The sequence below is a fragment of the Hemiscyllium ocellatum genome, chromosome 20 (assembly GCF_020745735.1).
Source record: "Hemiscyllium ocellatum isolate sHemOce1 chromosome 20, sHemOce1.pat.X.cur, whole genome shotgun sequence".
Classification (NCBI taxonomy): Eukaryota; Metazoa; Chordata; class Chondrichthyes; order Orectolobiformes; family Hemiscylliidae; genus Hemiscyllium; species Hemiscyllium ocellatum.
In genome coordinates, this window is record NC_083420.1 from 34,113,323 (window position 1) to 34,185,411 (window position 72,089).

Below are 72,089 nucleotides of genomic sequence, written 5' to 3' on the forward strand. Positions count from 1 at the left end.
CTCCCCATTTCCCCTTCCCCCACCTCACCCCAGCTCCAAACTTCCAGCTCAGCACTGTCCCAATGACTTGTCCTACCTGCTTATCTTCTTTTCCACCTATCCGCTCCACCCTCTTTCCCCCCCCCCCCCACCCCCAACCTATCACTTTCATCCTCACCCCCACTCACCTATTGTACTCTATGCTACTTTCTCCCCACTCCCACTTATCTCTCCACCCTTCAGGCTCCCTGCCTGTATTCCTGATGAAGGGCTTTTGCCCGAAACTTCAGTTTTACTGCTCCTTGGATGCTGCCTGAACTGCTGTGTTTTTCCAGCACCACTCTAATCTAGACTCTGGTTTCCAGCATCTGCAGTCATTGTTTTTACTTAACATCTTCTGTGGACCTCATGTGAAGCAATGCTGAAAGTTCCTGTTTTCTAATTATATATTTGGGTTTCTTTAGGTTGGTGATGTTAGTTTCTATGCTGAAGTCACTTCCTGTTCCTTTTCTCATGGGGTGGTAGATGGGATCTAACTTGATGTGTTTGTTGATAGAGTTCTGGTTGGAATACCATGCTTCTAGGAATTCTTGTGCATGTCTTTGTTTGGCTTGTCTTAGGATGGATGTATTGTCCCAGTCGATGTGGTGTCCTCCTTCATCCATATGTGAGGATACTAGTGTTTGCTTTCTGTAATATATTCCATGACGTGCATCACTGCTTCCAATATAGAGTTATTTAGCAATGAATTTAGGTTTGGAAACAGTTGTAGAAATGTCTTGCTGTTACTATCCACCTTCCTGTTTCTCTGAAAGATTGTTTTGAATGGAACAAAACATAAAGTTTTTTTCTGTTAAAGCGCTCCATCTTTGGAGCCAATTTCAATGGCAGATCATAACTTTTGTCCAAAACATTAACCCTGCAATTTCCAAAAACTCAGCCTTCGACCTTGAGTAATGCGCTTTTCAAGCAGCCTCCCACTGACTGGATGCAGTGGCAATGTGCTAGAAATATACTGAATTCTTCTTTATAAAGTAGGAGACTTCTCAAAACACTGATTACTTGGAGTGGAGGTAGAGAGACATTGTAAGAACATTCTTTGGAAGTGAATTATCTTCTGTCAAGTGCATATCAGTGACATGAATGTGTTCTGTAACAACAATTATTAATTCTCCTCAATCTCTAGTGCATTACAAACATGACCAGTTGGATGAGTTTATCAAAAATATCAACACCCATCTACAGCCTCTCTTCATGGAGATCAGGAAGGGGATGAGTGAGGATGATGGACAACAGTATTATGCTCTGGTGAGAGAGAAATGTGATGTCTTTGTGGTTTTTGCTATGGTTGTTAGGGGGAAGTTCAGGCAGTTACCTTGTGGTGAAATAACCACATGCTCAGTACATACCGTGAGAAAAAAAAACTAATTTCTAGTTGCAATGAGCATTCTATAAAATCAAGGTCTGTGAACTAACCCAGAAATGCACTGACATCTTTAGATCTTTCTATCACATTTTAAAGGAGAGGAACTGAGAAGAGCAAGGACATTCAGCCACACACACATTTTATTACTTTCTAGTACTGAGTTCCTGAATTTCTCTGTAGGTGCTGTATAAATTTTGCATTTCTTTTTCCTGTAGAATGAGTTCCGTGTTCAGTGCTGTTTCTCTACCAAATTCAATCTCAGATTTTATGGTCCTTATCTTGGTATTTTTGTGTCTTCACCCCTTTGTCAGTATGTGGGTATAAGTACCACTGGCAGCAACAGAAAATTATTACAGGTATCTTTGGGGGTGGGGGAAGTCCTATCTCTTTACATTTAGCACCTTCAGTCTTTATTCAGGACTCCAGTTGTCTTGGATGTGCTTTCTTCTTTTTACAGTTGAGCCTTGCGTATCCTGTGTCATTGATTAGAATAAGAACAAAGAAAATTTACAACCCAGGAACAGGCCCTTCAAGCCTGAGCCAATCCAAATGTACTGTCTAAACCTGTCAATCAATTCCTAAGCATTTGTATCCCTCTGCTCCCCACCTACTCATGCATCTGTCCAGACGCATCTTAAATGAATCTACCGTGCCTGCCTCTACTGGCAACGCGTTCCAAACACCCATCACCCTCTGTGTGAAGTACTTGCCGCGTATATCCCCCTTAAACTTTCCACCTCTCACTTAGAATGACCTCTGATTATTGAATCCTTCATCCTGGGAAAAAGCTTGTCTCTATTCACCCTGTTTATACCCTTCATGATTTTGTAAACCTCAATCAGGTCCCCCCTCAATCTCCTTTTTTCTAGTGGAAATAAACCTAACCTACTCAACCTGTCTTCACAGCTAGCTTCCATACTAGACAACATCTTTGTAAGCCTTCTCTGCACCCTCTCCAAAGTGTCCACATCCTTTTGGTAATGTGGCGACCAGAACTGTACAGAATATGCTAAATGTGGCCGAACCAATGTCTTGTACAATTTTAACATAACTTGCCAGCTCTTATACCCGATACCCTGTCCAATGAAGGCAATGCCTTCTTGACACTCTAACCACCTGTGCAACAACCTTCAGGGCTCAATGGACCTGCACTCCCAGATCTCTGCCTATCAATTTTTCCTAAGGCTCTTCCATTCATTGTATAATTCGCTCTAGAATTAGACTTGCCTAAATGCATCACCTCACATTTATCTGGATTGAAAGCCATCTGCCACTTTTCCGCCCAACTCTCCAGTCTATCTATATTGTCCTATATTCTCTGACAGTCTCTTATGCTTTCTTCTACTCCACCAATCTTTGTGTCATCAGCATTAGTGGGCGGCACGGTGGCACAGTGGTTAGCACTGCTGTCTCACAGTGCCCGAGACCCGGGTTCAATTCCCGACTCAGGCGACTGACTGTGTGGAGTTTGCACGTTCTCCCCGTGTCTGCGTGGGTTTCCTCCGGGTGCTCCAGTTTCCTCCCACAGTCACAAAGATGTGCAGGTCAGGTGAATTGGCCATGCTAAATTGCCTGTTGTGTTAGGTAAGGGGTAAATGTAGGGTATGGGTGGGTTGCGCTTCGGTGGGTCGGTGTGGACTTGTTGGGCTGAAGGGCCTGTTTCCACACTGTAAGTAATCTAATCAAACTTGCTGATCATACCAACAGTGCCCTTTTCTAGATCATTTATGTATATTACAAACAACAGTGGCCCCAATACTGACCCAGTGGAACACCACTGGTCACCTTTCTCCATTTCGAGCAACTCCCTTCAACTACTACTCTGTCTCCTGCTGCTCAACCAGTTCTTTATCACTTAGCTAGAACACCCTGCACACCATGTGACTTCACTTTCTCCATTAGTCTACAATGGGGAACCTTATCAAAGGCCATACTAAAGTCCATGTATATGACATCAACAGCCTTTCCTTCATCTAACTTGGTCACTTATTTGATTAAACTGGGTTGTTTTGGGAGCAAGAGGGTTGAAATCAAAGGAAACTCTGTTCTCTAAAGAGTTAGAGAACAATGTTGGAAGCACCTGTGGAAATATCTCTGGTCAAGAATTCCCTAATTTTGCTATGGTGAGGGGCAAGAATCTGGAGAATCCACTTGTTTTGAAAATGGATGTTTTGTATTAACACAAAATAGGTGCTCTATGAATCTGCGCTTGTAATGTGCTATTAATCTCCCTTTCGCAACTTGTCCAGATTAACCTTGCAGAGACAGAGATCACCAGGATGGCATTTGATTACACAGAAACTGAGTTGGAATTGTTCAAGAAAACTGTGAGTTTGACAGTCTTTTTAATGTCTTAGATTACAAATGCAGAACTTGTCTTTTGAAAATTTACAGGCATGGGTGAAATTTTCTTGTACAATCTATTTAATGTTAATTAAAACTTATGACTGTAAAAGTAATAATGTGTTGGTAACTAAGACCAGTACTCCCAAGTCTCGCCATTAATATTAATGTTCAATTTGTCATCAAAATTGACAACTGTTTCCCTTTTGTATTGCTATCCTGAAGAAAATGAACTTTCACCTGATAACTTGAAATAGTGCATAATAAAACATTTATCATAAAACTTAATTTTGAAACCAAGTGGAAAAAAATTGATTAACATCCAGTTATAATCCAGAATTGGATGGCGGTCAGGATTCCACTTATTAGGGTTTACAAGGTAATCCACATAGAGATGTGGAAATTTTCAGGTTCTCGAGTATTTCAAACAAGATAAGGGCAGAGGTTGTCTTGCAATTATCTGCTGCTTTGAAGTTTTTTGTTCATCTGACCAGACTTCCTTGGCTTATGTAACCTAATCCAAATGCAGAAAAGGTTGCTAGGCAATCATCAAGACAGGGAAACCGAACCCCACCCTAATAGTCTCTTCCAAAATTACATTTGCCAACAATGAATCCCACCTCCTAATTCCCTAAGTTTTGTTTGACCGTTTTCCAAAGTAATTTGACTTTTAGTAACGAGATCATGGTCCACATTAAACTGATCTTATTTATAAGAAACCACATGAATTTCATTTGAACCCTTGGTAACAACCCTTTTTAATCCAGAAAGTGTCCAAACAGTTCAATATTTTTCATGCCGTCTATCAGTATAGATGTTTTCCCAACAGACTGAGCATCTTTAAATCCAGAGTAGATTTCTCAATCATTTGATTTGTGGTGAATTATAGAAGAAACAATGTTGTGAAACTCAGTGGCTTCAGAACTAAAAATTAGCTAGAACAGAACAATGGTTTGTTCTGGATATTTGATCTTTTCAGATCCTCCCACTTGAATACCTTGCACTGTTGCAGCAGTTTGTGTGCAAGTTAATCAAACTCTGAACATGAGCCCCAGTTTCTGCTGTAACTGACAAAAACCACCTATCTTGGACAAAATAAATGGAACCATTCGATTAGTGTGTTGTGGACATTTTAACAGCATCTAAGAAAATGTATCTTGCATTTTTTTTATTGAAAATTTTCATAAACCAGGATTGACTATATTTTTGGAAGTAAATAGAACCCCTGTATCTGTGGATTCTGTTTCCGTGGTCTTAAAATATTACATGGAACATTCCAGAAATAATTCTGGAGGCTGAAAGGGTGGTAAGTTTCCCATTTAAATGATAGGGTTTCCTATTGTGTGGTTTTGGGGATCCACAGTAGGTCTTGGACCATATCCATGGATTCAGGGGCGGAAACACCTGTAATGTGTTGATAATGTGCAATAGTGCTGGCTATTCAGAATTGTACTTCTCTTAAGCCAGGAATTTAAATCAACTCCTTTAATTAACTTGGTCCCAGGTAGACGAATGCTGCATGTTGATGATCAGCTCGTCACTGCACCTGAGTGACCTCTCTATCGACACTGCTGATGTGGCATTTCACATTACTGCTTGCTTTGGTTGATGGGAGAAAAATGTGTGTCTCTGAGTCCTTGACACGCTTGGTTCCTTTCGAAGTCGGATTGATGGGGTGTTGCACATCTGATTTCTGTACCATGCATGTTGGATGTGGGGGTAGTAAAGGACTGAAAATGACTAGGAGAAAACCCCATCAAAACTTGCCAGTTGATGATTAGTTACATTCAGCTGATTGATTGTAGTTTCACGTCACTCAAAGTTGTACTTAAAACCTTTTTGTTTTCAGATGGACTTAGTTTTGGAGTCAGAAAATGGCATGGTCTCTTCTACAGACATTCTAAATCTGGCTGATCAACTACAACCCAAAAAAATGAAGAAGAAAGAAGTGGAACAAGTGCTGCAACGATTTGTGCAGGAAAAGTGGCTTTGTGAGGCAGGTGACATTGAAAACTCTGCCATCTAATCAAAGATAAATCTTGCATGGAGGGATTTTTTTTGTGCTAAATAATCTGGTGAGTTAACTGTTTGCTTTTTCCTCATTAGAATGATGGTGAGTACATTCTGAGCACTCGCTGCATTATGGAACTGGAACAATACATTCGCAATATGTATCCGGACCTAGTGAAGGAGTGCAACATCTGTCACAACATTACTATTCAGGTATTGTTGTCTCCCCTACTCATGTTCTAGCAGAAATGGTGATTGTGAATAAGGAAGAGGTGGAGAAGTGTTCCATGCTGATGCTTTGTCCTTGCTGTTGAGGTAGAGGGGGTGAATCAGAATTTTCATTCTGCTAGAGTCTGTTCCCCGTTTGTACCTATTTAATTTAGGATAGTTTTTGGAGAGGGTAGTTATACAACAGTAACCAAAAAAGCAGCAGTTCTCAAAGATTCCATTTGTTACCTGAACTGCTGCTCTGCGGCAGTAGGGGCAACTCCAGAGAAAAGGTTGGTGGGATAGCCTTGGACCTTTTGGATTGATGCTGCTGAACAGCAGCTGGTGGTCCAATATCCTGTCAGTCATCAAACATTTATAGCAGTGAATGCTGTGTACACCCAGGATATCTGTGCATTAATTTGGTGCAGACAAACATAATATCCTGGTTCTTCTTGAGTTAGTTGTGTTTGAGCTGGAAGTTTCACTGCATTTCTGCTCATTTGCCAGTTGTGCAAGTTTCTTGTTCTAGATTGGCAACTGTGATTCATGTGTATCAGCAGCTAGACCAAATGAGGTAACACTGAAAGCAGTGAAGGTGGTGCTTTGTAAAAGAGGCTAATTAATGTGTAAACAGAAAATTCTGGAGAAACTCTAATCTAGCAGCATCTGTGAGGAAATAGGTATTATCTTTCTGACTCTAATATAACCCTTTTAAAATTCCATATTAATAAAGCAACATTTCAGCCAAGTTGTTCATTTTCCCTGATGACAGAACACTTAGTGAACTCTTCCCCAGACCAAACATTGCATAGAAAGCACTGGAGAAACTCAATGTCTGTCTGGCAGTATCTCTGGATGAGACACTGTTACGTTTTGAAGCTAATGTAACCTTTCTTAAAAAAAACTGGTGTTACTGAGTCTTCTGTGATTAGGGAAAATGGAGAACTTGGCTGAAATCTACTTGAGCTGAAAATGTGTTGCTGGAAAAGTGCAGCAGGTCAGGCAGCATCCAAGGAGCAGGAGAATTGACGTTTCAGGCATGAGCCCTTCTTCAGGAATAAAATCTACTTGAGTATGTTTTAATATTATTATGAAGAGTTTTAAAATGCTTCCAAATCTACATACCTCTGTTGCTCTACAAAAAAACATCAATGGTAAACTGAACAGTACTGTTGTTTTTTTGTGTTTTTTTTTGCTGATGTTTGGATTCAGATTAACATTAATGAGTTAAAATGGGTCATATTAGAAAATTGTTCAAAAAACACTCATCCTTTCCATTCTGGGCTTTCATTCTGTATTTCTACCAGCTGTTGGATTACATTTATTCTTAAATGATGTTTTGCTTCCAGGGGCAAACATGTGAGGTCTGTGGAGCCAAAATTCATTTTCCCTGTGCTGCAAAATACTTCCGAGGTCGGGATGACCCTTGCTGTCCAAACTGTAGGAAGTTCTGGCCTCATGAAATCCCAGGTAATAAGTGTTTAAACAACATTTTTTTTTATATGATTTACTTTGTCCTGATAATGGCCCACATCTAATCCATTCATAAACACAATATAGTTAGTTTGATGCTGCCTCTTGCTTCAACCTTTACAGATGTTTGGAAACAGAAATTAATGAGTGGGATGATATTTACAAAAAGCAGATATTAAATTTATGCTAAATTGCCTACAGTGTTCAGGGATGTGTAAGTTGGGTGCATTAGTCGGGGTAAATGTACAGTAATGGGGAATGGGTCTGAATGGGTTACTCTTCAGAGGGTCGGTTGGGCTGAAGAGCCTGTTTCCACACTGTAGGGATTCTAAGATGTTAAAATTCAGCAGGGTACAGAATCATGTAATCCTTGGAACTCAACAAACTGAAAGCTGTAGTTTGTTCAAACAATGGATTTGTATTATTAATAGAACCACCTGTTTCTGTTCTACATTGGGCTACTGTCTGGAATCCGAGGCAAACGTAATGCAATTCTAGTCTTTTTCTGGCAGCACTGTAAAATGGTTAATTTATTTGTAAACATGGTTAAAATTCTTTCAAGCCAGTAACTGAGAATACTTCTAAGAATTACTTCTCCTATTGACCCCTAACAATAAGCCGTGGAGTTTGTGTTGACTTGTACCACAGTGATTGAAACATTGATCAGTTGTCTCTTTGGCATCCCTCGTTCCACTAAACCATCAGGCCAAACTTCAAGTTTCTGCTGCCTTACATTATTTCTCTTAGTGTTTTCACTTGTCAGTACTCATGCTCTACTTGAGCTTATTGACACCCACAAACCCTTTTCTCTCCACTGTCTCTTTTGATCTCCTTCATAGCTGATTGTTAACAGTTGTGTCTCCAGTTTTCTTCCATTAGCATCATAGTATTAAAGAAAAATGACTCCGCTGTCCCATCTCCAATTTCCCTTTCGAGTCCTTGAACATGTGGTTGCCTACTAAACTATATGCAGTTTTCCCTTGAGCGTGATGTTTTAATCCCTACACTGCAATTACTCCATTTCCAGCATGCCATACTATTCAAACAGCTCTTATCAATTTAGATATGTATCCTATATGATTGTAACAGAAATTAGCTTTACCTTCTTGTTCTAGTCTGCGACCTTGGCAGAGGAATTACAACTCTTACACTTTCTAAATGAAGTTAGAAAGTGTATATATGATTCTCGGGGCTGCTCACTTAACTTTTGACTTTTCTCTTCACCTAGATGTCAGCAGGTCTGAACAATCCATGCCACCTCCATCCTCCATGCCAAAGATGCGACGCTGATATCAGGAATGAGACATTAAGAGACTTGAAGAAGCAAAGTGGAACGTCATGTCTGTGTGAAGTGTGGGATGGGAGTTCTAAGACAATTTGTGTTATGAGATGAAGTATACTTTGTAAACTGGTGTAAAAGATGACACTACTGATATTTTCAAGCTTGTACTTATTGCTGCACAGCCACCGATTAGACCACTGTAGCACTTGCATAGAGAGTATACTCTAAACCTCAGCTTGAGATTAAAATCACCATTGTGGTCCATCTTAGAGTGATCAGTTCAGTAGAATATTAAGTTGAAATCATGTTTCCATCAAGGATACTATGCAATGGAAAAAGGAATAATTATTTGTTCAAAGTAAAGTAATTACATTTAAACCAGTGTTTTAACCTCATACTTCCTCATCCTACTGAGATGATACTTTGGGTTGCTTAAAGTGCTAATACTGATAAATATGAGAACAATTCTAATTAACTTGCAACTGGAATTTGGGTTACTTAGAACTAAAGCTTACAAAGACAGAACAGTGAGATCAAGATGCAGTGACCTTGATCAATGTTTTCAAGGTGTTTAAGATGTTAAACAGAATCCTAACTAATAAGGATGGGGAAAAGAGGTGGGAGATTTCAGGTAATAAGCTCAACATTTCTCTCGCTGCTTTTGAATTTGAGAACCAGAATGGTTAAGGGAAATGTAGAAAGGAAACGCAGGGATTAGGGTTTTGTAAGTTTTCATGATTTGGAACTATGACCTAGCAATACTGATGTGGGAGATAAAATCCTGTAACTTGCTCTCTTGCCAGTACTGTGGGTATGCTTAGCAGTTCATGGAGGAAGCTTATGTCTAAGGGTAACTAGGTTTGGGCAATAAATGCTGGCCTTGTCAGTGATGCTCTCATCCCATGAATTTAAAAAAAAGTGGGCCCCTATGTTGATTTGACAGACAAAAAGACAAAATAATATTAAACCAACAATTTGCAACTTTCTTCATAGAAGACAAATTTTGGGCAAAATAAATGTCCAGTCAGAATGAGAACATAAAAAATAAGCATATTAGAAAACAATACTAACCGTATTTTATTCACTTGGACCAAATATTCTGCACTTAAACCTGTGGCCTCACATATTCAATGTATTTGATTTAATCTTCTCCACAATTCCTCATACTATTACAGACTACAGAATAGCAAACATAATACAGCTATATGAGAGAGAAAACGTGAAATAAAAGGCCTGTTAGCCTAATGATGGATTCGAGCATTTTGCTGCTATTAGGCATGTGGTAACAGGGAACTTAAAAAAAAATTAAGTAAAATCAACACATTCATAAAGGATAAATAATGACAAATCTGTAATGAGCTTTGAGGCTGGTTGGCTGAATGGGCAAGAACATGATGGGTAGAATGCAGTGAAGTGTGAAGTTATGCACTTTGGTAGGAAAAATAAGAAAGTGTTTTTTTTTAAAATAATGAGCAAATACAAACATTTCCCAGTCTAAGGGACCTGGGTGTCCTTGTACATGAATCATAAAGTTAACATGTAGTTACAGTAAGCAATTAAAAAGATAAATGGCATATCAAATATCGTTAAAGTCTGGGACTATAAAAGCAGGTCTTACCAAAGTTAAACATGCAGTACTTGAGGCTGTTTATGGAATATAGAATATAATTTTGGATCATCTAACCAGTGCCCCATGTCATTTGACAGTATTACCAAAACTGAATCCCACACCATATCCAGAAACTGAACTTGCCATATAAATACAGTAGCTACAAGAGCAGGTCAGAGGCTAGGAATATTGCAGGAAGTAACTCATCACCTATTCCTGGGTCTTCACCAATCTTTCTCTTTCCACATACCGATGATACGAAGTTAGGTGGACAGGCAGGTAGTACTGAGGAAGTGGGGAGGCTACAGAAGGATCTAGACAGGTTGGGAGAATGGTCCAGGAAATGGCTGATGGAATTTAACGTGAGCAAGTGCGAGGTCTTGCACTTTGGCAAAAAGAATAAAAGCATAGACTACTTTCCAAATGGTGAGAAAATTAGTAAAGCCAAAGTACAAAGGGAGCTGGGAGTGCTGGTCAAGGATTCTCTAAAGGTAAACATGCAGATTGAGTCCGTGATTAAGAAAGCGAATGCAATGTTGTCTCTTATCTCAAGAGGGTTGGAATATAAAAGCAGAGATGTGCTACTGAGACTTTATAAAGCTCTGGTTAGGCCCCATTTGGAGTACTGTGTCCAGTTTTGGTCCCCACACCTCAGGAAGGACATACTGGCACTGGAACGTGTCCAGCGGAGATTCACACGGATGATTCCTGGAATGGCAGGTCTAACACGAGGAACGGCTGAGGATCCTGGGATTGTATTCGTTGGAGTTTAGAAGATTGAGGGGAGACTTAATAGAGACGTACAAGATAATACATGGCTTGGAAAGGGTGGACGCTAGGAAATTGTTTCTATTAGGTGAGGAGACTAGGACCCGTGGACACAGCCTTAGAATTAGAGGGGGTCAATTCAGAACAGAAATGCGGAGACATTTCTTCAGCCAGAGAGTGGTGGGCCTGTGGAATTCGTTGCCACGGAGTGCAGTGGAGGCCGGGAAGCTAAATGTCTTCAAGGCTGAGATTGATAGATTTTTGTTGTCTCGAGGAATTAAGGGCTACGGGGAGAACGCTGGTAAGTGGAGTTGAAATGCCCATCAGCCATGATTGAATGGCGGAGTGGACTCGATGGGCCGAATGGCCTTACTTCCACTCCTATGTCTTATGGTCTTATACCTGGAAGAACTTTTACCTTTGTTTTTGATGTTCCCTGCAAGCTTACTCTCGTACTCTATTTTCCTTTTCTTAAATTATTCTCTTTATCCTCCAAAAGTTGGAGTACTGCACAGAGTTTTGTTTGCCCTGATATGGGGAGGACCTTATTAAACTGGAAAGGGTGCATAAAAGATTTACAGGGATATTACCAAGACTGGAAGTATTGAATGAGGAGAGTCTGGATAGGCTGGGACTTCTTTCCCTAGAGCATTTAAGACTGAGGGTTGACCTTATAGACACTTATAAAATTATGAGGGGCATAAGTAAGGTGAAGAGTCAAGGACTTTTCCCCAAGGTAGGGCAGTCCAAAACTAGAGGGTATAGGTTAAAGGTGAGAGGGGAAGGTTTGAAAGAGACCCAAGGGACACCTTCTTCACACAGGGATGCTGCATGTATGGAATAAGTTGCTAGAGAAAGTGGTGTAAGTTGGTATAATTACAACATTTAAGACATTTGGACAGGTACAAGGATAGGAAAGTGGGTACGGGCCAAACGTAGGCAGCTTGGACAAGTTGGGCCAAAGGGTCAATTTCCGTGCTGTGTGGCTCTGACTCTAGTTGTATTATTTCTTTAATATTTTACTTTTGCAACAGACAGGAATGGACAATTGCTGCAGTTCACCTGTTGCTTTTTGAATATTTGCCATTCTAATGTCAACCCTAATGGCAGGACTATTGAGCTTAGTTCTGATCCATTGGTTGCAGGGTGGTTTAGCTCGGCCTATCCCTTGTATATGCTCTTTGGCATGTAAATAATCTTGTTTGGAAGCTTCACAGGTTATCACCTCATTTGTAGGTGTGATGTGCCTGGTGTTAGTCCTAGCATGCCGTCCTGCACACTCTCATAAAGGCCCTGGCTTGAAGGTAATGGTTGAATGAGGGATATGCTGGGCCATGAGTTTGCAAATTGTGGAGAAGTACAATTCTGCTGTTGATAGTCCACAGCACCTCATGAATGCCCAACCTTAACTGCATGCTTAAAACGAGTATGTATTAGAGATAGATTACATAATAATAGCTATAATCATTCCCAATGTTAAGCTTTAGAAATTAATAGTTTGCAGCTAGTGTGCAGAATGAGCAAACTGATGAAGGGAAAAAAAACTGCAGGCTTTTGGGTGCCAGGAGGGAATAGCCCCTTCAGAATGCTCAAAGGGGCTGGCAGTGTTTGGTGGTGTTATCAGAATGGAGCCGAAAAAAATGGCATTGCATATGGAGACAGCTGGGGTAGAAGGTGAGAGTGAAGAGAACTCTATTATAGTTGTAGGAAAGAGTTTATTAGGGGAGGAAATGAGAGAAGTGTGAAATGAAAATGGGTTGAAGGAAAAGGATCTCATATCAGAAGCACTGCTGTGGAAAATTATATCATCAGTCCATAGGCAACAAAGACAGAAAAACTTCAGAATGAAATGAAGTCCTGACAGTCCGAATTTAAACAGACACAAACTAGAATTTGGAACCTGTTAGAATTTTTTTTGATAAAAATAATGACTGCAGATGCTGGAAACCAGATTTTGGATTAGTGGTGCTGGAAGAGCACAGCAGTTCAGGCAGCATCCGAGGAGCAGTAAAATTGATGTTTCGGGCAAAAGCCCTTCATCAGGAATTTTTTTTGTTCTCAGTCTGTAATTGATTTTATTCTTACTCACAGATCAGTGAGCAGGCCAGAGTGTAATGGTAATGAAGGCAGATAACTATTGATCAAGTACATATACTGGTGACTGTTTTAACACTCCTGGCCTTCTTACTCAAAAACAAGATCTCTGTGCTATTAGTACCCTTGCATCATCTCTCTCAGAAGATTTCTGATTAAACATTGCTTAATTATCATAGGAAGTTGAGTCAGAGATTAAGCTGAGAGTCTGGACCTTACTGAGTGCATGAACACTACCTGAAATAGGACTGAAACACAACCAGAAAGTGATTGGGGCCAAAGGTTTCTCATACACATATTGATATATATCACTTATCAGTAAATCACGCCCACACTGAGTATTGTGGAGGCAATGAGAATTGTAGCAAAAAAGAAGACAAGCAATTCTGAGCAGAATATTTGAGTTGAATTTCAGGACCCAGCACATGTCCACAGTTTCATCTGTAGCAGCATTCTGAAACCTCACAAACGAACGACCACTAACAGGAGCCTGGGGAGTTAGTACTGGGAGATTATTCAACTATAGGGAGAAACATAGGTTAGCCAGATCCCGTCTTCACCCAACATTCTCAAACACAATGTTTTTCAGGACAGCAATTGGATAGACCAGGAACCTTGGTTACTTTGAGATAGTGAGGTTTGCAGATGCTGGAGATCAGAATTGAGGTGTGTTGCTGGAAAAGCACAGCAGGTCAGGCATCATCGGAGGAGCAGGAAAATTGACGTTTCAGGCTGGAGCCCTTCATCAGGAATGAGGCTGGGAGCCTGGAGGAAGAATGCCTTATCTTCCGCCTTGGAACCCTTCAACCCCAGGGCATCAATGTGGACTTCACCAGTTTGCTCATTCCTCCCCCCCATCTTACCCCAGTTCTAATCTTCCAGCTCAGCATCACCCTCATGACCTGCCCCCCTGTCAATTTTCCTTCCCACCTATCTGCTCCACTCCTCTCCGACCCGTCACCTTTACCTCCACCTATTGCACTTTCAGCTACCTTCTCCTCAGCCCCAGCCCCACCCCCTCTCATTTAATCTCTCCACCCTCGAGGCTCCCAATCTCATTCCTGATGAAGGGCTCTGTTACCATTTATTTTCTCAACCTACTATCAGTTAAGCAGAGAACTGAATACTAGAAATCACTCTTCCAAGGAAAGAATGCAGGCCTCAGACTTCATGCAGCGTCTCTAACAGCATTATGATGCACACACTTGGCACCAGGTGTCAGTACAGCATTGCTTTCAATTTAATTCTTCTTCTTCACTACAGATAACAGACAAACTTCAGTGATAAAGCAAAGATCGTTTTTGGTGAAACACACAAAGGATGAGCTTCTAGCTCTATTACCAGTTACTATCCAGAAACAGTTAAGTGAACTATGATAACCCATGTTTCCCTTTCCAAAATAATGTTAAACAAACCACACATTGAGAAGGAACATGCATTGAGCACACTGCATGTCTCAGAAATGTCTTAAAATCTTTCACAAGTGATGGATTACTTTGTACCAGTCGATGTTATTCTGTGGAGAATTAAAGTGGTCCATTAGCACTGAGCCAAATACTAACGAACAGCAGGGAGACAAATTACTCAATTAATCTGCTGGTTAAGGGAAGGACTTGGAGAGAACACTGATCATTGAACAGTGCCAGGGATCTTTTACAATTACTGAGCAGGGAAATTATTAAACTCTTCAGCCAAAGGATATTCTAGCCAGTGCTAATGCTGATTAAACTGTGACCAAAGTTGGAGCAGGAAGAATGGCATATCATTAAAGGACACCACTGTGTGGGTTCTCTCGCTGGGTGAACTGATAGGGAACTCTTCAGCATGTGGTGCTGATGTTATAAATGAAGCACCTCTTTGGACTGTATCATCTCCAAGTTTTACATACTTTCACTGGAGGTTTTCTGCATTTAAAGAATTTCTCCTCTCCCATTGAGAGTACAATGCCCTTACACTTAATTAAGAGAACATTTTACAGCATCCTGCATACACAAGATTCTTTAGCAGTTGCTTGGTGGTGTAACCAAAGAAATCTTTGTTGCCAGTTCTGGAAAAATCTCTGATCTATCACCACTCACCCAGAAGAAATCATATAAACCACATTCAGCTGTGATCTGGTCCTGATGATGAGATATGGCTTAATCTGAGGGGAAGATCAGCAGCTGCAGAGAAATTCACTTTCTGATCAATTGCAGATTAATGCTCAAAGTTTGTAAATGACATCAGACCATCTCTTATTCCATCTCTTGTTTTTCGCTTGCTTTCTCTCTCTTTCCTTTTCTATTCATCTCACTATTGCTTTCTCAATCAGTCTGCATCTGTCTTTCATTTCTCTTATTCTTTTTCAGCCTCATTCCCCCTCTGTTTTTTCCTTTCTGGTTCTCTCCTCTCCAGGTTGGCTGTAGAAATTCTCTTCTGCCACATTTAGCTCCAGTAGTGAGAAATTTCCCACAACTCAATGGCTCACATTTCATCTTACGTGGAATGGAAGAGTCAGGACCACCAGAAGCTGACAGAGAAGCTGATGTCCAGTGACCTCACATAATGCCAGTACTTCATTGGGATAAACAGGACCTCTCCTGGCCTCAGTACGCATTCCTGGAAATCAGCAAATTTAAACTCTGGAAAACTGACCAAATCTGGGTTCTCCACATCCACCTGAAAAATAACAAAAATGTTCGTTAACTGAAGTTGGGATCAGTTTATCAGCCCAATCAGAAAGACAATGTGTACAGAGTTAGCTAGGACCAACAGATTAACACACGGTCCTCTCATCCATTCACTTGTCTCAATCCCTGTCTCCAACCCTATATCCACATCCCACTGCATAACTACCCATCTAGGTAACTATCTCAAGCTGTGCCAGACTTTATACATCTTCTGCCCTACATTCCCCAAACTAAACTTCTGATCATATATCTGCCTCATAACTAAGGCTATATTAATCCCAATGACATAACCCCTCTCCGCCCACTTCTGTAGGAATCCAATCCAGTACTTTAGCTTCTCCCAAACTCAAAGCTGCTTTCTTACCTGACTGGTGTTGTGCAATAGTTGGGTTGAATGAGGATACAGTCTTCCAGTCTCTGCTGGAGAATACAGGCGGATATATTTCTGACCCACCACCTGCCAGAGACAGAATGGTTTAGCATTTTCACACAGATAGAAGGAACCTTATAGAAGACTGTTTACCTGCTCTTAGTGATGTCAGCAGTGCCTCTCGGGCCTAACACAATTGGTCATTCTTTGCGAATTCAGACAATTGGTGAATGTGCGCATATAGAAACATGTGCACACAGACTCAAATATACGCTCACAGAAGGGAAAGTTTTACAAGATCTCCTACTAGAAAACTAACATTTTCTGCTTGGCTGGAATGTAGTTCAAATTGAATCATTCATTATAAATTAACATCTAATCCTTCTAACAGTCTGTAAGTGACAAGACCTCCTGATTAGGTACATCAACAGAATGCTAACAAACCTTTCACCGCCATTCAACATCCAACCACTTGATTAACATGTGATTGCACTGTAGAAGTCACAACATAGTTTCCATGATGACATTGGGCTCTCATCTACTGTGAAAAGCAGCCACCAACTAGAGCAAGCCTGGTGGCCAGAAAATCATCTGATTCAAACTGAAGTTGCAAAAATTTAAATGGCACAGACTATATGACAAGTTTATGCTGACAAACTCCCCACCTACTTCACGTTTCACTTCCATCTAGAACATGTAGACTTTTAAACTCCTAAAATAGCATCAGCAATTAATATTTCACTATACAGGCAATGGTAATCTTGGTTCTTTTTTAGTCCAGTCATTTTATTAAATACTCCTGGGGTTTTGCTTGCACTTTGCAGCCAGCATGGCTTGTTGTTGGTGGTGTATGAAAACTACCCTAGTTATTGCAGCTTAATTGGATTTGTCCCCTCAATGTTGTTGCTTAATTCAAAAGTTAAAGGAAAATTCTGTGGATGCCAGAATTTTGTAATAAAACCTGAAAATGTGAGAGAAATTCAACAGGTCTGGTAGCATCTATGGACAGAGAAACAGAGTTAATGTTTCAAGTCCAATATAACTATTCTTCACAAGTGATGAAGTTGTTATCGACAAACTTCAGCTTTTCTCCAATTCTTTTTAACTTTGGTCCTGCTCTCAGTGATGGATTTTGGCTGTTCCCTGGATCTGACCGCAGTTTAGCCATTACCCTAGACAACTCACCCTAATCTGGTTCTTTCTTACTACAATGTTGCTTTGTATTTACAATATATATTGATTTTGTTTCTGCACTAACCTGTGTTAGGAAGTTTTGTTGTGGATCCTGGTGTAGGGGGGAAATTGTTCCTATTGGCCCAAACCAGGCATTTATGGTGATCTCATCTTCATCACCATCTCCTAGACAACAGTAATCTGGTATGTCGATGTCCTGTCGTAACTCTGGGATCTACAGAAAAGATAAAACTAATTAACCAGTTCAACATGTAAAAAGTCAACTCTATCTGCATTTACACAAACAGTGGATGCTTTGGCAAGATGCTACTGGCAGTTATGGAATAGTTTGTACAGAGGAAGAGCCTCACCTGTTCAAATAGTTGATGCTGTGCTAGATATCCAATGGGCTCCTGCTCCACCTACAGGAAGAATCAGGAAGTCGGTGATTACATGTTACACATTAGTGACTGGGCAAGTAACATAGCATGGACCACATACTCCATCAGCTCCATACATACTCAGTGGTCAATAACTCCATTTATGTGGAAATAGTTCCAGGAAGCACATAAGATCTCCAGCTAAATTGCAAGTTAGAATCACTCAGTTAGCTAGAGTTCTAGGACAGACTTGCTGCCATTATGCAAGGCTGGGTTTATTTGATAATAAAATCATCCAGCATTCACAGTACAGTGTTCTCCACAGATAGCAAGGTATCATGGAGCAGAGGACAGCCGAGCAGTGCAGATTAAGATAAAATGTGAATGATGTTAGCAGAACCAAGGCGATAGATGGTGGGGTGGAGTTTAGGAAGCTTTAAGGAGAGTGTGCAACCAAAAGGGTGAGAATTCTCGAGATCAGGATATAATGGTGAGTACGCAATGAGTGACAATAAGAAGCAGATCTAAGATGGATGACTGCAGGGAATTAAAGAAAAATAGGGTGATCCTTGAAATAACAAAGGCATGGAAGGGAACAGGTATCATGTGTAGGGATAGAAAATGAGTTCCTTGGAAGTATGAGTATCTTGAGTTAACACTCTTAAGCTTTTCCATGGACAACTTGTTTTCAAATCTATAAATTCTGTACCATTATTCCTCACCTTCAAAAACACTGATATGCAATTAAAATTATATTGCAGATAGTATGGATATATTAACCAGCTTTCAAAATTATTTAACTCTAGGAACACAATGGCTTTAAACGACAATTGATATCAAGAAACTAACCTGGTCCAAAACATACTTCTCAATGAATTCATTCACAGTCATCAGAGTCTGGGACCATTGTTCATCAGTGTAACGAGAACCCAGTTCTACTGGCACAGTGCGATAGCCTGCAATGTCACGGATGTACTCCACGCTGTGAAGAACAGTCAGTCAATTTCTGTATGAAACCCAGGATATCTGGACCTGATTACAAGTAACAACATATTGGAGGAATTCAATCCTGAGAATGCCAGGATTCAACACTCCCAGGGCACTTACACAATTGGTTAAATATGTACTGAAGTTTTCTCAGTGCAGTTTGACATTTCTAGCAGCAGAAAACTGTTGATTCTATCTAGAATGATGGTAGAACCAATAAATCTCTGAGTAAAAGACAGAAATGCTACATCACCAATTCTCCTCCCTAATGGGTACCACTTACCAAAATCAGCCTATTTTGGAACTATTTGTTGAGGTAAAAATATCAGCGCTTAATCCTGTACAGTACCTAGTCTCTCCCCACAGTCTGTGTTCTCCTGATAGAGCACAAGCAAATGTCTCACTGCAATGCTGCTTGGCTTGGATTTGTAAGGACTTGCATATAGTTAACAGAAGAAAAATGACTGGTCTGTTGTTACCATGATGCATGGTATCACTACACTGTAAGGTTACCGCAGATAGGATAATTAGTGCTCATTAATCAGACATCCACCCCAAAAGGCTTGCAAAGGTGTACTGCAGCTCCAGAAAAATGTCCTTCACAACAGAACAATGGTACATAATTAGTACTGTACTGTTGCAATTATATGGCATTTTACTGTTTTTATTTAATATGAAAGATGGAGGTTACTGACAGTGTATCCAATTTTTTAAAATGTTGGAGATTCTCAATGCCTATACGTACCTCCATTTACAATCCCTCACAGCAGGCCAGTGATCAACAATTCCCTCCAGTATGACAGGTTTCTGTGGAATGAGATAGTGTGTTCTAAAATATTCCAGTGAAGGGCAGTGGATTCTTGGAACAGCCATTTCGGTTCTCATCTCTTGTACCAGAGGAAGAGAAACACTTAGCTTCTGGAATCACAAAATCAATTACATTTTTAAAAAGTCAGAACCTGTCAGTGATTTGTGTTAATCCCACGTTTAGTTTCTGATGAATTTATGAGGAAATACATTTCCCAACCAACTGGCTAAGTCTGAGCTCTCCATTCTCCAGGAATACAGGACTTGCTGGTTGAATAAAGTATAATGTCCATCAGATTCACCCATCCTAGTCACTGAGTTATGCAAAAAAATGGAGTTATTGACCAAGCAAAGCTTGATCAATTAATCTAATGCAGGTTCAGATATAAGGTGAGAAAAATACTCAGTGGCTGTTTCACACCATAAAGCTTTGGAAATCATTGATCCAAAATCATCTGCATCATCCAAACCCAGAATATTCACCACCCTCCTCTTTTCTAATTAATTATCCCCACAAGATCCAGATGCTCGCCTGCTGCAGACCCAAGTAAAACAGACAGTGTTTGCAATGTTTGGGCAGAGGAGTGTGGAAGAGGCGCTGGGTTGGATTTAGGATGCAGTCTTGCCCTAAATGCTCAACTTCTTAAAAAAAAGGTGAGTATTACTGATAAGGCCAACATTCATTGCCATCCCTAACTACTGCTGAGAAGGCTTGCTCAGGCCATTTCAGACATCAGTTAGGAATCAGCCACATTCCTATGGGTCTGGGTCACATGTAGACAAGACCGCACAGGGATGGCAGATTTCCTTCTCCAGAGTCATACAGCATGAAATGGACAAGGTGGGCTGATCAGGTTTCCTAAACTGAACTAGCTATGGTTTAGATACCACAGGAAGGATTGAAAGGGGAACAAGCGAAGAGGGGGAGTGCTGTTTTTAGTTAAGGATAACATTACAGCTGTACTTAGGGAGAATATTCCTGGAAGTATGTCCAGTGAAGTTATATGGGTGGAACTGGGAAATAAGAGAGGGATGATCACCTTATTAGGATTGTACTATAGGGCCCCAATAGTCAGCAGGAAATTGAGAAGCAAATTTACAAGAAGATCACAGATGTAGGGGAATGGGTCTGGGTGGTTGCTCTTCGGAGGGTCAGTGTGGACTTGTTGGGCCGAAGGACCTGTTTCCACACAGTAGGGAATCTAATCTAATCTAATCTAATCTAAAATTAAAGGCTTGCTTGGAGAGGAACTTGTTAAGTGTGTACAAGAAAATTTTCTTATTCAGTGTGTGGATGTACCTACTAGAGGAGTAAAATGTGACCATCTCTTGGGAGGTGTCAGTGGGGGAGCACTTTGGGTCCAGAGAACATAATTCCATTAGTTTTGAAACAATGATGAAAAAGGATAGACCTAATCTAAAAGGTGAAGTTCTAAATTGGAGTAAGGCCAATTTTGATGACATTAGGCAATAACTTTCAATCATTGATTGGAAGAGGCTATTCAGAGGTAGAGGGACAGTTGGAAGGTGGGAAGCCTTCAAAATCATGATAACGAGAGTCTAGAGGCAGAATGTTCCTTTAAGTGTGAAAGGCAACACTGACAGCTGTGGGGAATACTGGATGACTAGAGAAATTGAAGCTCTGGTCAAGAAAAAGGATATGTCAGGTATAGACAGCTGAGATAAAGTGAATCCCTAGAGGAGTGTAAGGGCATTAGGAGTAAATACAAGACGGAAATCAGGAGGCAAAAAAGGAAACATGAGATAGCTTTGGCAAGTAGGGTTAAAGAGAATCCAAAACAATTCTACAAATACATTAAGAGCAAAACAGTAACTAGGGAGGAATAAGGCCCTTTAAAGATCAACAAAATCATCTGTGTGTTGAACCTCAGGAGATGGGTTAGATATTAAATGAGTATTTCTCGTCGTTATGTACTGTGGAAAAGGACACAGAAGCTAGAGAACTTGGAGAAATAAGTAGTGATATCTCCATATTACAGAGGTGGCAGTGCTGGATGTCTTAAAATGTATTAAGGTGCATAAATCCCCAGGACCTAACCAAGTGTACCCCAGAACTTTCTGGGAAGCTAGGGAAGTGAATGCTGGGCCCCTCGCTAAAATATTTGTATCAGAGCCATAGGTGAAGTGCTGGAAGACTGGAGGATGGCTAATCTAGTGCCATCATTTCAGAAAGGTGGTAAGGAAAAAAAATCAGGGAACTATAGATCAATGATGGGAAAGTTGTTGGAGGGGATTCTGAGGGACAGGGTTTATCTGTATTTGGAAAGGCAAGAACTAATTAGGATAGTCAACATGGCTTTATGTGTGGGATGTCATGTCTAACTTGATTGAGTTTTCAAACAAGTGACAAAAAAGATGAATGAAGACAAAATGGTAGACGATTTCTACATGGGCTTCAACAAAGCATTCGACAAGGCACTGCATGGTAGACTGGTTAAACAAGCTTAGGACACATGGAATCCAGGGAGAGTCTGTCACCGGCTTGAACTTAAGAAACAGAGTGGTAGAGGATTGTTTATTGGACTGGAGGCCTGGGACCAGTAGTGTCGCAAGGATCGGTGCTGGATCCACTGCTTTTTGTAACTTATAAAAAATAATCTGGATGTGAATACAGGAGGAATGGTTAATAAGTTAGATGACACCACAATTGATGGTGTAACGGACAGTGAAGAAGGTTACTTCAGAATACAACACAATCTTAATCAAGGAGTAGCAGATGGAGTTTAATTTAGAAAAATGCGAAGTTTGCATTTTGGTCAGGCAAATCAGGGCATGACTTAAACATCTAATGGTAGGGTCCTGTGGAATATTGCTGAACAATGAGAACCAGGAGTGCAGGCTCATAGTTACTTGAAAGTGGAGGCAAAGGTAGACAGGATAGTGAAGTAGGCATTTGGGTAAGCTTGGTCAATGCACTGAGTATAAGAGTTGGGATGTCATTTTGTGGCTGTACAGGACACTGGAGAGGCCACTTCTGGAATATAGCATTCAATTCTAGTCTTCCTGTTAGAGGAAAGTTGTTGTTCTATAGAGTCATAAAGTCACACAGCACAAAAATATGCTCTTCTGCTCAATTCATCCATGCCAACCAGAATTCCTAAACTGATCTAGTCCCATTTGCCTGAATTTGACCCATTTCCTTATAAACCCTTCCTATCCATGTACCTGTCCAAATACCTTTCCAATATTGTAACTGTACTAGCCTCTACCACCTTGTCTGGCAGCTCGTTTATAAATGCACTACCCTGTGTGTGAAAAAGTTGCCTCTCAGGTCCCTTTCAGACCCTTCCCCTCTCAGCTTAAACCTATGCCCTCTAGTTTTGAACTTCCTTATCCTGGACAAATGACCTTGGCTATTCACCTTATCTATGCTCCTCATTATTTTATAAACCTCTACAAGATCACCCCTCAGCCTCTTACATTCCAGGGGAAAAAAAGACCCAACCTGTCCAACCTCTCCTTATAATTCAAATCCTCCAATCTTGGTAACATCTTTGTAAATCTTTTTTGCACCCTTTCCAGTTTAATAAAGCAAACTAAATTAATTCTTAGGTCTGGGATTGTTAATAACAAAGTCACTCTGTAATTTTACATTTCCATTTACAGTACCGCCCATCATTACCTTCTCCCATCTCTTTATAGTCAATTAGCATTGCATTATAGGCAATAATGTCAAATGTGTGTTGTGAAACTATTTCAACCTCATTTCCATTCTGATTTATCACACACAGCCATTTTCTCTCCCATTATTCTGCTGTTATTCCAAAGTGCCAACCATTCCAGTCCCCATCATTAGGATTTACATGGAAAAATATCTTACTGAATTTGCTTGATCTATCAATTCTTAATATAATAATGTAAATATAGAGAAAAGTAGCTGCATAGTAATATAAAACAGTACCTTTCTGCTTGATTCCTGATGGGATGCAGCATCTTCTAAAGGCCTTTTCCCAAGAGTGTATCTCTGAAGAACTCTGACCAGTCTGTTGAGAATGTTGTCCAATATGATTGCCCCCATCAACAAACCCATATCACAAGTTTTTATTGCCTCACTAACCGTTCCTTCATCCTTGCACAAACAAACAGCTTTAAAAAGACAGCCATGAGAATACACTCTCCTCCACTCCTTATCCACGTCCCTCCAAGTTCCAATATTAAGCTTCTCCCAAGAGAAATCCACAATAGTCTGACTGAGCTGCAGGCACTTGTCTATGTTCTGGCCTTTGTATAGTAATTCCACTGTTTCTCTTAATAAGAATACGAGGCTCATATCCACTGTACTGTTGAAGTCCAAGTTGAAGTCTTCCAATCTTGGTGGCAAAACTGCCACTACCTCTTCCCAAATACAACTCATGGGTTTCACTTCATGTGCACATTACTACAATTCAGTAAGACGACAGGCTACTTGGCAGTTGATGGCAGCACATTTCAGAGGTTAAAACAACAAAGTAATTATCCAATTGCTAAGAATCTGGTACATTTTTTTCCCTCTACATTCAGTAATTACGATGAACTCAGCGTTTGTAGACTTGTCTTGGTCTTCACTGGCTCACCAGATTTCCACTGTGGAGATGATCCTAGATAAACCAACACAAATTGAAATGACTGTTCTAATAAAATTGACTTCAATTAAACCCAGGTTATGAGACTACAGAGCAATTTTCCACAAAGTTATCAACAAAACTGGAATTGCATTGCCTCTCCCAAAACTGTATATTTTTAATTTCTCTCCTCAAACCATTTTTATCAATGTATCAAAACCAGGTCTCTGATAACGTATCCATATGGTCATCCCACACAGTGGCTTGTTAAAGCATTTTCTCATTCAATGGAAGCATTTTTGATGCATTCTCATTAATTATTGATACACAAGGATTAATTGTTGATAGTCGTTCATGTGTTGTAAACAGCCTTCTCTGAATAGTCAATGCAACTCAACTGACATTGCAAAGCTGCAATCTCCCTGAGGGGCTTACTAACCTGTTCCTGTTTAGAGGAGAAACGATGGTCTGAATAGAAACATAACCCCCTTTCTACCTCTTTCCTTCTTAAATGCTCTTTCTGCTAGCTCTTTTTGTTCAGGATTACAGCCAAATTTCCACCCCTCCAGCCACCACACACACTCTGCACCACCCTGCTGAACTTGCAATGCAGTTGCCAACCTAAGAGTAGTGGCACATTGATTTGTCTCTAATGGATAGAGATTGACCTGCAAGCTGTGACCTACTGGTGACAGCAATAATATTGCTGACATGCCAATCTGTACTAATTCAGTTGATGGACATTCAAGACTAATTTGATTACATTATATAGATCAGCCTGTGAGAAGGGCATGTGCTTGAACCACTTCCTGCACTGGAAATGAATGAAGATATTTTTAAAAGGATGCATTGTACAGCAGAGTTCCCATCTCATCCATTGTCCACTTTTACTGCTCACAATTAGAAACGCTGAACAAGAAAGGGCAATTAACAACTGAAAAAAAAATCTAGGAATCTGGTAGATACACCAATTTGCAAGTGACTGGGTTACACAGAAGTCATTTCCCAGGTACACAACTCAGCGCATGCTATTAGCTACTTGCAGGCAGATCAATGGGATGAATGTTGTGGACCACATATTTTGGGTTAGAAGGACAAATTAAGCTCAGGTAAGGGCTTCCCTTACAGATGCTCATTAGCTTTCACTTCCTGTATGAAATTGGTGAGAAGGGCAGGAAAAGAAAAATTTGCATTTATACAACACCATTCTCAATCGTACAGTGTCCCAAAGCATTTAAAGATAACCAAGTACTTTCAAGGGTCATCACTGGTGCTTCATAGGATATACAGCAGCTAACTTTACATACAAAAGGCTCCTATAAAGACCAATCTGATAACCAGATATTCTGCCATTTGGTGGAACTAGTGCAATGGAAACTTTTACACCCACCCAAAGTGGATATGTGGCCACGGCTTAACGTCGAAGAAACAGGGATAAACAATCCCACAAGCAACACATCAGATTAACCCTCTGCCATCCTGCCACATCCAGTCATGAATGGTGACAAACAAGTTATCAACTAGGAGAAAGTGAGGACTGCAGATACTGGAGTACCAGAGTTGAAAAATGTGGTGCTGGAAAAACACAGCAGGCCAGGCAGCTTCTGAGGAGCAGGACAATCGACGTTTTGGGCATAAGCCCTTCTTCAGGTATGAATCTGAGGGTTGGGACTGAGATAAGGTGGGGGGAGGAGAAAGGAGGAGAGCTTCTTCAAGGTAGGCATCCTTGCAAGAGGATTCGCAGTAGGTTAGTCATCAACTAACCTGAGAAGGAGCCTCCACAAAAAAAACTACATTCTCAATGATGGGGATGCACAGCAATCAATGTGAATGACAAGTTCAAGCAATTGCCAGCACTATGAAGAGTTGAATGGATGATCCCTTTAGGACTCTTGTGGTCCCCCAGCTTAACAGATGCCAATTTTCAGTAAATTCAATATATTTTATGTATATCAAGAATTGGCTGAAGGCATATGGAAGAGAAACGGGTCATCAAACATACGGGTAACCAAAGGCAAGCACTCCAGAACTACCAATAGTTCTAGCCAAGATGTTCCAATAAAGCTACAACATAGACATCTACCTGACAATGTGGAAAACTGCCCACAAGTTGTGTGTCCATGAAATTAAATTAAAATAGGGCAAATTAATCCTGGCCAACTCCTGCAACTCAGTTCACTCTCAATCATCAGCAAAATTATGGTAAGCATTGTCAGCAGGTGTTATTAAGCGATGCTTCCACAACAACACTGTTGACCAGTGCTCACTTTATATTTTATCATAAACAATCAATCAGTTTTAGACCTTATATAGTGTCCTGAATTCCAGTTGTGAAGTGAGAGTGACTGACTTTGAAATGAATGCAGCAACTGACCGAGTGTGAGATCATGAAGTCTCAACAAAATCGCAGTCTCCACTTGCCTGAGTCATGCTCAGCAGAGATGAACAGGGTTTGGCTCTTGGAGGCCAAACACCTCACCCCTACAATATTGCTGCAGAGTAGATATCTTCTAAACAACCTGTTCAGAAATGTAATTTCACACCTTTGGAGTAAATGGGACTTGAAACTAGGCCTCTTGACTAAGAGGCAGAGATGCTACCAGAGTGCCAAAAGAATCAATCTGTTCAAGATGTTATAACACACCTCTGAAGGGGGTTGGACTTGACGCCAGGCCTCCTGGTTCACAGGCAGGGAGACTACAACTGCTATAAGAACTCTTTTGCTGCAGGGTACTCAACCAGGACCAATCATCTCCAGCTCCTTTAACAATGACTTTCACTCCAACAGAAGGTCAGAAGTGGGGATGTTCACTGACGACTGAACAAAGTTTAGTAACATCTGCATTTCTTCAGATATGATAGCAATCTCTTCCTGCATACAGCAAGACTTTGACAACATTCAGTTCTGGGGTTTTAAGTGACAAGTAACATTCGTGGCACATAAATCACAAGTAAGGACCATCTCCTTCAAATAAAAGAGGATCTAATTAACACCCCTTGATATTCAACACCATTGCCATCAGTGAAACCCTCGATCATCAACATCCAGTGGGTCACTTTTGACAGAAACTTAATTGGTCCAGCCAAAAAATACTGCGGCTACAAGAACAGGCCAAAAACTGAAACTTTTGTGGCATTTAAATCATTCCCAAAGCCTGCTCATCATCTACAAAGCACAAATGATTAAATAATTTTCACTTGCCTTGATGAGGACAAATCGGCCCATTTGATCAGCACTCCATCCAACCACCATCAGTACAAAGTGGCAGCAGTGTGTACCATCCACAAGATGCAACTCAGCAACTTACTAAGGGTCCTTCAATTGCATAGCATGATAGTTCAGTGGTTAGCACTGCTGCCTCACAGTGCCAGAGTCCCAGGTTCAATTCCCAGCTTGGACAACTGTCTGTGTGGAGTTTGCACATTTTCCCAGTGTCTGCGTGGGTTTCCTCTGGGTGTTTCCTCCCACATTCCAAAAATGTGCAGGTCAGGTGAAATGGCCATGCTGAATTGCCAGTAGTGTTAGGTGCATTAGTCAGGGGTAGATGTAGGGGAAATGTGTCTGGATGGGTTGCTTTTCGGAGGGTTGGTGTGAACTTGTTGGGCTGAAGGGCTTGTTTCCACACTGTAGGGAATCTAATCTAATCTTCCAAATCTATGACATCCATCAGTTTACAAGAACCTTAGCAGCTGGAAACATGGAATATTATTACCTTTCAAGTCATCCTCCAAGTCACACACCATCTTGACTTGGACCTATATTGTTATTCCTTCAATGTGACTAGATCAAACATTCAGGAACTCCTCCAGAGTAGCACTCTAGGTGAACCTACACAATGTGGACTGCAGTGGTTCAAGAAGGTACCTCATCATTACCTTAAGGACAATAAACAGATAGACAATATCACTTCCATGAATGAGGAAAAGAATCTTACAAGGTAGCAACTCTGAGATTGCAACATTTCCTCAGTATTATGCTGGAGCATCAGTTTTGATTTTTGTGCTCAGCAATGTTTGGAAAAGAGCAAGACATCATCTTAAATAAAAACAGAAATTGCTGGAGAAACTTAGCAGACCTGGCAGCATCTGTGCACAGAAAACAGACTTAACATTTGAGGTCCAGTCTTCAGAACATCATTTTAAATTTTGACTTCAACAACCAGAGCATCTCGTGCAAGAGGTAGAGGGGCTTCCCATTTATAAAGTGATAGGGGGAGAGTGCTCCATAACAACGCCTGCTTCCACGTTTCCAGTGACAATAAACCATTAAAAACAAGTAACGTATAGCAGTAACAGATGAATCAGTTCCCTTTGTAGCAATTACGATTATGAACCAATTCAGCAAATTCCTTCTATTATCCAACATATTATCTAACTACACACGTCATAAAACTTGCTTCTGAAAAGTTAATGGAATGATTACAAGGGTAATAATGTGCGGCTAGGGAAAAAGTCCTCTTTGCACAGCTCACTTAGGAGACACTGAACCAGTATCAGCAAGTTATCTAATTAGAGTACGGATGTTTGAAAGTTAGTTAGGGTCTGCCTCAACTCAGAACAACAAAATGCAAATGCCAAAAACTCAGTCTAGTCCCACAGTGATACTGGAAGCAAAAGCACAGCTGATGTGGAAAATGGAGAAAAAGACTTAGATTTACATAGTGCCTTTCAAGATCTCAGAACATTCTAAAGTGCTTTACAGCTAATGTCGTGCTTTTGAATGGTAGTGACTATTTTAATTTAGTAAACACTGCAGTGAATTTGCATGCAGAAACCCCCAATAACTACAATGTGAACTATAATCAGATAATTTGTTCTGTGATATTGCTCAAGGGACAAATATTGGCTCGGACAATAGGAGAACTTCACAGCTGCTGTCTGAAACAATTCCGTGTTTATGTACACCTGAGGGGGAAAATGACTTTAACATCTCAACAAAATAACAGCACTTCTGACAGTGCAAATCTTTATCAGCATTGTATTGGAGAGTCAGGCTAACCAAACTTCTGATTAAGATTTGAAAGTGTTAATCTACTGAACCACGGTTGATAGAAATCTCACTGGTCTCTATGAAGTTGCTCTTTCAAGGCGAGGGTTAAGGAACAAAGATGGGCCAGGTGAAAATGAGAATTACTTTGTATAATGGTCACGTTAAACCGAACTCATGGCTTTCAAGCCACCATACAGCTGTTGAAAACTAGCACGTAACCAAACCCTAATTAATACAAAGTTACCAAATAAATAACATAAATCTGTGCTATCAAGTGAACTGGGAACTTCTCGTATATATTCCTTTTCGTGAGTGGATTATTAATCTCTACATTTGTCTGTCTACCTTGCATGACACTTTCAGTTGCAATGTAGTATAAACAGATGTTCTTATCCGTATGTTCCTGGTTTATTCTAATAGGTTTGACCTTCTCTTCATTTCAGGGCTTCATTTATTCTGCAACTTGCAACATGCTCAAGTTTGCAATTGTTTAATCAAACAACACTTTGTTAAAATTAAAGATTCAGAATGTCAAGAAAGAGAAAGATGCTTTAAGAAATACTGAATACATGAGCAATATGTTACATTTGTCAGAGATTGCGCCCGTTGCCTCCACTTTGAATTCCTGACGTTGCTCTTGCTCAGGGCTGCTAGGGTCAGCGTGCCAAAAAGGCCAGGGTTAAGCCGTTCTGTGAAAACCAAAGCACTTGCCATCTGGTGAACAGCAGTGCATTTCCCCTTTCAGGACCATATTCTATTTTTTTTGCTCTCCAGCTTCACTTAATGAAGGAACTGTGTGACATTAAGCGTGCCTGATATCTTTGTAGTGCAGTTTCTTAAAATTGCGAGCATGAACAACAACTGAGCTCTGGTGACGCATCATAGATGCACTCAGTTCTGTCTTCACTGACATCCACATGAGGCGCTCTTGTGGGGCAGTAGGAATGTCCCTACCTCAGAGGCAGAGGATCTGGGTTCTTAAAAAGGTATGTAATAACATCCCCGAACAGATTAAAAAATCCACATATATGCACTTTTAAGCAGGACTTTTACAAGTATTCTAAAGAAGCAAACTTTGCTGATTTTCCTCTCTGCTTGACTATCAAACTGCTATGTGTAGGTCTAATACAAATAAAAACCAAGAGGAACTACCACCAACCAAGGCAATGGACAAAACAATGGCTGAACCGATTCAGTCAATCTTGAAAGCTTTTGTCACTAACATGGTTGTCCCATAGGTCGCTAAAGCAACAAAATTGTTCCTTTTAACCAGTGTCCCAATTCAGCATGTCCAACGCTTACCAATTTTTATACATGCATTACTGAAAGCATCCTGTCTGGGTGCCTCACAGCTTGGTATGGCAATGGCTCTGCCCAAGACTGCAAGAAATTACAGAGAGATGCGAACATAGCCTGGTCCATTATGAAAACCAGTTTTCCTTCAATTAATGTCATTTACACTTCCCACTGCCTTGGGAAAGCAGCCAGCATAATCAAAGACCACCTCCCATCCTGATTATACTCTCTTCCACCTTCTTCGGGTGGACAGGAGACACAAACGTTTGAAAACACATACCAACAAATTTAAAAAGAGCTTCTTCCCTGTAACTGTAACATTATATTCTACATTCTGTTCTATTTCCTTGAGCTACTGAGGTATGATTTGTTTGGTTAGCACACAAAACAATACTTTTCACTGTATTTCAGTGCATGTGACAATAACAAATCAAATCAAACGCCAGCCTGGACACATCCTGGTCTTCAGCATAACGGAACAACACAGGTGTTGGCAAGAGTGCTTTGCAATGAGGAGTAAGTAACTCTGGGAGTCTGCAACATTGATTCAGGACTCCATTGAGTCTCATGGTGTTAAGCTGAACATGGGCAACCTTTTGGTCACCATATATTACCCTTCTTTAGCTGATGAATCAGTACTCTTCCACACTGAACACTACTTCGAAAAAATGCTGAAGGTTGCAAGAGGAAAAGTTATAATCAGACTTCAATGGCTATTACTAAAAAAAACCTTGGTAGCACAACTACTGACTGAGCTGGTTGAAACCTGAAAGACCCATGTACCAGACTGGACACATGGTAGGTAATGAAATAACTAATACAAGGATAAAATCAATGTGATACTGTCCTCATTAATCAAATCCATCTAGATGCATCTATCCATAACAACTTGTGTACAGTCACCACAACAGGGCCCAAAGGGAGAATGCCTTCTTCACACTGTGGATACCTCATGGCACTAGCACCATGTTTAATGGGATAGATCTTACAGCAAGATAGTTTTAAAAGCTGTAAAACTTCTGGATATCAACATGTAGAGAGATTTTGGGTGCATTTATACCTGTGACACAATGTTAGTATGCAGGTAAGCGGCATGGTAGTTCTTATTACAAGCTGATTGGAGTCTAATTGTGATAATTATATTTGGCTTTAGGAAGATCGAGTCAGGAGTACTAAGCATTGTTTTGGTCTCTACATCCAAGGAAGGATGTTTTTGCACTGAAGGCAATACAGTGAAAGTTAACAACACGCGATCCTCAGATAACGTTCTGTATGAGAGGATAAGTAAATTGTGCCTGTCAAGTACTCCAGAATTTAGGAGAATGAGAGATGATTATATTGAAACAGATTCTGAGAGCTGACAAGGGTAAATGTTGAAAATCTATTTCTCCCAGTGGAGAGCCTAAAATTAGGGGGCTCAAGCTCAAGATAAGGAAGTAAACGTTAAAGATTGAGATGATGAGAAATTTCTCAATCAAAGGGTTTTGAATCTGAGAAATTGTTATGGCCATTCCTCTGTTTCCCATAGTTATGGTCGAAATAGACATATGTTTTAAATTTCTAGAAATCAAGGACTTTGGAAAGGCCTGAAAGTGGAGTTAGGGCACAATATCAGCCACGACTGTATGACACAGTCGAGCATTCTTGTCGGGCTAAATGGTCTACTCCAGCTTGTACTTATATTCAGTGCAAAGCTGGCTACCTCTGACATTGTTTCAGAAGTCACTGATTTGTTTGCACCAAAATCCATAAATTGAAGGCCCAGCACATCCCTCAAACTACTATTATCAAACTCAGGGATTGATCGAGATTTGAGTGCAGGGTAGCATGCTAACAGAGGCAACTGGTAACTCTAAAAAGGACTGGCAAACCTTGTGGAGCTACAACCAAAGCTACATACATGCTGCAAATGCAGAAACAGCATACAATTGACAGAGCTATGTGAAACAGCAATCAACAGATTAGATCAAAACTCTGCATTTCTGCCACGTCCAGTTGTGGAAGGGGTGTACAATTAAACAACTAATTGGAAGGAAGTGATTGCAGATTCATTTCCTATTGTCAAAAATGGCAGAGGCCAGGAGTTGAATGAAAACTACAAGATTGAAGCATTTACAACTACCATCAGCTAAAAGTGCCAATTAGATGATCCATTTTGGACTTCTCTTCAGCTCCATAATCTTCAGCCAATTTAGCTCACTCCGCATAATAGCAATAAACAGTGAACATATCGGATATAGCTGAAATTAGAGTCTCCAACAATAGCTAGCTATAGTGCTGAAGACTTGTGCTTCAGAACTAGGTTACTAGACAAGCTGGTGAAAGTGAGGACTGCAGGTGCTGGAGATTAGAGCCGAGAGTGTGGTACTGGAAAAACACATCAGGTCATATTGCATCCGAGGAGCAGGAAAATCGACGGTTCGGGCAAAAGCCCTTCATCAGGACTAGACAAGTTGTTCTAGTATAGTAACAACTTTGGCATGTATTCAACAAAGTAGAAATTGCCAAGGTATGTCCTGTATGGAAGAAATAGGACATATCCAATTTGGCCCCATCAGTATGTTCTCAATCAACTATGTTATCAAGCAGTATGACTAATAAATGTTAACTGTTTGCCTGTTTTGTCTGGGACAAACTCAGAATTTCCATTAATCCTCATCTTCAACAAGAATCTTCCAGGAGGGATTACTCAGTATTAATGGAGAGTGAGAACCTAGCTAACTATCTCCACCAGCCCACAAACACTGCAGCTTAAAGGCCTCACATGCCACCCAGCTGAGATCAAACAAATCAAAGGCTAAAGAGAACCTTCTAGCCTACATGGCTCAGTTTCATCCTGCTTTAAAACTCTTCTATTGCAGATCTACTAGCTTTATAGGAATAACTCCACACCATCCCAGTGGAATAAATGAAAATTAGACTGACAGCAACAAATAATCCATTTTTGAAATCTCCTTATGCCTAAGATAGATAATTATAATTTGAAATGTTACTTAGGGCAACATGGTTAGCATTGCTTCCTCACAGGGCTACAGACCCAGGTTTGATTCCACCTTAGGCAACTGTCTGTCTGAAGTTTGCATGTTCTCCCTGAGTGTGGGTAATCCAGTTTCCTTCCATAGTCCAAAGATGTGCAGGTTAGGTTGGATTTGCCATGCCAAAAAAAAATTTGGATGCACAGGTTAAGTGAGTTAGTCATGGTAAAAACTCCAGGTGGGGTTGTGAGTATAGGATGGAGGGGTGGGTCTCGGTAGGATGCTGTTTGGAGGGTCCATGCATACTTGATGGGTTAACTGCACTGGAGATTCTATATCTCTATCCAGAGACACAGTACTCTGAATGGATTCTCTACAGATGAGCTTAAGGAAGTACTGGGCAATCAAACTGATTTGGCAATTGATAGTTTAGACCTAAATACAATGGTGTTGTTTTTAAAAAAAATTGAGATAATTTTTCTAATCCATCACAAATCAAAATGTGCACTGAGATAGTAACACTGTCAATTTGATTCATTTGGAGCACAGTCATATGGAAGCAGGTAAAAACCCAATCCAGGGAATACTACAGGTCAAGCTGGGTAGGGAAAACCCTGGATAAGTTTTCTTCCTTAAGGACAGCAGTGAACAAGATGCATAAGATCTTTAAGGCCCATCAAACAGGGCTTCAGTTTTAATGAATTGCCTAAAGGACTGTAGCATCTCTGACAATGTACAAGAGTACTAGATTACTTGCACGTTTTGTTGAGGGAATCAATAATCAAAGCACCCTGACTCAAAAACGATAACGTTATCAATCATGTCAAACTGAAATTAGAGGCTGGTTACTTGAGAATAATCCTCACTCAACACCCACGTGCAAATAGAAGGGTCAATGCATAACGTGAAACTTGAACCACTGCCACAAATTTTTTAACATCCCAAGGATTTTTAAATAGGTTTCCACTTCCTCTCTCTATCCTTTGAATCCAATATTGCTGCCATCAACCTATAAAAACAGAATTCTATTACAAAGATTCTCTTTACAGAAACATAATATTCATAAATTAATAAAGCATGGGATATAAAACAGCAAAAAACTATTCCCTGTCTCTTTTCACACAATTTTCATTTCCCACTTTAAATAAATCTGTGCACATTTTAAAAGTGCGTAATTTAAAAAAATCTTATTAAAAGCTGCAGCAGACGTGCATATTGAAAGAATCTGAAAATAAGATTTAAGTATGCGTTTTTCTGAGATGAATTGATTTTTTAAGTGACAGCATCTGTTTGTTTATATTTCATTTGCAGCTAATTCATCCCTGGGTAGCTGTTTCTGGCTGTTCGGTGAATATTAACCAGCTGTCACAATTAGGCACAGCAAATCTAATTAGCTCATGCGTAAAGGAGTTTCTGGACATTGTTTAGAAGTAATAAATTTTTTAAAATACGGCTGCCCATTTGTACCTTCCAAAACTGTGATAAATGAACTCTATACTGTTTAAGGAGATGGAGATGAATTGAACAACATGGTGTAATCTGAGGTTTGCTGAGGGCTCCTGGCTTTCTCTGCCAACCAAAGATTATGCTATAGCCAGTTAGTACAAGCCATCCACTGCACCAGTTCAACAGTCACTTCTGTCACTTTTTCCCATCTTCTCACAAGGGCAGATCCTAGCTGGGATACAAGTCCATGAGCAGTACTTAGCAACATTATCATGCATCACTACATAAAGTGACACAGGGGCTAGTCAACCACAGAAAGCATCACAAATGAACTTTTATTCCACATGATATTTTCCTTCAATATTTTGGGGCATTGAGGATTACTGTGATACTGATTACTTTGTTGCTCGACTCTGTGTGCTTTCTGCTTTATGTTAGGAATACATATCCATACTGTCAGTAACCACATTTTTAAAAACATTTTTGAACTATGGACTGCAAATGGGAAAAATGGATGCTGCTTTAAAACATGAATACAAAGTGTGTTTGCAGCTTTGGAAAGCAAATGAAGCTAACTAATGCATATGCAATAATATTACTTTTGGGGACAGATATTTTTAACCAACTCATTCAGAAACGTGAAGACATCTCTGGTGCAGGTGGGATTGGAAGCTAGATCTTTTGGCCTATCACTGTGCTACAAGAGTCCTTAAAGAAATAAATTACAAACACAGCCCACTACATTATGGTACACCTTAGGAGCAGGTATGATTTGAAGCTGGGCCTTCTGGCTTGGAGGTAGGGTCAATACCACACAGTAATAACCCCTTTCAGGGGCACACTTCTCAAATAGAGCAGCACCACATGTGTACATGCCCAGAGACACTGTCTTTTATTTTTGGCCTTTCAACCGGCACTAGTTGTTTTAGGCTCAGAGGACCCCAACACAGGTACACAGTTGTCTAAGCGGTCTTGTTGCAGTTTAACACAGACTCTGTAAGGGGAATGAGAGAAAGAAGCAAGGAAACCGAAGCCAGCTGCATCAACCCTTTTTTCCCACCTGTTCCCATATAGGTGCTTTCTCTAATTTTTTGGAAATACTGTTTGGAAATGCTGAATGAAATCCAAAGACAAGCAGAAAGACTGATTATCCAATCAAACAACCAATGAGCTGAAGACTGATCACCACTGTGTAAATAACATTGAGTATCATCAAAGATAGTTAAAGGATTGTGGGGCCAAGCCATTTAGATTTCTGATTTTGGATTCATATGTTCCTTTGACTATTTTATCCCTCTCAATATTTGTGTTTGCCTGTTTTTCCTCCAGTTTGTGCCTGAAATTTAAAAGGATTAAAATTTAAGCTGAATAAATTAAAATTGTTGTCCTTTTACTGTTCTTGTTAAAATTAAGAGTGAATATAGGAGGAATGGTTAGTAAGTTTGCAGATGACACCAAAATGTGGCGTAATGGACAGTGAAGATGATTATCACTGAGTACGACAGGACCTTGATTCGTTTCGGCCAATGGAATAAGAAGTGGTAGATGGAGTTTAACTTTGATAAATGTGAAGTATTGCATTTTGAGAAGGCAAACCAGGGCAGGACTTACACAGTGAATGATAGGCCCTGGGAGTGCTGTCAAATAAAGAGAACTCAGGGTGTAGGTGCATAGTTCCTTGAAACAGGAGCCACAGGCAGACAGGGTGGTGAAGAAGGCATTTGGTACACTTGCCTTCACTGATCACAACACTGAGTACAGGAGTTGGAACGTCATGTTGGAGCTGTACAGGACATTGGTGAGGCCACTTTTAGAATACTGTATACAATTCTGGTCATCCTTCTATGTTAAACTTGAGAGGTTGCAGAAAATATTTACAAGGATGTTGCCGTGAGTGGAGGGTTTGAGCTATAAGGAGAGGGTGAAGAGCCTATTTTCCCCTGGAATATCAGAGGCTGAGGGGAGACCTTATAGAGGTTTATAAAATCTTGTGGAGCATGGATACAGTGAACAGCCAAAGTCTTTTTCCTGGGTTGAGGGAGTCCAAAACTAGAGGGCACAGATTTAAAGTGAAAGGGCAACAACTTAAAAAGTACCTGGAGAGTAAGATTTTCATGTAGAGGGCAGTGTGTGTATAGAACAAGCTGCTAGAGGAAGTGATGGAGACAAGTACAATTACAACATTTAAAAGGCATCTGGATGGGTACAGGCATAGGAAGCTTTTAGAGGGATATGGACCAAATGCTGGCAAGTAGGACAAGGTCAGATTGGGATGTTTGGTCAGCGTGGATGAATTGGACCGAAGGGTCTGTTTCTGTGCTGTATGACTATGATTTTAAGTAGAGCTATTTTTAAAAAACTGAACTAACCTGGTTAGTTTGTCTTTATCCTGGGCAGCAGTAAGAACTGGGATTTGTGGTAGTTTCATTAAATCTTAACATTTGGTGTGATGCTGGGAGTAGTATATTACCCCAGTGGATCATAACAAAGTTTGGGGGGGTCATGGCTGTGATGTTTGGGAACAAGGATAATGCAAGATTGTGTAGTTAAAGTAAGTAGTACTGTAAAGGGTAAAATGACAGTTTTTTTCATTAAGAACAGAGTCCTTGTCTAGCACAGAAACACCTCAACATGAAAGAAAGAATTTGGCCAGGCACACACCACATGCACAGTCTTCCTGATCTTTTAATTTTTTTTTTACATACAAGAACATTAAGAAATACAATGGCATTACAAGCTGGTAAAGCCTTTTAGAAGATGGCCCTGGTGTGTATATCAGAAATCACAAAAGCTAAATTAATTGAATTGGCAGGCAAATTAGAAGTGGAATTGTCTGTAGAGCTAAGAAGGCAGAGATAAACTGAAGTATTAGCACAGCATTTGGGCTTGGTAGAAAGCAAACGTATTCCAAGTAGGGAGACATCAAAATCAGTTAATATTAGTGTTACAGTAAAAGCAACTCAAGCATGAGGAAAAATGAAAGCATCTTGAAATAGAAAAAGAAATTAAAACGAGGAGATGGAATTTCAAAGAGCATTAGATTTGAAAGGATGGAGATGAAAAGACTTGAGAGCTTGAACAGAATGAGAGAGAATAAGCATTTGAGGAGACAGATGGGAAAAAACAGTTCACAATGATGTGGTTTGAAAAAGCAAGACGCCGATGCAGGCTTTGATGAGGAAAATTCTCTCCATGTTCAAAATCCAGTAAAGACACGTTTAAATTTGTACAGGGCCTCCCAAAATTTGAGGAAATAGATGAGGACACATTCTGTTAGTTGAGAAATAGTGAGACAAATTATTTTACTGATGGAAAACTGGACATTATTGTATCTGTTTGGAAATTCCTTCTTCAAAAGGCAGTGGATGCATCATCTTCAAATATTTTAGGCACAGATAGATAGATTCTTGATTACGAAAAAGATAAAAGATTAATCGAGGATGTATGCAAAATGTATAGTTGAGGTTAAAATTAGGTCAGTCATTATCTTATTGAATGGCACAGCAGGATCAAAGGGCTGCGTGGTCTTTTTTCCCCCAATGTTTGTAACATGAAAAGTAAATTGACAGGTAGAGTACACATTAGCTTCACTGTCAGAGGAGGTTTCTTTGGACTATGACTGAATAAAACAGGTAATTCTGGACACACAAGTTACATACAGACAATGTTTTAGAACTTAAAGGAAAGAATCTAGGCAAACCTACTTTGAAAGGGTTAAACAAAGTAATTTTGATTGGGGAGTACAGGTATTGAGAGTAAATACCAGGTATAGGGCTTTCAGATCGTTCCCTTAGAAGACTTCCAAAACTTGCTACTTTTTTGAACAAAAAACCATATTGAATACTGAAGGGTTGTAACTGCTAGACACACAGTTGTGAACTGATCCACAAAACTAAATCTTTGTTTGTCAACTTAATAAAATTGAGAAAGATAGAAAGTGGAAGAAAAAAAACTATCCAGGATAGAGAACGGAGAGCTGAGAATGGAAAAGGTCTCCTCCTCAGATCAGAAAGGAAGATGTTGAGTGGAGGCAGGTAGAAATCAAAAGCTTTTGTACATCTCTATGATTTTATGGAGTATTTCCATTGTGACAAAGTGGAACTTTTTTTTTGTTGAGAATGCTTGAAGTTGTGAGAGAAGCCCATAGGGCTGTATGAATTGTTGGGGCTTGCAAAAAAACAAACCTGAAAAAGGAATACAATAGGAAAACACCATGGATCATACTGTGGCTTTAACTATAACCAGGAAACCAGAGGTAAAAAACAGAGTATAGATGAGGTGAGTAGGGTTGATGAAAGATATAAAGAGATTTTGTTGAACTGGAAAATACTTATATTAAAGGGACACAGAAGCTACTGAAATTGTATTGCTTTCCCTCCAAAGTGTGAAATTAAAGCTAAATGGGATAAGTGGAAAGTACATCCTACCTCAAACGCACAAAGTAAAATTAGAACGTCAGTTCCCTTGAATGGAATAGTTGTAGTGGGTGCTGTTAAAAATTTGGATGGTTAATTTCCTCATGGAATCATTTGGTTGCAATAAATGTTTTAGCTTCATCCTTAACCACAAAAAGTCCAAATGAGGTTAAACAGACAGAATAGTTACAGGTACTTTTCAGTCATGTGTGATGACCAGAACAGTTGATGAATAAAGTCATCACCAGAATTCAAATTCATCCCAAAAACAGAAGTTAGAATAGCTGAGACATTATTTTTAAAAGGTGAATCATGCCTTTGTTAATTGAGACTCAGGAGTAGGTGCAGACTTAAGGTAGAGGCTGAGGCTGAAATGGTTTCAGACATCATCACAGATTTGCAGATGAGAAATGGATAGCTGATCATTAGATAGCGATGCAGTTCTATAAAATTTGTGATGTGTCAGGTAACAGAGAAACCTCAAAAGAAAACCAAACAGGTACATTTAATATACCAGACAGGATTTGGAAGAACTGGTTGTTAGTTTGCTCACTCAGCTGGTGGGTTTGATGTCCAAGAAGGGAAGTCGGTTATTGATCTCTTCTTCTTTGGTGAACTTTGCACCGAAAAGGATTGTTTATGTTTGTGTGTTTCTTCTAGTTTGTCCTGTTTTGTGACGATAAAGGTGTCATCCACATAGCGGACCCAAAGCTTAGGCTGGATCGTGGGAAGGGCAGTTCGCTCTAGCCTCTGCATAACTGCTTCTACGACAAGACCTGATATTGATGATCTTATAGGTGTCAGAATGATTTGTTTGTATATTTTGTCATTGAATGTGAAGTGGGCTGTGAGGCACAGATCCAGTAGTTTGAGGCTGCTTTCCTTGCTGATGGAGTTGGCCCTGTCAGGTGTTGGTATCCCTGGTTTATCCAGCAGTGAGACCACTGTTTCCTTGGCTAGGGTGATGTTTATTGATGTGATGTCATGGCGAAGAAAACCATGACCTCGTCGTCCTTGATGATGTGGTTAAGGAATTCCTGGGTGGAGTGGATGGAGTGAGTTGAGTCTTCCACCAGGGTGTTTTAGTTTTTGTCGCAGTTCTTTTGCTAGCCTGTATGTCAGTGTGCTGTGAGGTGAGACCTTGGGTCTGAGGGGGAGGCTCCTTGTTTGTGAACTTTTGGGAATCCATAGAAACTATCACTGGTATCCATACACACAAAGAGGGACATCAGTTCAACTGGGACAATCTATCCATCGTGGGACAGGCCAAACAAAGACACAGGCGGGAATTCCTAGAGGCCTGGCATTCAAATCAGAACTTCATTAGCAAACATATAGATTTGGACCCCATTTACCAACTTCTCAGAAACAGAACTGGAACTGATATCACTCACCACAACAGACTGAGACAGATAAATAGCAAGCGGGACAGAACACCAACGCTTCATCGGAGGCTCACTGATGATGTTACCCAGCGTGGTGATGAAACATCTGAAAACAAACCCATCAGCTCAATGAGCAAACCAATAACCTGATTCACAACCTGAACCACAAATCTTCTCCAAGACCTTTTTAAAGAACTATTCAGTCAGGTGTCGGTAGATTATGTTGGCATTAGCCAGAATGAAATCAGGAGACAGGTATAATTATGGATAGGACAAACAAACAGATTTCCAGAGACTATTCCTTTAAGGACAATGGCAGCGTACACCAATTAGCCACGAAACGACACAACCAGCTATCCTTAATAGCCACACATGCAGATGACAAGGAACATGAGTTCGAATGGGACAACACTACTAGTATAGGGCAAGCCAAACAGAGAACAGCCAGGGAATTCCTAGAGGCATGGCACTCATCCACAGATTATATCAACAAACACATCGACCTGGACCCAATATACCGGCCACTGCAGCGGACAGCTGAAACTGACAACCGGAAGCGGCAGAGACAAACCACTATAAATGCCAGAGGAAACATCACAGAAGCGCTTCACAGGAGACTCCCAAGCACTGAGGATGTCACCTAGACAGGGGACGAAACCTCTGCAACACAAATTCCCGGCTCGGCGAATAGAACCACAACAATGGTTCAGTAACCTACAGCAGATTCACCAATACCATCAGGTTGAAACCTTGATCGTGGTGCTCTGAAAATAGTGATTCTGCCCAACATGAAGCCAAACAAGGAAATGCAGGCACATTCTGTGCAATTAAATGAACACAATATCACTGAATATCAGTTAAAAGTTTCCACAGTAGCATCATGTCCAGGTATCTCATACTGTGCTCTGGAAATAGCAATGTTGAAGAGCGAGGGGGAGACTAAGCTATACAGATGGTTTTTACATAATTAGAAGAATGCAAAATGGTTGTAGAATCCAATGTAGATCTGTCATAGAATAGTCAGGAGATATCAATATTTACCAAGGTATTTGATGTAGGTTTTGAAGTGAAGGAATTCCCTAGTGATGCTGATGAAGAGGAGCAGGGCCTAAAATCAGATACAGGAAGTAGGAAATGCATTGAATTTGAAGTGCAGAAAAATCAAATGTTCAATTAGAATCAATTTGTTTTCTGCTTCAAGCGAAGAAATTGATACAATATTGTATGTTTTAACCCCAGACACTTTTTAAACACACACACACACACACACACACACACACAAACCCCACCCCAGACAGACAGACACACACACACACACAGACAGACAAAGACCCACATGCACACATATATTTTGTGGGGTGAATTTGTACTTGCAGAGTTACATTGCACTTTGCTCAAAAACTGCATACATTCATGTAGAACTCTGAGCTCAAAAACTGCATGAATTTATATAAAACTCTGTTATCTCACTTTTTAGATTAGAATCAATCTAAACATCAGGTCATAGATAGAGAACACAGGGGCTAACACCTTCAATATATTGTCTAGCTATCACCATTGTTAACAGCTAACCCGAGAATGCAACTTTTCCAGCACCATTCTAATCTAGGGTCCGGTTTCCAGCATCTGCAGTCCTTGTTTTTATCCCTCAAAGGTCAGCAAGGCGGCCTGTGTGTGGAGCCGCAGAAAATGGGGGAAATACTAAATGAGTATTTTGCATCAGCATTTACTGTGGAAAAGGATATGGAAGATATAGACTGTAGGGAAATAGATGGTGACATCTTGCAAAAATGTCCATATTACAGAGGAGGAAGTGCTGGATGTCTTGAAACGGTTAAAGATGGATAAATCCCCAGGACCTGATCAGGTGTACCCGAGAACTCTGTGGGAAGCTAGAGAAGTGATTGCTGGGCCTCTTGCTGAGAATATTTGAATCATCCATTGTCACAGGTGAGGTGCCGGAAGACTGGAGGTTGGCTAATGTGGTGTCACTGTTTAAGAAGGGTGATAAAGACAAGCCAGTGAGCCTGACGTCGGTAGTGGGCAGGTTATTGGAGGGAATCCTGAGGGACAGGATGTACATGTATTTGGAAAAGCAAGGGCTGATTAGGGATAGTCAACATGGCTTTGTGCGAGGGAAATCATGTCTCACAAATTTGATTGAGTTTTTTTGAAGAAGTAACAGAGGATTGATGAGGGCAGAGCGGTAGATGTGATCTATATGGACTTCAGTAAGGCGTTCGACAAGGTTTCCATGGGAGACTAAGGTTAGATCTCATGGAATACAGGGAGAACTAGCCATTTGGATATAGAACTGGCTCTAAGGGAGAAGACAGAGGGTGGTGGTGGAGGGTTGTTTTTCAGACTGGAGGCCTGTGACCAGTGGAGTGCCACAAGGATTGGTGCTGGGCCCTCTACTTTTTGTCATTTACATAAATGATTTGGATGTGAGCATAAGAGGTACAGTTAGTAAGTTTGCAGATGACACCAAAATTGGAGGTGTAGTGGACAGCAAAGAGGGTTACCTCAGATTACATTAGGATCTGGACCAGATGGGCCAATGGACTGAGAAGTGAGAGATGGAGTTTAATTCAGATAAATGCGAGGTGCTGCATTTTGGGAAAGCAAATCTTAGCAGGACTTATACACTTATTGGTAAGGTCCTTGGGAGTGTTGCTGAACAAAGAGACCTTGGAGTGCAGGTTCATAGCTCCTTGAAAGTAAAGTTGCAGGTAGATAGGATAGTGAAGAAGGCATTTGGTATGCTTTCCTTTTTTGGTCAGAGCATTGAGTACAGAAGTTGGGAGGTCATGTTGCGGCTGTACAGGACATTGGTTAGGCCACTGTTGGAATATTGCATGTAATTCTGGTCTCCTTCATATCGGAAAGATGTTGTGAAACTTGAAAGAGTTCAGAAAAGATTTGCAAGGATGTTGCCAGGGTTGGAGGATTTGAGCTATAGGGAGAGGCTGAATAGGCTGGGGCTTTTTCCTCTGGAGCGTCGGAGGCTGATGGGTGACCTTATAGAGGTTTACAAAATTGTGAGTGGAATGGATAGGATAAATAGACAAAGTCTTTTCCCTGGGGTAGGGGAGTGCAGAATTAGAGGGCATAGGTTTAGGGTGAGAGGGGAAAGATATAAAAGAGACATAAGGGGCAACGTATTCACACACAGAGTGGTACATGTATGGAATGAGCTGCCAGACGAAGTGGTGGAGGCTGGTACAATTGCAACATTTAAGAGGCATTTGGATGGGTATATGAATAGGAAGGGTTTGGAGGGATATGGGCCGAGTGCTGGCAGGTGGGATTAGATTGAGTTGGGATATCTGGTCGGCATGGACGAGTTGGACCGAAGAGTCTGTTTCCGTGCTGCACATCTCTATGACTCTATGAAAGAATCTGTTGTCAGATTGCTGGAGGCGGTCCACTCTTAGAACGAACATGTGAAGCAACCAATGATATGCATGAGGGCTTAGCTTCATGGGGTTTGCTACCTGTGAATGTTGAGGCATGAACAATGGCCATAGTGCAAAGATGGTTGTTTATCACAGAACCAACTTATCTTGTTTTGGGAGGCAATCTAGAATACAAGTTCCCAGAACCTTGTTAGTCCCAGGGTGCGCATAGTGAGCAAGGCTGATTCTGCACGTGTTCAGAGGCAGCTGAAGAAAGATCCAGGTGGTCTGAGTGAAGTAACCAGAAGAAACTAAGAAATCATAAAGGTAACAGGAATCAAGAGGGATGAAGAAATTTCCTGAGAGACTGGGCAAAAACACCTGCAAGGTGATCACTGGGAGAGCAATTGAGGAAGAGTCTCCAGGCAGTGAATTAATGCTGCGTGCAGGTTCTAAGCAAGCAGAGCTGTAAGAAGCTCTTGGAGAAGTGAGGTCAATCTGGAGGTTAGCTTGAGAGTCAGAGCACTATCTGGAAGACGGGATTGAACAACCAGGACATGAGCAAGTGTTCGCGCATTCCTGATTGCAGTGAGGGAATTAAGAAGAAGTTTCTAGAGAATATGGAAATTCTTTTGGAGGAAAAGCCAGGTGTTAATAAGAATTTTATGACTGATGGCTGGATTGCTAACAAAACTGTTTGACTGTTGTTTGATTTCCAAACTCGTGGAATTATTCTATTGAGGATTTGGGATTTTGAAACTTAAATTTACTTTAAATAACTGACTGAGATCATGAACCAATCTGGGCTTCTGATTCAAGACCACAACATGTTGGACAACCAATGTTAGGACCATAACTTTTTTTTGATGTACATCAATGGCCAGAATATTTTGCAAACCAAAGTATACTTGAAAATCAATAGGTTAAGCAGAGGCAGGAACTTAAACCGCTCACAATCATTTGGGAAAAATTATTGGAAAAACTATTAAATCTAAAGGCTGATGAGTGCATGAGTCTGATGCCCTCCAAACTACGGTTAAAACAAGTGGCTACAGAGATAATGGATGCCTTGCTTGTATCTTACAAAATTTCCTGGAATCCCAGAAGCTCCCAGTAGATTAAGAAAAAATGTAACACCTCTTTTTAGGAATGGATGGAGACAAAGTAAAAAGCTACAGGTCACTCTTAGCCTAATGTTTCCTAATGAGGAAAATGTTAGAATCCATTACTAAGGAGATAATAGCAAGATGTTAAAAAAAGAACAATCAGGCAGAGCCAACACCATTTCTATGAAAGGGAAATTGCATTTAACTATTATAAGTAGTTAAGGAAGAAACAAACAGAATAGATTAGGGGAACCTGTAGATGTGGTGTACTTAGATTTCCAGAAGACACCTGATAAGGTGCCACAAAGATTACTACACAAAACAAGACCTTGTGGTTTTATAACATGTTAGCATGACTAGAGAATTACTGAACTAACAGTAGGAGTCATTTTCAGGCTGTCAAGCTTTGGATTCAGTGTTGGGATTTCAAATGCTCCCAACCTATTCTATGTCTTGTATGAAGAGACCGATTGAATGGTAAGTAAAATTGATGATACGAAGAAGGTATCAAAATAATAAATCAAAAAGACTTAAAGAATCTACAAAGACATAGATGGATTAAATGGAGTACATTGTAGGAAAATATGAAAGTGTTACTTTGGGAGGAAGAATAGAAATGCCTGTCCCAGATATTGGAGTTAGTGGCACCCACGTACTGGCAAAAAAGATGAGAATGAACACATGTTCAACTGGCCCAGAAATCCACAATTTAATGGCCTGATTTAGCCTCCAACATCTGCAATTGTCTGTCCTACTTCTAAGAAAAGGAAGCACATGGTGAGGACAGTGCAGGAGAGAGAGGGAGAGAGAGAGATAAAAAGAACCTGCACAGTTACTGCCTTTGCTGTTTGAATTTGTGTATAGCTGGACATCGGAGTGCATCTGCGAAAATTAACAAACAGTGAAATTCACAACTGATCTTGGAGGAAATGTTGGGCGAACTTCACAGCACAGAATCTGATCAGTTAATTGTTGTTTTAAGTCTGTCCATGAGAAAGGCTGCAGTAGTGAGTATAGTGGATTCTTTCTTGATATGTTTTTGGAGATAAGTCTCTTAATTAAACTTAAAATATATACCATAGTTATTAGTTTAACCTGGGGCAGTGTTTGTAGAGGAATAAGACAGTGTTATTTTCTGGGTTTGTAGATTGTGAAGGAGCAAAAATGGCCTCTGCAGTAATATTCTTGTCAGATGTGGGGGTTTAAAGAGAGTTTAAGGGTTGCTGCAGATTATATCTGCCATAAATGCTGTTGGATGCAAATCTTATCAGATCGAGTGGATTGGTTGGAGAGACAGATAGAAGCGATGAGGAATTTGCAACAGCAATAGTATGTGATGGATGGCAGTTATAGGAAAGGGGGGGGAGGATGTCTCAGATACAGTCACATAGAAGGGTAAGAGAGGTAGGCAGCTAGTGCAGGAGTCTTTTGTGGATATACCCATTTCAAACAGGTATGCTGTTTTGGAAAATGTGGGGGTGATGGATTCTCAGGGGAACGTAGCACAAACAGCCAAGTTTCTGGTATTGAGACTGGCTCTATTGCAACGAGGGGTACGTCGGCTTCCAAGAGATCAATTGTGTTAGGGGATTCTGTAGTCAGAGGTACAGACAGACATCTCTGTGGCCAGCAGAGAAAAAACAGAATGGTGTGTTGTTTCTCTAGTGCCAGGATCAAGGATGTCTCAGAGAGGGTGCAGAATGTTCTCACGGGGGAGAGGGGCCAGCAGGAGGTCATTGTCCACATTGGAATCAACGACATTGGAAGGAAAAAGGTTGAGACTCTGAAGGGAGATTAGAGAGAGTTCGGCAGAAATTTAAAAAGGAGGTCCTCAAGGATAGCAATATCTGGATTACTCCCAGTGCTACGAGCCAGTGAGGGCAGGAATAGGAGGATAGAGCAGATGAATGCATGGCTGAGGAGCTGGTGTATGGGAGAAGGATTCACATTTTTGGATCATTGGAATCTCTTTTGGGGTAGAAGTGACCTGTACAAGAAGGACGGATTGCATCTAAATTGGAAGGGGACTAATATACTGGCAGGGAAATTTGCTAGAGCTGCTCGGGAGGATTTAAACTAGTAAGGTGGGGGGGGTTGGGACCCAGGGAGATAGTGAGAAAAGAGATCAATCTGAGACTAGTACAGCTGAGAACAGAAGTGAGTCAAACAGTCAGGGCATGCAGGGACAAGGCAGGACTAATAAATTAAATTGCATTTATTTCAATGCAAAGGGCTGAACAAGGAAAGCAGATGAACTCAGGGCATGATTAGGAACATGGGACTGGAATATCATAGCAATTACGGAAACATGGCTCAGGGATGGGCAGGACTGGCAGCTCAATGTTTCAGGATACAAATGCTACAGGAAGGATAGAAAGGGAGGCAAGAGAGGAGGGGGAGTGGCATTTTTGTTCAGGGATAGCATTACAGCTGTGCTGAGGGAGGATATTCCCAGAAATACATCCAGGGAAGTTATTTGGGTGGAACTGAGAAATAAGAAAGGGATGATCACCTTATTGGGATTGTATTATAGACCCCCCAATAGTCAGAGGGAAATTGAGAAACAAACTTGTAAGGAGATCTCAGCTATCTGTAAGAATAATAGGGTAGTTATGGCAGGGGATTTTAATTTTCCAAATATCAACTGGGACTGCCATAGTATTAAAGGTTTAGATGAAGAGGAATTTCGTAAGTGTGTACAAGACAATTTTCTGATTCAGTATGTGGATGTACCTCCTAGAGAAGGTGCAAAACTTGACCTACTCTTGGGAAATAAGGCAGGGCAGGTGACTGAGGTGTCAGTGGGGGAGCACTTTGGGGCCAGCGACCATAGTTCTATTTGTTTTAAAATAGTGATGGAAAAGGATAGACCAGATCTAAAAGCTGAAGTTCTAAATTGGAGAAAGACTCATTTTGACCATGTTAGGCAAGAACTTTCGAAAGCTGATTGGAGGCAAATGTTCGCAGGTAAAGGGATGGCTGGAAAATGGGAAGCCTTCAGAAATGAGGTAACAAGAACCCAGAGAAAGTATATTCCTGTCAGGGTGAAAGGGAAGGCTGGTAGGTATAGGGAATGCTGGATAACTAAAGAAATTGAGGGTTTGGTTAAGAAAAAGAAGAAAGAATGTATCAGGTATTGACAGGATAGATCGAGTGAATCCTTAGAAGAATAGAAAGAAAGTAGGAGTATACTTAAAAGGGAAACCAGGAGGGCAAAACGGGGACATGAGATAGCTTTGGCAAATAGAATTAAGGAGAATCCAAAGGGTTTTTACAAATATATTAAGGACAAAAGTGTAACTAGGGAGAGAATACGGCCCCTCAAAGATCAGCAAGGCGGCCTTTGTGTGGAGCTACAGAAAATAGGAGAGATACAAATGAGTATTTTACACCAGTATTTACTGTGGAAAAGGATATGGAAGATATAGACTGTAGGGTAATAGATGGTGACATCTTGCAAAATGTCCAGATTACAGAGGAGAAAGTGCTGGATGTCTTGAAACGGTTAAAGGTGGATAAATCCCCAGCATCTGATCAGATGTACCCGAGAACTCTGTGGGAAGCTAGAGAAGTGATTGCTGGGCCCCTTGCCGAGATATTTGTATCATCGATAGTCACAGGTGAGGTGCCGGAAGACTGGAGGTTGGCAAACGTGGTGCCACTGTTTAAGAAGGGTGGTAAGGACAAGCCAGGGAACTACAGACCAGTGAGCCTGACCTTGACGGTGGGCAAGTTGTTCGAGGGAATCCTGAGGGACAGGATGTACATGTATTTGGAAAGGCAGGGACTGATTTGGGATAGTTAACATGGCTTTGTGCGAGGGAAATCATGTCTCACAAACTTGATTGAGTTTTTTCAAGAAGTAACAAAGAAGATTGATGAGGGCAGAGCAGTAGATGTGATCTATATGGACTTCAGTAAGGTGTTCGACAAGGTTCCCCATGGGAGACTGATTAGCAGGGTTAGATCTCCCGGAATACAGGGAGAACTGGCCATTTAGATACAAAACTGGCTCTAAGGTAGAAGACAGAGGGTGGTGGTGGAGGGTTGTTTTTCATACTGGAGGCTTGTGACCAGTTGAGTGCCACAAGGATCGGTGCTGGACCCTCTACTTTTTGTCATTTATATAAATGATTTGGATGCGAGCATAAGAGGTAAAGTTAGTAAGTTTGCAGATGACATCAAAATTGGAGGTGTAGTGGACAGCGAAGAAGGTTACCTCAGATTACAACAGGATCTGGACCAGATGGGCCAATGGGCTGAGAAGTGGGAGATGGAGTTAATTCAGATAAATGCGAGGTGCGGCATTTTGGGAAAGCAAATCTTAACAGGACTTATACACTAAATGGTAAGGTCCTCGGGAGTGTTGCTGAACAAAAGAGACCTTGGAGCGCAGGTTCATAGCGCCTTAAAAGTGGAGTTGCAGGTAGATAGGATAGTGAAGAAGGCGTTTGGTATGCTTTCCTCTATTGGTCAGAGTATTGAGTACAGAAGTTGGCAGGTCATGTTGCGGCTGTACAGGACATTGGTTAGGCCACTGTTGGAATATTGCCTGTAATTCTGGTCTCCTTCCTATCAGAAATATGTTGTGAAACTTGAAAGGGTACAGAAAAGATTTACAAGGAGGTTGCCAGGGTTGGAGGATCTGAGCTACAGGGAGAGGCTGAACAGGTTGGGGCTGTATTCTGGGGAGCATCGGAGGCTGAGGGGTGACCTTATAGAGGTTTACAAAATTATGAGGGGCATGGATAGGATAAATAGACAAAGTCTTTTCCCTGGGGTAGGGGGAGTCTAGAACTAAAGTGCATAAGTTTAGGGTGAGAGGGGAAAGATATAAAAGAGACCTAAGGGGCAACCTTTTCACGCAGAGGGTGGTACGTTGTGGAATGAGCTGCCAGAGGATGTGGTGGAGGCTGGTAAAATTGCAATATTTAAGAGACATTTGGATGGGTATATGAATAGGAACGGTTTGGAGGGATATGGGCCAGGTGCTAGCAGGTGGGACTAGATTGGGCTGGGATATCTGGTCAGCATGGACGGGTTGGACCAAAGGGTCTGTTTCCATGCTGTACCTCTCTATGACTCTATGAACTGAGTCTCCCTCCCCTACCTAGCAAAATATCAATGGTGGCAGGAAGTAGGTACTTAAGTGGTAATTATTTGGTGCCACACTTTCAGAAGAATGTGACAGCTTTGGAGAAGGTGCAAAGGGCAATCAATCTGCTCAGTAACATAGATTGGAGAAACTTAAGAGAAAAATCAGTGCAGGTGTTCAAAATCAACAGGAAGGGGTTAGACACAGTATTTGGGAGTAACTACTCCCATTGGTTCAAGTCAAAAGCCAAAGAACACCAATTTAAGGTTAGTGGCAAAAGGAGCAATGTTGACATTTTTTGTACAGCAAGTGGTTAGAATCTGAGCGGTATGTATATCAATTAAGTTTTTAAAAGGGCATTAGATAATTACTTGATTAAAAAAGGTCCCGATTATGAGAAAAGGCTGAAGCAGTGGAACTTTTACTAGAGAAGTAGAAGAACCAGCACAGACATGAGTGACTGAATCACCTTCTACAATGGCATAACTATTCCATTTTGAGTCACTAAAGGCAGTTGCGGGGTTTGGGCGGTATATGACTAGGATAGCATATCAAATGTCCAGCTGCTAGGTGTGCATTTAGGCCAGTGATCAATGGCAGTAGCATGGAGTGGGACACAACAGTCATAATATGACGACAACAACAAGAATCAGTGCAACACAGCACTTTAAGGATGGTCGTGTTGGATGGGAACAGCGATGTGAAAAAATCCATCAGGATTGTCCAACTAGAATTGGAAACTTTGCAGACTTCAGGGGAAGTGGGCAAAGCAAAGTTTGGGAGAGAAATTACAATTTAACACGTTTTTTTTTGACATTTCTGTGCCCCCACAGAATAATTACCACATTTAAAGTTGTTTAATTTAAAAGGTTAAAAACTATGTTCACACACATCTGTACACGAATATGCAGAATGACACATTAATCATAACTGTATTACAGTCTATGTGTTAATACCATTAGGCTATAACACATGGTGTGATCTGAGAAATATATCCAATGAAGCACCAGTCTGAATCTAAAGCTGGGAACTACAAGACGTAACAAAGCATTTAACATGAAACATCCACGTTTCTAACAGTTATTGAAGATACCTCAAAACAATAACGAAACCACTCTAACTGTATTGCCTCCCCCTCCAGCTCTCCACCCCTTACCTGTCTACATCAGTGACACCATTTTGTCCACCCCTCCCCCTCCCGAACCAAACCACAAACCGAACGCAGGATCTGATGACGTTACCTATCCCTGTGCAGAAGTTCCATCACCGTCACGGCTCGGTACGCAGGAAGTCGTGACGCGACATTACAGTGGGTGAGGGGGTGTGCGCATGTGTGTGTATCCGAGGACCAGGCTGGGGCGATGTGAGGGGGACGGACTGGAGTAGAGCCTGCACGGAGCATAATTAAATACACGAGCTGTTTTTTTAAAAAACGTCAAATTCTGAAAGTGTTAGCAAAAGTAATGAGCTGTTTTCGGAGAATTAAGTCGTTAGCTTCCGAAAGCTAATGCTTCCAAATAAACCTGTTGGAGTATGACCTGGTTTTTGTGTGATTTTTAACTTTGTCAGCCCCAGCCCCAGCCCCAACACCAACACCAGCCCCAGCCCCAGCCCCAACACCAACACCAACACCAGCCCCAACACCAGCCCCAGCCCCAACACCAACACCAACACCAGCCCCAGCACCAACACCAACCCCAGCCCCAACACCAGCCCCAACACCAGCCCCAACACCAGCCCCAGCCCCAACACCAACACCAACACCAGCCCCAGCACCAACACCAGCCCCAGCCCCAACACCAACACCAACCCCAGCCCCAGCCCCAACACCAGCCCCAGCCCCAACACCAACACCAACACCAGCCCCAGCCCCAGCCCCAACACCAGCCCCAGCCCCAACACCAACACCAACCCCAGCCCCAACACCAACACCAACCCCAGCCCCAACACCAACACCAACACCAGCCCCAGCCCCAACACCAACACCAACACCAGCCCCAGCCCCAACACCAACACCAGCCCCAGCCCCAACACCAACACCAACACCAGCCCCAGCCCCAACACCAACACCAGCCCCAGCCCCAACACCAGCCCCAGCCCCAACACCAACACCAACACCAACACCAGCCCCAGCCCCAGCCCCAGCCCCAACACCAACACCAACACCAGCCCCAGCCCCAACACCAACACCAACACCAGCCCCAGCCCCAACACCAACACCAGCCCCAGCCCCAACACCAGCTCCTCCAAATCATTGAAACAGACACTCATAATACAAACCTCAGTCACCTCTATCAAGAACACTTGTCAGTTTCACCACAAACCTCCTACAACACAAAGAAGGTGGATTTGAACCATAGGAACATAAGAACCAGAGCAGACAACTCAGCTCCTTGAGACTATTCAGACTTTTAATGAGATCATGGCTGATCTGTGATCTAATTCCACACAGCTGCCTTTGGCCCATATCCATATCTCTATTCCTGATGAAGGGCTTTTGCTCGAAACGTCGATTTTCCTGCTCAGATGCTGCCTGACCTGCTGTGCTTGTCCAGTACCACTCTAATCTAGACTCTGGTTTCCAGCATCTGTGGTCCTTGTTTTTACCATATCCTTTAATACCTTTGCTTACCAGAAGTACATCTATTTTATATTTAAAGTTAACAACTGATCGAGCATCAACTGCCACTTGTGGAAAACAGTTCAAATCCTCTACCACCCTTTATATGTGGAAGCACTTCCTAATATCTGTCCTGAATGGTCTTGCCCTAATTCTCAAGACTATGCTCCCTAGTTCTAGACTCCTCATCCAATGGAAATAGTTTATTGTGCCTTTCTTGTTAATGTCTGGAAGACTTCATTCAGATCATCCCTTAAACTTCTCGTGAAAACAGGCCTAATTTGTAAAATCTCTTCTCATTACTTAACCCCTGAAGTCCAGGAATTATTCATGCAAACCTACACTGTACTTCCTCCAGAGATATTATATCCTTCCTAAGGGGTGTTGCCCAAATCTGCAATGAGGTTGGACTGCCTCCATCTCCACTCCTGGCAAGTGTTGACCCAGGAGACATAGCAAGCTCATCGCTGTTCCCTCCCTAGATGAAATTCCCGAATGCTGTCAGCAAAGGCAATGTTACAGCAAATGCCAATCCCAGGTTCTGATCTCCATGATGAAAATGTGGCCCTATATATACATCATTAACCAATGAAGGGTGAAGAGCTTGGAGGTTACTTGCAGCTGGTGGATTCCCATGTATCTGATGCTCTTGTCCTAGATGGAAATGGTCGTGGGTTTGAAAGGTGCTGTCTAAGGATCTTTGATGAATTTCGACAGTGCATCTTGCATCTGTAGTACACACCACTGCTATTGAGTGTCGGTGGTGGAGGGATATTTATGGATGTGAAATCAATCAAACAGATGACTTTGTTCTGGATGTTGCCAAACTTCCTGAGTATGTTGGTGCTGCAGATATCCAGGCAAATGGAGACTGCGCCTTATAGATGGTAGACAGGATTTGGGGAGTCAGGAGGTGAGTTACTCACCGCAGTATGCGTAGCCTCTGATCTACTCTTGCAACTACTGTATTTCTAGGCCAAGACCAGTTGAGTTTCTGGACAATGGCAACCCCAGGATGTTGATAGTGGAGCATACAGTGTTGGAAACATCGTTGAATGTCAGGGACAACGGTTAGATTGTCTCTTAGTAGAGATGATCATTGTCTGGCATTTGTGTACTGCGAATATCACATCCTCTTCCCCCTGCTTGTCTAGCTTCTACACCTTACCTGGGACTTGCCTGTTAATTTTAAAACAGAACCATGGTTTCTTGCAAATGTTCAGAAATGTTTTTTGCACTTTCAGAATTGCATCCTGTGTCATTCATAATATGGCAAGGAAGTAACAGAAACGGGCGGTGCAGGGTTGTGGGACTATGAGGTTGGAGACGGTGGATGGGAGATCCCCTGAGGTGATGAGGTTATGGATGGTCTGGAAGATGATGGTTTGGTGGTGGGAGGTGGGGTCATGGTCAAGGGGGCATAAGCCCTTCATTCCTGATGAAGGGCTTATGCCCGAAACGTCGAATTTCCTGTTCCTTGGATGCTGCCTGACCTGTTGCGCTTTAACCAGCAACACATTTTCAGCTCATTCATAATATGGCATTGCTTCCACAGAGAGCATGTCTGACATCTTAAAACTCCCAGCTATATGACTCCAGCAATCACTCCCAGTGCCTATAATGCAAGTTGTGGAAATCCTGACTATCCCCTTTTCCTGTGCCGGTAAAAATGGACAGAGCCGAAAATATGGGAGAACTTCTAGATCCCAAACCTGGCCACCATTGTATTTTCCTCCTGATTGAGGGTGGCATGGTGGCTCAGTGGTTAGCACGGCAGTTTCACAGCACCAGAGACTAGGGTTCAATTCCAGCCTCGGGTGACTGCTTGTGTGGAGTTTGAACATTCTCCCTGGGTCTGCATGGGTTTCCTCTAGGTCCTCCAGTTTCTTCCCACAATCCAAAGAAGTGCAGGTCAGGTGAATTGGCCATGCTAAATTGCCCATAGTGTTCAAGGATATGTAGGCTAGGTGCATTAGTCAGGGATATAGGTAGGGGAATGGGTCTGTGTGGGTTACTCTTTGGAGGGTTGGTGTGGACCTGTTGGACTGAAGGACCTTCCATACAGTAAGGATTCTAAAAAAAATTCTAAGGTTGTGTTCCCTTCCAAATAGATTAGTGGAAATGTAGCCGAAGGGCTTGAAACTGATCTAGCAATCCATTATTCTGAGATCATTACAGAATGCAAATTTCTTTCTTTAATTGTACCTAGAAAAAAATCAACTAGGAGAAAGTGAGGACTGAAGATGCTGGAGATTAGAGCTGAAAAATGTGTTGCTGGTAAAGCGCAGCAGGTCAGTTAGCATCCAAGGAGCAGGAGAGTCGACGCTTTGGGCATTCCTGAAGAAGGGCTTGTGCCTGAAACGTCAATTCGACTGGTCCTTGGATGCTGCCTGACCTGCTGTGCTTTACCAGCAACACATTTTTCAGCTCTGTACCTAGAGAAACTCCCACCAACACCCACCTCCAACACTGGGTGCAATTTAATCCATGTCATGATGACCAATCTAGCAGCTGGGGGTGTTGGAGGTGGGGGTGGGTGGGGCTGAACAGTGGGCTTTTATAGGGTATTCCCCCTTATTATTCAGAGAGTCAGGCCTTTAGAATGGCCACATGCACTGCAGAAGCAAAGATCTACCTCTTAAAGTGGCAAGTATAAGTGTATCCACAGTCTAGAGGGACCAGCAATGGAATTCTGAATCCATTTGTGTTTGAAAGTGACTGCAATGAACCTGAGGATAATATTGTACAGGCATGACAACAGCTCCCCAGGCAGCACAAGACCAGATAGCAGCAATGAAACAGGCAACAGTATCCAATATATCTGAAACTCTACCATGTTCAAATGACCTCCCTGCCTGTTTCCTGTAAGTAATCTAATCTAAAAAGGCTGAGAGGCCGAGTTGACTCCACTATTTCTTGAGATCAAGACCATGCTTATCTGTCCTAACCTAGGCTGACCTATGCCCAAGGGGCTAAAGGTGCTTCCTCATACCAATCTTGTTTCAAGTTAGGGCCATAGTAAATTTCTACACCTTCTGGGTCTCGACCAGCAATTTATTTGGAATCTCACAGGTTGCCACTTACTGCTGCATCAGGAGGTCATCAGCACTCTTTTCAAGAGGGTTTGTGACTTCATGAAATATCAGTTGGATGGAAACAGCACGCTGAGCAGTTCATGGGCTTTGCAGGCCGGGCTGGTTTCTTGTGAATGCGGAGTATGATCGACTACACACACTGCCACTGGCAAGCCACCCTCTGAACACAGAACTGCATTTAACAAAAAGAAGTGTTTCTATTTCTTAAACACACACATTATGTGTGTGCTTTGAATGCACATTCTTCAGGAGTATGCCAGGTAGGACCCATGGTGGCATGGCATACTCAGGTACATGCCTGTTTAGTAGCCGCAGGTATGGCCCGATACCTGGCCACTGACCCCATTGAGGTGCTCCTGTATTGATGCTGAGTAATACCAGTCAAAGCTCCAGAGAGTCTGTTGTATGGTAGCCTATCAGCTTATTGAAAACGTATTTCCATTGTCTGGATCAGACACAAAGTGGAAAACTGCAGATGCTGGAGGTTGGAATCAAAAGGTTGGGGCTGGAAAAGCACAGCAGGTCAGGTAGCATCCAAGGAGCAGGAGAGTCAACATTTCGGGCATAAGCCCTTCATTGGGAATGTAAGTCAAGGGACCCCTTCAGTTTAACTTCGTGAGGGTGTGCTGCGCCCTGCAAAATCCAGTTGTGTAAAGAAGAGAACAGCTAATGCCTAACAAGGAAGAGGCCGCACAGGCCTTACTGGATGATGATGGTGATGAAGCAGAGGAGATGCAGAAGGGGAGCATGAACATCTTTCTGCTACAGATGCCTGAGTAGTTGAGGTACAAGAAATGCAATGTAAGTGAGAGAAAACCTTATCCTCTCATATGCAAAGAAGATCAGCTGGGCAAATGTCATTCATACCCAAACCCTCCATTAACTGTGTTTGAAAATGTGCTTAATTCTGTCGGCTGGTCTTATAAACTGAGACTAGATAGGTTGACTTCTTACCTCTGAGGCAGAATGTCATGGATGAAGTATCACTCAAAAAATAGATAAATTTATTACTTTTCATGAACACTGGCGATCTCAAGGTTCCTTACAGCCAGAGTGCTGGCTGTTTGGTTGGGATGTGGTCACTTACGCCCAGCATATTTCTGAATTGAAATGAAACAATTAATGACAGCAAACTGATTGACGCCAGACAGGCAATCACAATGGGAAGGGCAGAGGCCCTTCTATGGCTTCCTTCGGACTAAGTTAATAAACCAACACTGATCATGCACCCAGGACAGAATTGTTCATGAGCTCTTTATGTAACCCACTGAAAATGTCCCACAGAGGGAGTGCTAAAAGTTAAGCCTTGGCAGAAGATAACCTGTAGAATCATCTCAGTCAAAGATCATTGCCAAAATGACTGACAGTCATTCCAGATTGACAACTTGACGGGAACTATATGATTCAATTGAAATTGTTTTGTTTAATGTTCTCAGTAGGGGCATAGGGTTTATGTGAAATTGTATCAATCATAATTCCTGGTCTCTGAACTTAAGGAAGAGGTAAAATTACCTACAGCTTAGTGCAGAGCTGAATCACGCCTGTGCTCCAATTGCCATCTGGTACATTTGATTTAACAGCTGCCTGTTTCCACAAATAGGACTGTCACTTTCAGTTATCAGACCACCCAGGGTCCACATAATTCCTTCTGAGTGCCGAATTATCCAGAAAAGGCAAGAGCTTACTGATGGCTAGAGGGTGAAATTTTAACGGGTCAGTTTTACCTATTATGGGTAAAAGAGGAAATATTTTGTATTCGGAAAGTACCCATCAGTACTGCAGCATGCCGCAAAGTGCTTTATAACTAATAAAAAGCACAAAATCTCCCCCAACAATGCATACAAACTCCCTCTGATCTATTCCCTTTATCCCTGACTCCCTCACACTCTTTCCCTATCTCTCTCACTCTCTCATTATCCATTAATCTCTTATCCCTTACTATATCTCCCTCACCACAACTCCCCAATCCCTTATTATATGTGCTCCCTCATTCTTATATCTCTGCTTCACTCATTCACTCTTCACCTGACTTGCACTTCAACTCTCACTCGCTCTGAACCTCCTTTCCCTTACTCTGTCTCCCTACCTTCCTACTCACTAATCCTATCTCTTCCCTTGCCAGCAAGGCATCTATTGGACAAATTTACTCCAGAGTGAGGCTTTAAATAACAACCATCTGATTTTGAGGGGAAAATAGTCACTACAGAACTGAAGTTATCACCCCGGTCAACAATAAAAATTAGAATAAGCACCTTTAAGATCTTCGTCTCTCATGTGAGTTTCTAATTATAAATCAATCCAGAGTGCTACAGCTAGGATTTAATCCAGTTTGCCTGCAGCTTATGGCTAAGAAGACCAGGGAAATTTGATTGACGGTTGGGTGATTGCCTTGTACCTATAAGTATTATCAACTTTATGAAAGATCTGGAATTTCAGGTCCTAGCAGTTGGGTAATGATTAAAGCATGAAGTGCAACACTGAGCTGCGTCTATCAATCATTTATTTGCAAGTCAAGTTGAATGTCTTATCTTCTTTCCTGGCTGTGTCCAAGTAACTGATTCCAGCTGAAATAATGTTGGATAGGGGCACTTTAACTGGCCTGAAGATTTTTGTACTCGGAGGCAACATGATTAACAGGTCTGTCTGTCGACCTCTCCTCACACCCACCACCACCACCATCCACTGACCATAACCATCTGGGAAGTCTATTCCACTTGTAGAAATCAATAAATGTCAGGGGTGCTGGTTCTTTGCCGCCTCTCCCCAAGTACATATTGACCGATGCTAATGTAACAAGCATAGCACAGGTCAAGGATGGAATTTGGGACTGGCAGCCAGTTTCCTCGCCAATGTGGTTCAATTACTCACTGAATGAACTCACTGAGTTCTTAGATAGTTGATACTTCCAATAGCAATAAGGAAATTGACAGGACATTTCCCACCTGATAAAAGATAAAGTCACCATTGTCCCATGGAGTGGCTGTCTCATTAGAGAAAGACAGCTAGTGGTGCCACACCTCAGGGAAGGGGTGAGGTTGAGAAAACAGGATCTCCATGGTAACCTCAGCCAGTGCAGGAATTGAATGCATACGCTTGGCGTCACTCTGCACTGCAAACCAGCTGTCCAGAGAACTGAGCTAACTGACCCCCCCGCCCCCCCATCCTCCAGATAAACAGAACAGAAAGGTCAGCTTTCATCCAGACTAAGAGATGCTTTCCCATCTGCTGCACTACAGTTGTAGACCTCTTTGAGACTGAACAGAAAGGGATTTTTTAAAAATTATAACTTTGAAAAGTTTAGAGTGAGACTGCCTCCATCTTGGAAGTGCCGTTTTTTCTCAGTTACCTGAAAAGGCAACACACTGATCCATCTGCCTTCATGAAATACATCTGAAAATGTTCTACGGAATAATTATAAGTTAAATCTACTGCAACCAGTGCAGAGGCCCAAAATCTGGGCCTGATTGTTGTGGTTCTGTTCGCCGAGCTGGGAGTTTTTCTTGCAAACGTTTCGTCCCCTTTCTAGGTGACATCTTCAGTGCTTGGGAGTCTGTTGTAAGCGTCTGTAATCATTACCTGGATCATCCTGAGTCTGTTCTGTCTGGCTGTGTCCCTGGCTTGTGAAGATCCCAAGCACTGAAGATGTCACCCAGAAAGGGGACGAAACATTTGTAAGAAAAACTCCCAGCTCGGCGAACAGAACCACAACAACGAGCTACAAATCTTCTCACAAACTCTGGGCCTGATTCTGGTCCAGCATGGAGACGGACTCTGGCTGGATAAAGTGATGCTGGGAGATGGCAAGGGGGTGGAATCTAATGGGTGATTTCAATTCGCATGGAAGTTCAGTCAAACTAATTAGCACCAATGCTGCTAAGGAAGAATTCCTAGAGTGTGTGCAAGATGGGTTTCTGAAGCATAACATCAAGACACCAACTAGGAATTGGGCTATTTTAGATATAGTATCATGCAGTCAGAAAGGACTAATATTAATCATCTTAATATCTAGGATTTATTTGGAAAAACGTGACAATAACATAATGGAATTTTAAGATATGTTGGAAAGTAACATAGTTCATTATGAAATTAAGGTTCTAAATCTGAACAAAAGAAACTATGAAGGTATGAGAGTCAGTTGGCTGTAGTGGATTGGGAAAATGCAATGATAAATTTGACAGTAGTCAAGCAATAGCTAGTGTTTAAAGAAGTGTGATAGCAAATATACATTCAACAAACCTCAGTAAGAAACAGTAGTTAACAGAAGTTAAATATTGCACTAGAGAAGGACATGGTTTGTAAAGTTTTCAGGAAAAGTGGTAAGCCCATAGATTGGGTGCAATTTAGAATCCGGAAAAGGGGGAACCATAAAACTGTGAACGGTCAAAGAGAACATAAATGCAAGATAGTGAGAAATATAATTCCATACTGTAAAGAGTTCTTCAGATATATGAAATAAAAACCAAATTTGGGTCCATTGCAGGCAGAAATGGGAATTTAAAATGAGGAATATGAAAATATCAGAGAAATTAAATAATTACTGTGCTCATGGCTGTAGCTATAGAAAATCTCATAGAAATACTGATTAAGAAGAGCACTTGTGAAAAGGACAAATTGAAAGAAACTTGTTAAAATGCAAAAGAAAATTGGATTGAAAGTTGACAAAATCCCTGGATCAGATGAGCAAAATCCCAGAAGGATTTTGAAGAAAATGGCTATAGAGATTGTGGATGGATTGGTGACTATTTTCCAAAATTCTATGGATTCTAGGAAGGTTCCTGCAGATTGGAAAGTTGCAAATGTAACCCCACTTGAACGGTGAGAGAAAATGAAGAACTACAGACTTACGATAGGGAAAAAAGTTAGAATCTACTATATTGGATGTGAAACTGAAAACTTAGAGAATAATAATATGATTGGGTGGATTCAATGTGGATTTACAAACGGTAATCATGTTTGACAAACCTGTTGGAATTTTATGAGAATGATTTTTTTAGCTTAGTCAAAGGATGTGGTGGTTTTGAATTTTCAGAAGGCTTTAAATAGGACTCTACACAGGATAGTAAACAAAATCAGAACACACAAGACGGAGTTAATATATTATCATGTTCATGATAATGGTCTTATAATCAATTGCTCATCAGTGATGCATTATTTTACTTGAAACAGTAAAAGATGAGACAAGTGACGAAGCTGACCTAACAGCAAACCGGTGGATCTCTGAGTGTACAACTTGTAGTCTTTGAGCAGGCTAATTGCCTGGCAGAATTGCAACATTGAATACATCCAGCACATGGACCCCTTAAAGATGGGCTCCCTTAAAATGCAAGCTACACATAGAAATCCCCCTCATTTCCGAAGGAAAGTGTAACTATTTAAAATAACAAGTGATTCTCTATGACAATCGGGTAATTTGGAGACACATCCAGATCTCATAAGATCATTTTGTTTGGAGGCTCCTGTTTATATTATTGAGTTTTTCTTTCATGGACTCCAGTTGTTGTCCCAATATTGATGCTTATCCTGGCACACCACAACCAAGCTTTGCTTCAGATCAGCAAGTTGTTCTTCAAGCTGTTTTGAATGGGGCAAATCTCCTTGACATTTATGTTTTGTTCCTTAAGAGCTTCCAGCTCATTTAGAAGCTTTTGTTTTTACAGTTTGGATTATTCATTTTCTATCAAAGTTTTAACTTCTTGTTGCATATTTTTTCCCTTCATAATGTGGTCTAATAACTGTATAGTATCTTCAATGTTTCTTTCTTCTTGTTTTCTTTGAAGTCTGGAATATTTACTGCTTCAATGGTTGTTAAGTTGTCTGATTGTTCGGCTTGAGTTCTTTCATCATTGGCATTTAGAGTCATAGAGAGGTACAATATGGAAACAGGCCCTTCGATCCAACTCAACCATGCTGACCAGATATCATAACCCAATCTAGTCCCATTTGCCAGCACTTGGCACATATCCGTGTCAACCCTCCCTACTCATATATCCACCCAGATGCCTTTTAAATGCTGTAATTGTACCAGCCTCCATCACTTCCTCTGGCAGCTCATTTCAAACATGTAGCACCCTCAGTGTGAAAAAGGTACCCCTTAGGTCTCTTTTATATCTTTTCCCTCTCACGCTAAATCCATGCCCTCTAGTTCTGGACTTCCCTATCCTAGGGAAAAGACCTCGTGTATTAATCATATCCATGCCCCTCATGATTTTATAAACCTCTGTAAGGTCACCCTTCAGCCTCTGATGCTCCAGGGAAAACAGTCCCAGCCTAATCAGCCTCTCCCTATACCTCAAATCCTCCAACCTTGGCAACATTCTTGTAAATGTTTTCTGAATCCTTTCAAGTTTCACAACATCCTTCCGATAGGAAGGAGACCAGAATTGTGGCAATATTCCAACAGCAGCCTAACCAATGTCCTGTACTGCTGCATATCAGGTCAGCACGGACAAGTTGGACCGAAGGGTCTGTTTCCAAGGTGTACATCTCGATGACTCTATGACTCCCAGTCTTATACTCAATGCTCTGACCAATAAAGAAAAGCATATCACACACTTCTTCACTACCCTATCTACCTGACTCCACTTTCAAGGAACCATGAACCTGCGTTCCAAGGTCTCTTTGTTCAGCAACACTCCATTAAAGGGTATAAGTCCTGCTCTGATTTGCTTTTCCAAAATGCAGCACCTCACATTTATCTAAATTAAACTCCATCAGCCACTTCTCAGCCCATTGGCCCATCTGATCAAGATCCTGTAGTAATCTAAGGTAACCTTCTTCGCTGTCCACTACACCTCAACTTTTGGTGCCATCTGAAAACTTTCGAACTATACTTCCTATGTTCACATCCAAATGATGATATAAATGATGAAAAGTAGTGGACCCAGCACCAATCATTGTGGCACTCCAATGGTCACAGGTCTTATTTCTGAAAGGACTGCTTTCTGAGTGTTTTTTGCATCTCCTTGTTGTGTGCACTGTGCACCTTCTCCTGTTTTGCAGGTCTGCCATTTTCTCTGGCATCGCTTTGAACTTAAGCCCATGTTTCTGTGGCAGCTCCTGCTGATTCTGATCTATTTTATGTACCTGCTACTTCAGATCTTCCTGTGTACCAGCAAATTTTTCATGAGATTGATTTTGCTTCCTTCCTTTCTATTTCAGTTCTGCATTTGTCTTTGTGAGCTGAGCAGAGGTATCCCCTAAAGTTATCAATACCTCAGAGGTTGCATTTACCTTGAGCTAGCAATGAAAACTTTCCCTACTGAATTTTCATTTTCCCCTCCATGACAGAAAGTTGAGATTTTAGCTCCACTTAATTCAGTAGAAAGTGAAATGTTCCACTTTTCCTTCATGTTCAGTTCTGCAAGCTTCAGTTTCTTGAACATGGTGCTGCAGTTTCTGTTGTGTTTCTGACATTAAACTGATTCCAATGAATTGTGACTGGCATTAGGTCACAGCATGCTGGTAGATATGTAAATGCTGGTACAGCCGTGTCTGTAATGTAGAACATCGGCAACCTACAAGCGGATAGAAATTGGTAAAATATTGTATTTTGGAAGCTTAATATTCATAGGTTTCATCATTGCTTCCCATATCTGTTGTTTTTTTTAGAATTTGCAGGAATAAAGTATCAGTACTCACCTTGATTAATAACAATTAGCCACTACAGTGTGGAAGCAGACCATTCGAGTCTGCACCACCCTTCAGAAGAGCATTCCTTTCCCTCCCCCTCCCAGACCCATCCTCCTACCCTATTCCTATAACTGTGCATTCCTATGGCTAATCCACCTAGTCTGCACATCCCTGGACATTATAGTCTATTTAGCATGGCCAATCCACCTAGCCTGCACATCTGTGGACTGTGGGAGGAAACCGGAGCACCCAGAGGAAACCCACCCAGACATGGGGAGAATGTGCAAATTCCACACAGACAGTCGCCCAAGGCTGGAATCAAACCTGGTTCCCTGGCCCTGTGAGGCAGCAGTGCTGACCACTGAGCCATCGGGCCACCAAATTTTCTGAGTACAGCCAATTTGAAGTTTTGAAAATGCCTTGGACATTGATGTTTTCCATGGGATTGCCAATGTGAAATATATGTTCACAACTCTTTGTCTTGCATCCATTGGTAAATCTTTGTGCTGAATGCCAGTGGGTGAAAGTGAGGACTGCAGATGCTGGAGATCAGAGTCAAGATTAGAGTGGTGCTGGAAAAGCACAGCAGGTCAGGCAGCATCCGAGGAGCAGGAAATTCAATGTTTCGGGCAAAAACCGTTCATCAGGAATGAAAGTGCTTTTGCTCCGAAATGTCAATTTTCCTGCTCCTCGTATGCTGCCTGACTTGCTGTGTTTTTTCAGCAGATGGAGAGTCTAAGGAAGAAATCTATTGGAATGCATTCAAAAAGAGAATACAGGAAGTTAAGCTCAGCCCACGGTGCAATTATCACTATCGACTATTGGTATTGCTAGAGAAAGTCCTGTTAGTAATTAGACCCTTCTGATCATCACTCTCAGTCTGTATACCATCTGAAGTAAAGGGGATTTTTGTGCTGTACAAAGATGTAACTTCAGCAGACCTTTTTATAATTGCAGTAAAGCACTAGAATTAGAGACAGAAAAGCCTCATAGATCAGATCTAACCATTTCCCCTGGGGAAAGGTTATGCATAAAAGAGGAAAGAGAGCAATAATGTCACAATCAAAGAACTTTCATTTCTTGCAATGAATGACATTTCAGAACAGCACTCATTTCACAATTATTCATTTCCCGACAGTTCACAGGTTATTTATTTATTGATTCCAGTTGATCTAAAAAATAATACATTAGCCCTAAAAATATAGCTTAACTGCCTTGGACATATTGGTGGAATAAGTAAAGGGAGTATTACTCTGTATCTAACCTATGCCACATTTGTTCTGTGAGTTTTTGGTGGGAGAGTGAACTTTGCAGTGTCTAACCTGTGCTGTACTCCTCTGCAGGATTTGTCATGCTGACTTGCATGTATAGCTTTTAAACAGGCCCCTCACAGAGAAGGCAAAAGCAACAACCTTTAGCTGCCTCATTTTGCAAAGCTGCAGATATTTCTACTTCTGTGGTTTTAGAATAGCTCAGTACAAATGTGCTGAGTTGTGCAGGAAATATGTCTGTGATCATGTAGACCTATGCCACAGTGGCACAGGCCAGGCTGTCTGACCAGCATAGAGAATGGAATCACTAAGTGATTAAACCCCTTTCCTTTCCACTAAAGTTACAAATGGGGCAGAGCTTACATGGTTCTTATCCCCATCACCCACTGACCTTCCTGGGGGTGTGACCTTCCTGGACGTGTGTGTGTGTGTGTGTGTGGCCAAACCAGCAGCTTATTTAGGTGAAAGTGAGGACTGCAGATGCTGGAGATTAGAGTCAAGGCTTGAGTGGTGCTGGAAAAGCACAGCATCTGAGGAGCAGGAAAATCAATGTTTTGGGCAGGAGCCCTTCATCAGGAATTTATTTCAGCTTATTTAGTCAGTATTATATCATGGGACTGAATAGGCACCACCATGCATTGTCTAGGCTCAGCAATAAGGTGAGATGTAGATTGAACTCAACACAGATATTCAGGAGAGAAGGGAGAAAAATGAAGATAAATAAATCCCAGCACTTCTATATTGTATGCCTGAGATGTATGCATATGCCTTAGCCCTCAGCACATTGTGGCAGATCCATCCTATACACTTCGACTAAACCTTTGTTGGCTGAAAAATACTTTGAGACAACAGGTCACCATGAAAGGCACAATAAAAGCAAACTTATAAAAATAAGCCTGTCGTTCTTTCTTTCCCAATTTTTGTTTTGTAGTTGTTAAGTTTTGTCAATGGTAAAGTCGTTAGTCAGTGGTTAATATAAAATTGCACTGTGCTGCAATTCGTAAATCTTTATTTCAAGACTAAAGAATTTAATTTGTTTGTAATTTTCTCATTGGATGAGTGTATTGCAGTGTTTAAGTGCCATGTAATAGCATAGAAATGAACAGGATTCTACAAAAATAAAGAAAATCTATTTTTCTCAGCATTTACATAAGGAGGCTGAAGAGATGCATGCTAAAAATACATAAAATATAGCCTTTCTGCTGTGTTGTGGCATGGATTCTAGACAGGCTGTACCTTTAAGGTAGTTGCAAGAGATTGACATTTTGGTATAAAGGTACTTGTCTCACCTTTAGTGCAGCAGTTAGTTGAGAGTGTATAATGTGCAGTAACTTCAATAAGCATAAAATGCACACATGATGTGTGTACATTTGTGATATATTAGCCTTGTAAATACTTAGTGTTGGAAGTAAATTTCAAGATATCTTACTCAATAGAACCTCACTATCTGTGATATACATCACATGGGCTAACATATAGTAAACTACAAACAGCATTGTGACCCCAGTAAGTGGGCACTAAAAGATAGTCATGACTGTTAGCTAGCAACAGTAAGTGGAAACGAAAGACTGAAAATATGACAGTATTGTGGCAGTTGACAAAGTCTTTTCCCCAGAGTCATTTTTCAATCTATCTGAGTTCAGAACTGAAGCTACAACTGCAACCAAAGCTAAATTGCCCAAACTGAAAGCTACAGGCCTATGTTGAAACACAGGGCGGACTCTCTATCTCTCTGTATTAAAGAAGAAACAAAAAATAACAGCCACAGAATGCTGTTGCTCCAATTTTTAAAAAATGGTCCTGAAAGTATAGATTGAAAAGATTCCTAGAAGAGAAACAAAACAAATCTCACGCAATGTCATTACTCCTTCTTGGAATGAACTCCACCTACAGGCAAACACCTGCAACTACAAGTAATTTTAAATGAATCGCAACATGCAATTTGAAAAAAAAAGACAAAACCAATAAAAACACGGAAGAACACTACACTGTTGTGCAGATCCTTATATTTGCATATTAAAGAGCAAAAAAAGAGAAAGTAAATGATAATCATGGATTAGCATCCATTGACATTTGATCAGAACTTGAGTTATTTAAAGAGGAGAAAGTGAGGACTGCAGATGCTGGAGATCAGAGTTGAAAATGTGTTGCTGGAAAAGCGCAGCAGGTCAGGCAGCATCCAAAGAACAGGAGATTCGACTTTTCGGGCATAAGCTCTTCATCAGGAATTCCTGATGAAGGGCTTACGCCCGAAACGTCGAATTTCCTGTTCCTTGGATGCTGCTTGAGTTATTTAAAGAAAATATCGATTTTACTTTATGGTTCAGCAGATAACTACCGAAGAACAAGAGGCAGTCAAACGTCTTCCTTTGGATTCTGAAGGATGAGGAAGAATAAAATCCTCTCGGATTTGTGATGATGACCATAAATATCCTGACAAAATCTTTCAGATTTTAGAAAATTAATTTTAAGTTTGAGTTGATTTCAGGGTATACTGTACAGGCTTGAATTCATTGTCAGACTGACAATAGCCAGGTGAAACAATTTGTAGTGCTGTGGTGATGCAAAGATACAGGATGTGATTTCACTGAATCAAACTCTGCTAAAAAGGCTGATGGAACTGATTATTGCCTCTGCATCCATTGAATTTTTCTAAAAGGCCCTTCTTGAAAAAGCTGAAAAATATACCATTGATGCTGTATTATATGAAGGACTCAAGTTTGAAGCAATTGTAGCAGGCCAGCAGCATCTGTTAGTGCTTGACACATCAACAATTGCAACCATTAACAGGTTCAATGCAACAGCCAAACATTGCATGAGGTGTGGTCTGTCTCACACACCAAGACAATGTTCAGCATTTCATGTCAAATGCATGCTACATTTCACAAGAGGAATTTGGGCTAAAACAAGTAGGAAGTCCAAACACTCAGAGAAACCCAAAGTAAACATAATACTCCACAGCAGCATGTGAAGAAGTGTCAACCAAGGAACAATGCCAAAGAACCTTTAGTGTTCTTGGCAAGCAAACATGTTTTAAAAAGTCCAGGAGGTAATCGCAATGTTCTAGCTTGCAGCCCCAAGTCACACAGTACATGTGGTAAACTTGACAAACCACATAGACACTTTCAGAAAATCTGAAGCCTTTATTTCCATCTAAATGATATATCCAAAAGGAATTGACAATACGTATATTGTGCCAAAATCAACACTGGTCCAACTACACATATCAGCCCTCTGTTCATTTTCCATGAGATATACTTAGGAAATTGTACAATGTGGTGCAGTCCCTAACTATTACAATTGGTTTGACATTCCATGCATTAGCAGCATCGATCTTAAATGCCAGTTTGAATCCTTGGGATGGCCACCCAAACCTTTTACATTGTTGAAGTATTTAGACTTCAGATCACTGGTTTTTCAGCTTATATGAGTCTACTATTACTATGCTCCACAACATAGCAATTCTCTCATTGCTACACCAATGATTCCAAACTGACTTGTATATCTCAGTTAGAGCTGAGCAGATTCAGCAAACTGTATCAGACAGTGACCAGCTGCAACAGTTCAAGAAGATCATCATCAATGATGATTAGAGTGCATCTAGGAAGCCCTCAAACTAATAGTTTCCTTCTGATGAACTAGGACTTTGTAAGAACATAATTTTAAATACATGTAATTCTACAAACTCTATGTCAAGACACGTCAGATCATATGCACAAAGGTTACATGGGTGCAGAGAAAACTAAGCCATTGGTGCTTGAATCTACATGTTAATGCAGCATTGATAAGGACATTAATCATTGGTCACATGACATAAAGTGCAAATGCCACCATTTTCCAAGCTCCTTTGACACTGCTTCCATTGAGACAGATTTAGAGTGCCGACCTTACTTTTATAAATCCTTGGGACATGAATATCATTGGTAAAGGCGACATTTATTTCCCAGGGAATTTGATCTCACATCCTTCCAAGATGAGCTGCAGAGGAGTTGTAGTGTCTGGATGATCAAGGGTTCTTGCTCTCTGCACCTACCCCTAAGCATTCTGCTTTCCATGCCATGTCAATTGATCTATGATTTTTCCACTCCCTCATGGGGAGAGTGTGTGGAGTTTGCATATTCTCCCCGTGTCTGCGTGGGTTTCCTCTGGGTGTTCCAGTTTCCTCCCACGATCTAAACATATACAGGTTAGGTGAACTGGCTATGCTACATTGCCCATAGGTTAAGTGAATTATTCAGGGTAAATGTAGAGTAATGGAGAATGAGCTTGGTTGGGTTACTCTTCAGAAGATCGGTGTGGACTTGGACCAAACAGCCAGTTTCCACACTGTAGGGATTCTAATTCTAATTCCATCAATACTCCCTCTCAGCCTGTGATTCCCCTCCTGACCAGAAATTCTCCTGAACTGCAAGACTCCCCTCAACTCCAGTGAGCAGTCAGCCTACCTGCTGTACTCCCTGATCTGCAATATCCTGAGCCACTGAACACTGAACGGTGATGTTCCTGACTCGTGATACCTGACCCCTAATACCCCATCCATGAAAGCCCAACCATGATCCCCTCAACCTGTGTTACCCTGACTTGTAATGTCCCACACACGATATCTCTGATCCATGATAGCCCCAGCCCCAGCTAGTAATACCTTCTGACTCACTATACCACTAATCTGCAATATTCCCAAACCATGCTACCCCTGACCCTTGATATCTACCAACCTGTGATAAATGCCAATTTGCAATCTCCCTCATAGATACATTGAGTGAGTGGGCAAAGATCTGTCAGATGGAATACAATGTTAGGTGAACTGGCTAAGCTAAGTCATACATTTTGATAGGAGTAACAGCAAACTTTGATACCCCTCATCCATGATCTTACTGACGCACGACAACCATCCCCAATCCTGAGCCTGTGATCTCCTGCCAACCTACTATCTCCCCTTCCCTCTCTCCCCAATGCATCAAGGTTTTTTATGAATTTTTGCATTCTCAACCTTCATTTGCAACTTGGTATGGAATTTCCCGCAGAGAGGGAGCAGGACTCATTGAGGTAGGCTGTTTCCATGTTGGGTATATAGAGCAAGTCTATAGAACAAGTAGTCTCCGGCATTTGTTCACAAATAAGGAACTTATTTAGCATTTAGCAGGCTATTTTTTTCTTTTACCACACCTTGGTCATGCTTCACTTGGAATACTGTATCCAGCTTGAGTCACCTTGCACACTGGTGATATTGAACCTTGACTCGCTGGACTCTGGGACAGTCCCAGCAGAGATTGGAAAATAACAAATGTGACCACTGTTTTAAAAATGGAGGTAGACAAACGATGGAGAATTATAGACCAGTGAGCTTAACCTCTGTAGTGGGAAAATGATTGAGTTTATTATCAAGGAAGAAATAGCAGGGCATTTCAATAGAAATTGTCCCATTGTACAGACACAGCATGGGTTCATGAAGGGCACGTCATGCTTCACAAATCTTTTGGAATTCTATGAAGACATTTCAAGTAAGGTGGACAACAGGGACCTAGTGGATGTGGTGTACCTAGATTTCCAAAGACCTTTGACCTGTGCCACACATGAGACTGCTTCATAAGATAAGGATACGTGGTGTTAAGGATAGAGTATGAGTGTGGATAGAGGATTGGTTCACTGACAGGAAACAAAAACTGGGGACAAACGAGTGCTATTCTGGCTGGCAATCAGTGACTAGTGGTGTGCCTCAGGGATCGGTGTTTGGATCACAGATGCTGCCACAATTGCTGAGCTTTCCAACAACTTCACTTTTTACAGCATCTGTAGTTCTTTTGATTTTTATCTCATCGGTATTGTCCAATATTAATCAGTGCTAGGACAATTTCCTGGATCAATTTCCAATTACTTACAGAAGTTTGAGAGCAATTGGGAGATACTTTTCCCTCCATTGGCTCTTATTTGAGTTTTGCTTCAGGTGAGTTGAGGGGAGTGTATAGACAAGTATCATAAAATGTGTAGGATAGGCTGGAAGGACAAGCAAGTCTTTTTCTGTCCATTATAGTTCTATGTTCGGAGGGCATGAGTCTGTTGCCAATTCCTCCATGATCCTCTAGTCAGAAACAGGATTGGCTTAGAGACCGAGGGCCCTCTAAATTGGTCCTTCTTGGTGGCACTGGAAAAGAAGGAGGTGGTATGCAGCTGGAAATCCTGGACTCCAAAAACTAATGCCAAATGGTTCTTCATGGACTTTCCCAAATCACGAGATGACTAAGATAATTCTTCAAGATAGAAGTCTTGGTCTCTGCTCCTATTTCCTGTGCTTTGTACCCAAAGAGTAAATGTTGCTTTATGTAATAGTCCAGTGTGAGTATTTTATGTGGTGCTTATATTGTCCATGATATTCAACTATATGGGTGACAATGGAATAGTGTACGTTGGATGGCCTTCAGATTAGCTTCACAGATTGTAGCAACATTGAGGGTCAAAGGGCCTGTACTGCATTGTAACATTCTATGTTCTAACTGGGGATACTTACACACTGAGAGGGTCACAAAATTCTTTATACCTGATTAGAGGGTGAGTCAGACTGATGGAGAATAAAAAGCGAACAAAGGGGAAAGAGAGAAGCAGATGCAAGCAGAGCAATAGAGAATGAGAGGGGGGTAGATAAGCCAGACAGTGATAAAGGAAGAAGGAGAGGTACATGAGGGAGAATGCAGATCAAGAGTGTGGTGCTGGAAAAGCACAGCAAGTCAGGCAGCATCCGAGGAGCAGGAGAATCTACGTTTTGGGCAAAAGCCCTTTATTAGGGAGATAAAGCTTTTGTTCGAAACGTCGAATCTCCTGCTCCTTGGATGCAGCCTGACTGGCTGTGCTTTTCCAGTCCCACACTCTCAACTCCGATCACCAGCATTTGCAGTCCTCATGTTCGTCACGAGTGAGAATGTATACTGCACTCTTTCAGGGGCAGCAAGTGAGGATGCGATCGACCTGATCTCTGATACTCCCATATCTGAATAACCCACCATCAGAGATGAAGACTGGCCATAATCTGGGGTGATGAAGGGTTGCTGCTGTGCCCAGTGTTGCCAGAACAGCAGGCAAGACTGTGGCACTAACAGGTAATGCTACACCAATGCATCTGCCATCCTTTCCCTTCTGGTAAAGGCCACTGTAAAGGTGGCTCTGCTGAAGTGACCTCGGTGAGCTGCTGCAGTGCATTTCAGAGATCGTAAACACTGTAGTCATAGTGAAGA

At 41.3% G+C, this 72,089-nt stretch overlaps 2 protein-coding genes across 5 annotated transcripts in view; one reads left to right on the plus strand and one right to left on the minus strand.

Moving 5' to 3' along the window:
- The window catches only part of nsmce1 (NSE1 homolog, SMC5-SMC6 complex component), a 23,091-nt gene extending 13,990 nt beyond the window's left edge, over nucleotides 1-9,101 (plus strand). For all 3 annotated transcript variants that reach the window (XM_060840727.1, XM_060840729.1, XM_060840728.1), the window contains exons 3-8: nucleotides 1,166-1,287; nucleotides 3,655-3,732; nucleotides 5,598-5,744; nucleotides 5,855-5,971; nucleotides 7,318-7,438; nucleotides 8,670-9,101. In XM_060840727.1, coding sequence (XP_060696710.1) covers nucleotides 1,166-1,287; nucleotides 3,655-3,732; nucleotides 5,598-5,744; nucleotides 5,855-5,971; nucleotides 7,318-7,438; nucleotides 8,670-8,731 — 647 coding nt within the window. In that variant the 3' untranslated portion in view covers nucleotides 8,732-9,101. The remainder of the gene's footprint in view (nucleotides 1-1,165; nucleotides 1,288-3,654; nucleotides 3,733-5,597; nucleotides 5,745-5,854; nucleotides 5,972-7,317; nucleotides 7,439-8,669) is intronic.
- Nucleotides 9,102-14,377: 5,276 nt separating this feature from the next.
- On the minus strand, nucleotides 14,378-51,442 carry kdm8 (lysine (K)-specific demethylase 8). 2 transcript variants are annotated; one of them, XM_060840267.1, is made up of 8 exons: nucleotides 51,405-51,442; nucleotides 23,503-24,178; nucleotides 19,519-19,691; nucleotides 18,636-18,768; nucleotides 17,778-17,828; nucleotides 17,492-17,641; nucleotides 16,228-16,320; nucleotides 14,378-15,852 (listed from the first exon to the last, which is right to left on the minus strand). In XM_060840267.1, the coding sequence occupies exons 2-8, from the start codon at nucleotides 23,953-23,955 to the stop codon at nucleotides 15,688-15,690; spliced, it is 1,218 nt and encodes a 405-aa protein (XP_060696250.1). In that variant the 5' UTR covers nucleotides 23,956-24,178; nucleotides 51,405-51,442; the 3' UTR covers nucleotides 14,378-15,687. The 2 variants fall into 2 exon arrangements, with proteins under 2 accessions (XP_060696250.1, XP_060696251.1); XM_060840268.1 differs by lacking the exon at nucleotides 16,228-16,320.
- Nucleotides 51,443-72,089: the final 20,647 nt, after the last annotated feature.

Excerpts from the sequence above, each read along its gene's own strand:
- kdm8 (XM_060840267.1), bottom strand. The coding sequence starts at position 23,955 with ATGAGTTGTATTTGGGAAGAGGTAGTGGCAGTTTTGCCACCAAGATTG. Across the intron at positions 18,769-19,518 it reads GTGAGGGATTGTAAATGGAG|CGTGGAGTACATCCGTGACA; the intron begins GTACGTATAGGC and ends TGTTCTTCACAG. Across the intron at positions 17,829-18,635 it reads AGAAGTATGTTTTGGACCAG|GTGGAGCAGGAGCCCATTGG; the intron begins GTTAGTTTCTTG and ends TTCTTCCTGTAG.